Raw genomic sequence first — 72089 nt, 5'->3', positions numbered from 1 at the left:
GCATAGACGTAGCGGCGCCTGTCTTCTGTAGAAGGTTATTGTTATAACCTAATAACAAACAAATTTAAGATAACCCATGTGGTGCTGGAAGCAGAGTGCCACTTATCTTTGGAATTTACGGGGTGATGGATGGCAAGTGGGTGCTTAGATTATAAATAAATTAAAATAAATAATAATTGGGCGAGTATGCACCCTTGACACACTGTGACTGACATCCAACACGTCACCTCTTCAACTGTACCGTACCCTTGCTGTGGTGTTTGTGTGAAGTGAGGCCAGTATATGAATAAGGGCCTCGTCAAGTCCCATTTTAGGGAGAAGTTGCCATAACCTGTGTTGATTAACGCAGTCAAAGGTGATGGACAAGTCCATGAAACTTAAGTACAAAGGAGACTGCTTAGTCACTATGTACTTGCTAATCTCCAGATTCAAATTTAGGCACTGCTCCACCAGGCCAATGCCAGCCTGAAAGCCATTTTGGATTGGATTAAATATATTATTATCAACAGCCCACTCTTGAAATCTACTGTAAAGGACCCATTTGAAAATCTTTGCCGGTATATCGATCAAAGAAATGGGACAGTAACAGTGGGCCTTTGATCAATCACCTTTTTAAAAAATAGGGACTATATTGGAGTTCTGGGGACAAAGTGGTGCTACAGATATCCATAGTAAAAGAGCAGCTCTCTGGGATATCAAGGCTAGAGATAACCTCATGGGTCTTGGCTATGCAGGGTGAGGCAATGTTTTCCCTTTTTATTTTAGTAAGGGGGCTGCCTCGCTCATCCTCAAAAGAGTGAACGGCATGTATTGTTTCTCCAGACCCACGCCCTGACCTGAATTGAGCCTACGCTCTCTCTGAATCACTTAAATCTGCCGTCATCGTCCCCATATTGAAAAAACCGGGCGCTGATCCCTCAGTTCCAGCCAATTTCCGTCCCATTTCTCTCCTGCCGTTTCTGGCGAAAGTTCTCGAGCGCCATGTTACTTCTGCCTTGAGCTCTTTCGTGGAGAAGAATGGGGTCCTTGCCCCCCGCCAGGCTGGGTTTCGCCCGCACACTCTACGGAGTCCGTAGTACTTTCGGTCCTTGACAACCTCAGGGAGGGTATGGACACCAATCAACCTCAGGCCTTAGTCCTCCTCGATCTCTCAGCCGCTTTTGACACAGTGGATCATTCCATCTTGCTCTCCCGTGTCAGGGCGGCGGGGATCGGGGGTACGGCTCTGGTCTGGCTATCCTCCTTCCTGAGGGACCGCACCCAGGCTGTCCGCCTGGGTGACTTCACTGCGGACTTCCGTAATGTTCAGTGCGGGGTCCCCCAAGGCTCCTCCCTTTCCCCCCTCCTATTCAACCTATACATTTCCCCTCTTATTTTTTCACTGCAACAAATGGAGGTCGCCGTATTCAATTATGCGGACGACCTCCAGCTTGTCTTTAACCTCTCTTCCTCCCCTGACTCTGCTCTCAACTTTCAAACCATCATGATCCACATCCGTGACTGGATGAACCACAATCATCTCAAACTCAACCCAGACAAAACAGAGCTGGTGTTGACGGGTGGTTCATCCAGCCCCTGGTCTCCCATCTTTTGGCCCACTTCCCTTGGTCCTCCGCCTGTCCCCTCGACCTCAGTAAAAACTCTCGGCATCAAGCTCAACTCCCAACTCACCCTTCACTCCCAGGTCAGCTCTGTGGTTTCCTCTTCCTTTCTGGCACTGCGTACCATACGCAAGGTGTCCCGTTTTTTTTCATTTGATGCACTTAAACTGATCACCCTTGCCATGGTCGTGTCCCGCCTGGATTACGGCAACGCCCTATATGCAGGTATTCCTGCATATAGTCTTCGGCGGTTGCAGCAGGTCCAAAACCAGGCGGCGCGCCTGGTGTTTAAACTCCCTAAATCCCATCATGTCACTCCCCTTCTGAAATCCCTACATTGGCTCCCGGTCTGTGCCCGTGTCCAGTTCAAGCTTGCCTCTATCACTTTTCAAGCTCGACTGGGCACGGCCCCGGCTTTCATTTCATCTGAAATTATTCCCTATGTTCCCGCCAGGGAACTGCGGTCCTCTACCCTATCACTTCTTACGGTTCCACGGTTCCGGAGGAAGAAATGGGGAGGCTCTAAGCTCGCGACCCTCGCCCCGATCTTCTGGAACTCACTGCCTTTGGAGCTCAGAGCCACCACCTCGTACCTATTGTTCCGGAAACAGCTCAAGGCACATCTTTTTGCAAAATTTCTTAACTAACTCCCCCAGCTTCTCCCCTCATGTTTAGCTCTCTGTCAGTCTAGCGCCATGAAACCGCTGGTGTACGTGCGCTGTATAAATATTTTTAAATAGAAATAGAAAAAAATAGAAAATCTATAAGGGCTATTTCAGTGCTAACCATCCCTATAGCTCTTGCTAACATAGTATCATGCCTGTAGGTTTGAGGGGTAACTAAGGGTGGGCGTAAAAATCCGTTTCGCGGGCGAATTTGCGGATTTTCCGCGATTTTGCGATCCGCGAATCTCACGAAATCGCGGTGAAATCCGCGAATCAGCGGGAACGAATTTTCAGCCAAGCAAGGGTTACAGCAGCAGGTGCAAAAGTTGAACTTAATTTATTTGTAACCTTTTACAAAAGGGTTACAAACAAGAAACCTGGGGGAAAACATGGCGGCAGTTGGCTGACTGCGGCAGTGCTCCGCTCCATCTCGTCCGTAGATGCCTGACAGTTAGCAGTTGAAACCTGACTCGCTGTCACCGCTAACTTGCAAGACAATCGCAGGCTACTTTTCTGGTTATTATTACTTACACGGCTGATCGGCGAGGGAAATACCTTTGGTTCAATGTGCCGAGTTTTCAGCATTTCCAGCAGCGTCCGGGAAGGGCGCGGCAGCCTCGGCAGCCTCGGCAGCTCCAGCGGCCGCGGAGACGAACGCGGAAGTAAACGCCCTTCGGGTGGGCTGTTCCCAGCGGTGAGGCTGCAACCGTGGAACCTGGCCGCCTTGGAGCTTCACAAGGTAAAACGGCTTCAGAGTCTTCTCGGCGTAGGAAGCGCCAACCATGTTAACGGAGCCTCTGTAACTTACAATCTGAGATTGGGACCCAGTATTCTAGAAGGAAAAAAGATACACGGTGATTACTCTTCCCTGCACGCGAGTGGTATACCAAAAGGTGGGCCCTTTGTGTTTTCTGAGACTCCCACAGTAAGTGCTGTGAGTACAATAAAGTGTGTAAATGTGGTGATTAATTACAAAGCAAACAGCGCGCCCTTTAGCCAAACTCTGGCACACATGAGTGCTTCAGAATCCGTTAGAAAATTAAGGGGAAAGAGCGTAGCAAAGAACTTAGTGGGGGCCAGTGTATCTCGAAAAAAGAGAGGAAAGAGCGCACTACAAACCATCGAGGAGGAGACTGATAAAAAAGCTTCTCAATCAGGAAAAAGTCCACAAACAGATCGGGAAACATCTTCATACCTCTCGGTTGAAGTGAAAGCTAAAAGGGGAAGGAAACGTTCCAAAGCGAACTCCTCTACAGCTCTTCCCCCTAGAGTCACCCCTTCTTTGCGCTCGTATTTCAAGGCGATCCCTCAAGTTTTGAACCTAGGGAAAGAACAAGTTCAATCCAGCAATAACATTTCAAAGTTTGGTTCTGAGACTATGGAAACCAAAGAGTTAGATGAAAATCAAGCTGCTAATATTGATCTGTCCCATATACCACATCCAGAGGAGAGTACACCAAGCCCACAGAGAGAGTCTGAGGCGGAGAGCTCTGTTCACCAAGCCACAATAGACGATGGAATTTTGAAGGCAGGGGGTGAATTGTTACCATCTATCTTTCCAGCAGATGGTGGGAATCCTCTCGAGATCCCTAACTCTAACATCGAAGACAACTTTGAGGCTGGTATATTTTCTGAAACCCCTCTGAGAACTCCTCAAGATCAATGTGATGTGGCTGTTTCTAGTGCTGACACAATATCAGTTGCCTCAGTACAAAAAATGTTTGCGGCCTTGTCAGCAGAAATTAAACAAGGCTTCGCTGAGTCAGCCTCTAATCAGAAAGAGATAAGGAGTTTTTGTGAATCTCTTGATGAGAGATTAGGTAATTTGACGCTAAGAACACAAGCTTTAGAAGAGACGGTGGGTCAAATATCAATGAGAGCTGAGGGCACCACGGATGATATCGTTAAACTAAGGAAAGAAGACCAAGCCCTCTCAGAAAGAATGGAGATTTTAGAAAATAATGCGAGGCGGAGTAACATACGCATTTTGAATATTCCTGAGGGGTCTGAAGGTGCAGATATTAAGAGTTACATAATCACTCTTCTGAAAGAAACTCTAAATCTCCCTCAATCCATTGAGGAGCTAGCAGCGGATATTCAGCGTATACACCGGGATCCTTTCAGGCGTAACATCCAGCGGACCAAGCCTAGGAAAATCCTCGTAAATTTTCACACTTATTCACTAAAAGAACACATCTTAAACCAGGCTCTTAAGCTTAAGTCGCAAACATATAAAGGCTATAATTTCCAGATCCGCTCAGATCTGTCCCGCTTCACCTTGGATAAACAATGGGAACTTGGTAAAAGGATGGACGCTTTTCGTAAGCTTGGCGCTACAGTACAAATGGGGTTCCCTGCATCCCTTAAAGTCATGTTAGATAACAAAATGCACAATATTAGATCAGTGCAAGCTGCAGATGAACTCTTGTTAGCCTTTGGCAATAGGAAGCAAAGGGAGTGATACTAAGTTTTGTTGAAACTATCACAATCTTAATCAGATGAATCAAAAGATCGTTATTGACCCTTAATCTTAGAGGTGGTAAAAAATTGGAAAAGAATATTAATATGGCTACAAGGTCGAAAGGAAAATTAGTTAAAGGGATTAAATAAAAAGGTATAAATGAACAAAAAAAAAAATGGGAAAGAAGGGATAAGGGGAAGGATAAAGGGAATTTTTTTTTTTTTAAATGTGTAAATAAAGGAAAAAAAAGGAAAAAAAAAAGAAAGAAAAAAAAATAACAAACTAAAACAAACACAAATACACGATTTATATAGCCATGTTACGGCGAGTCACTTTGTAGATATTATGGGCACGAGGTGACGAGACGGGGAAGAGCTAGGGGCACTTACTTCCGGAAGTTTTCCGGTTGGTGAGTACGGGGTTTTCCCAGGGAGGGAGTAGGGGTGGGCATGGGGGGGTAAGGGGGCAAAACCACATCTCTAGTAAAGAGCTCCAATCTTTGTATGTAAATAGCTTTTTTTTCAACACAATGTTTTCTTCTCATCTTAAGATACAAAGTAACAATTTGTTTGAATTGTTTATCTTATTCCTATCACAGCCAGCCCTAACAAATGTCTTAACTTCAGAATCTAATGAGTAAACTAAAAATATTGTCCTGGAACGTTAATGGTCTCCGCACCAAACCACGAGCTAATAAAATCATGCAGTATCTTCGAGATACCGATGCGGGAATCATTATCCTCCAGGAGACTCACTTAATCGAGAGTGAGATACTTGACTTGGTTCGTAGGAACAGATGGATAGAATCATCAATCTCAACAACACAAGGCTCTAACACACGGGGGGTCTCGATCTTTTTCAAAAAATCTGTCATATTCAAAATTAAACAGCAGAAAGTAGATATCGGAGGTAGATGGGTTATCGCGGCAATAGAGTTAGGAGACACTAAGTTAACACTCGTGGGATATTATGGTCCTAACATAGATGACCCCTCAACACTGGAAACTTTATTTAGTCACTTGCTTAGTTTCCCAGACCCAGTGATTATAGCAGGGGATTTTAATATAACCTTGAATCCACTCTTAGATAAAACCCCTAACAGTAGGCAGAAAATCACTTCCAAATCTAGAAACTGCCTGTTAGGTTTGATGCGCCAATATGACTATTTAGATATTTGGCGGTTTAAAGAGGGTCAAAGGCAAGAATTTTCATTTAGAAATCAGAAATATAGACACAGGTCTAGAATTGATTTCGTTCTCACAAGTAGAGCTTTTGCTGAAAATACTACCTCAATACAATACACCCCAATACATCTTTCCGACCATTCTGCAATTGAACTAGTACTAAAATTGGCCACGACCCCTCCCACTAGAATATGGCCCTTCGATAGATCCCTTCTCTCTTCAACAGAGGATATTGTATTTTTACAATCAGAGACAAGTTACTTTTTTAGCACTAATAAGGATACAGCTCCTATAGGGATAATTTGGGACGCGTTCAAGTGTACACTAAGAGGCCTTATTAAAAATAAAGTAGCCTACCGTAGTAGACAATATATAGATGAAGTCACCTCCATCGAAAGAAACATTTCGATAGTACAAAACGATATAGATAACATCGATCCCATAGGAAATCCAACCCTTGCTGTTAAACAAGCAGAATTGAATAGGCTGAAACTTTCATTGTCAGCAGTTTTGGAGAAGCGGGTCATGCAGAGATGGGAGGCAAGTAAACTCTCTCATTTCCAATACGGGGAGGGGGCTGGTAAGCTACTTGCCTGGAAAATAAAATCTGATCGGGCACGTAATAACATCTGTTCAGTTACATCAGCGGAAGGTACTTTCTCCAGGGATGAGGAAATCAGAGCAGTTTTTAGAAAGTTCTTTGAAACCATATATCAAGACGATCTTAGGCCCAACCATTGTGACGTAATTAATTGGCTGGGGGGCATATCTCTTCCGTCCCTAACAACAGAACAGTCTTGCTACTTGGACGGGGAAATAACTATAGTGGAGGTGGAGGAGGCCATAAAGAAATCAAAAAACGGAAAGGCGGTTGGCACAGATGGGATGCCTAGCGAGATTTATAAAAAACTTATCTCGGAGGTCTCACCAGTGCTGGCCACTCTGTTCAACCAAATTCTTAGAGAGGGCAAAACACCACCGGAGTCATGGAATAATGCCTCTATAACCCTAATTCTCAAACCTGGTAAACCCGCCTCTGATTGTGGCTCATACAGGCCTATTTCTATACTAAATGCCGATTATAAAATTTTTACATCTATTTTAGCAAATCGGCTAGGGCGGGTTGCTCCGGATATTATAGCTCCGAACCAAAAGGGTTTTATAAAAGGGAGACAGCTCTGTGAACTTACATACGAATTGATTGGTTCAATGGGCATTGCTATAAAGGAAGAAATCCCACTGGTTGTTCTTACTCTGGATGCCACCAAGGCCTTCGATAGGGTGAATTGGCTGTACCTATCGGAGGCCTTGAAGAGGTTTGGCATTGGGGATGGATTTCGGAGGACGATAGAGCTTTTATATCGTAATCCTTCTGCTTCCCTGCTAATTAATGGAGGCTTGACAGAATCTTTTAAGGTCATGAGAGGAACCAGACAGGGTTGCCCCCTGTCCCCCCTTCTTTTTGACATATATATAGAGCCATTCGCTCAGACTCTTAGGGACAACACACTCATTAAACCTTTTGTTTATGGTGGCTGGGATAAGAAGGTGGCACTTTATGCAGACAATATTATGATTTTTTCCACAGATTATGAAGAGGCATACCCAGAAATAATTGAACAGGCCCATACATTTGGGAAAGTCTCAGGGTATGAAATCAATGCTCTCAAGACAGAGTCAATGTCCTGGAATTGTAATAGAACTAACAATAATGGGACATTTAAAAGCCAAATTCGTTATCTAGGGGTGAACATAGTTGAGGATATCAATGCAATTGCTTCTCTTAACTTTAATAAAGTAGCTGCAGAGTGCAGGAAACTCATGAGAGATTGGTCTCATCTCCCGCTTTCTGTTCTGGGTAAGCTTAATTTGGTGAAGATGAGCATTTTACCGAAAGTTTCTTTTTTATTTAATTCAATTCCACTTTATTTTGATTCAAAATTAATTTCTAAACTACAGAGTGCTATTACTAGTTTTATTTGGAATAATAAAAGTGCCAGAATCTCGTGGAAAAAAATTAGACGACGGAGGGAGAAGGGAGGGCTGGCTGGACCAGACCTTCAAATATACGCATGGGCGTTCCAGCTATCACACATGCGTATGTTGCTTAAAACTCCGTTATCTACTAGGATGGGCCCTCTTTTTTCTACTTTATTGGAATGCGAGGGAGTTAATCATGCCGGTTTCTTGTTTAAGTTCAGTGACCCCAAATTCTTTAAAAAGATCAAATTGAAAGTTCTAAAAGGTTGTGTATCTACTTGGTACAAAGTTAGACAAGCGATAAAGATTGGCTACTATTCAGCGAGGGCTCCGATATGGAACTTACCTGCCCTTCCCTTATGGACAACAGACGCCCTTAATAACCCCTTAATAGAAGCTGGTATTTATTGTTGGGACGACTTGTTCATGGACTGGGCTTTACTCCCATGGGATTATCTTATTAACAAAGTCGGCCCTGAGTTGTCAAGATTTAAATACATTCAGATTTCCAGCTGGGCTCTGTCATATAACAGTCAGCCAATGCGACGTAACAAGCAACCTATAGGCGGCCTTAGTGACTTGGTAACCTCTTTATTAGACAGCCCAGTGGCAAAAAAAGAAATCTCTCGATGGTATAACAAAATATTAGATGAAATAGATGTTAGTTTTCAACTACCAACAAATTTGTGGGCAGAACTAATGCCAGGTCTTGATGTGGAAGAGCTCTGGATTGCTTCCTGTTCATTGCTTTGGGATTTAGTTAAACCATCGTGGCTCCGTCGGAACCACCTGTTTACTTTGCATAGGGCATATTATTCTCCTCACAGGTTAACAAAATTCTCATTAACAGGCCCAGTTTCATGTCCTAGATGCGGGTTAACTGCAGCCACGGATACACATATGTTTTTAGATTGTCCAAATTTATCAGAATATTGGGAAGCTATTAAAAATAAGTTGTCGCATTCTGTGGGTGAACACATTACTATAGACCTCGCTCTTGTGATCTTTGGTCTGAGAAATAAAACCCACAACGCAGCAACACGATTGATATTCTATTCCATCCTTGCGGCACGTAGGGAGATATGTAGACACTGGAAGGATGCTTTACCACCTACAGTGCATGAATGGCGAACATCACTCCTCCAAATTTCCAAACTTGACCTTGCCAGGGTAGGAAATCCGAATACTAGAGCATTCTGGGCAATGCTTGGTTAGTCACGATCTCACCTGGGGTTTTTTTTTTTTCCCCAGGTCCTATGATTAATGTGAGCATTGCCTATCCTGGCTATCAAGACTAATAGTCTAGATTCCAATGGGGTCTCGATGATTCGGGCACTATCAACTGAGGTACCATCCTAAGCGAGTTCAAGACTGGTCACTGTATTTAGTGCTGAAGGGAACTGGCCTCGCCTCTCGTTAGACAAATCCCTTTACCAGCTATAAGCTGAGTTGGCATAGTACATGACCAATTGGCTCTTTGCTCTGTGGTGGTTTTCTTCTCGGTTTTGATAGATTGGAGCTATGCACACAAATGAGGATAAAAAAAAAAGAAAAAAAAAACAAAACAAATTAACTTCAACTTGGACACCTGCTGCTAATTGCTTCCTGGCGCCTCGTTGCCTACTTGCAACTATTCTCTGACCCTGCTCTGACCCTTGAAGCAGGGTCAGAGAATAGTTACAAGTAGGCAACGAGGCACCTGTCCAAGGAATTAAACCTCATCAGGAAGCACTTACAGATATAAAAAACAGGAAGAAGGGAGAGGATGGCAAATACACCCATTTTGAGTTGTCAGGAGGGGTTAAACTAAAAGAGACCTTTACAGCACAATTTTCATATGCATTTTGCTAAAAATAAAAAGCTGTATGTTCTGTAGGGGCAACTCAGGAATCTGGCCCTTCAGAGATCCGGCCTCTCTTTCTTTCTCTCGTTCTCTCTCTCCCTCTCTCTTTCCCTCTTTTTCTCTCTCTATCTATCTATCTATCTATCTATCTATCTATCTATCTATCTGTCTATCTATCTATCTATCTATCTCTCTCTCCCTCTCCCATAAACGACTACATGGGTAACTTCGCTATGCAAGCGGCTCGCGAAGATGCAAAAATCCCAGCGAACACGCAAAAAACCCTGCAAACACGCAAAAAACCCCGCAAACACGCAAAAAAACAAAAATCCCCCAATTCGCGAATTTTGCGGATCGCAAATTCGCAAATCCGCAAATTCGCGGATCGCAAATTCGCAAAATTCGCCCATGCTTAGGGGTAACATGGCAGCTTCTGTAACTTGAATAAACAACAAGAACTAGCTATTAGGATAGTGTTTGCGTACTATGCGTTAGTTTGGGAAACCATTTGATTTGTTAGGAAGGCCCTCACCCACCAGCCTATTTGGTGGCATGCTTCATCATCTGGCCCCACCCGAGGCACCGCGTGCGCCTCAGGTGTGCTGCGATGCCAGGCTACTGCAGAGCGGGTTTGGGAACGCGAGTGTGCTGTGCTGTTGTGCTGCGTGGGGTTTAAAATGCTGTCCTTGGGGTCCCAAGCAGTACGTTTATTGGTGGGCCCCAGGCGGTAATTAAAAACAAAGGCTAAGGTCGTGTAGGGGTAGACTTATGGTCTGCCACGTCCAGTGTGGTCGACTAGTTTCAGCAAGGCCTTCTGTTTAAACTGGCTTTCATCAGGACCTATTAAGTGTGGGGGTGTCTACAGGGATGTACATGATTCAGTACCCTGAATGTGTGGCACGCGCTAAGTGCTCTATGTGTGAGAGGTGTTTCCTCTCAGTTTCTACTTGTAAGGGAAAGAAAAAGAAAGGACACACAAAAAAACATAATGTTTAAATTCCGCAAATTATTCAACCACATAGATCGTGGAAGGGCGCCTGGTGCCTAAAAGTGAGCAGAAAAGGCACGAGTGTCTTGCGCTTTTGGCGAAACGTGGTTAATGCCGGTTTCGTGGTTTATGCTGTAATAGTGCAAATACCTAATTGCGGCATATTGTCGGTGAAATTACGGCGAGAAAGAGATGCAATTGTTTTGGCAAGATTGTGTGCTTACTCCTATCTATAGGGGACAAGCTCCAAGGATCTCTTGCCGGTAGGTCGCAACTCTAATGCACTCTTAAAGGGTAAAGAGAAGAAAGGATATGAGTAGTTGCGACTAAGTGCTGCGAGCGTTAATGGCATGCACGCACAGTCACGGCCAAAGGCAGTGTGACTGGCGGCTGTACTGCGAGGTGGCAGAGTCTCCCCACTTACTTGCCAGGGTCTCCTGACTCGTAGAAACACCTGTCGTCCGGACGAGAGATCCGTTTGAACTGAGCTCTCGTTGTCGGCATGTTAAATACCTTGTGCGGGACGCAGGTGTTGCTCATTGGAAGCTGGGCGGGGCTTTTTGTGAGTAGCGTTCGCTCTGCTGTGGTTGGTGCGTTCTTAGTGGGCGTGTCTCCCTGTGAGCAGCGTCTGCGGTTGAGACAGAGAAAAAATACTCTCGAGCCCTACTGTGCCAGAAATTGGTGAAGAATTTACGATACTGTTCCTAGTATTAAAATAAATGCATGATGCCAGTGTACAGTGAGAGGTGTTCCCTGTTATTGAAATAGAGTGTAGAGTGGTTTGTACAAAGGGAGTGGGGTTATACCAGAATAATATGAATAGGTAGACTGGTAAACAGACGTGTGGTTCTATCCGGGAAATGATGCGTGGACTTGCCAGCGGGTGCTCTATGCCTAAATGTAGCGTCCATGAGAGCTCCTGTATCTTCTCTCTTCCCCATGATACTAGATTGTTTAGAGGTAAAAGGAGAGAAGATGTTCACCTGAAATAGCCGGGTGGTGTTTGCCCAGCAATGTCCATGTCAGAGGGGTGGCCCAGCCCAGCCCAGCCTCAGTCAGCTGTGGATGGGTGCAGATGGGTCGCCCTTGGCCTTGATGCATCCGCACGTGTTCAGCGCAGCGGGACCATGGTGCTCCTATATAGCGCAGATTGTCTGATTGCCTGGGCAGGGGTGCTGTTGCGTGGATTCTGGAACTCATAATCCCCATCAGCTGCAAGCAGCAATCAGCAGCAGGTCTCCTCACGTTGTGCACCCTCTCTGGCAATAGTAAGATTAGGCAAGTTCCCCCATGCTGAAAATCCTTTAGAGCATGCCCCAAGCACACAGGCATGCACAACAGCCCCGTACTCCAAACAGGGCCGGCTTTAGCGCTGGTGGCGCCAGGTGCGACAATCACTTTTGGCGGCCCCACGTCCCATGACCTCCTCCTCGGATTCTCTCACTACCACCTGCAAAAAGAGCCCTCATCTCTCCTATCATAAAATATTGCTAAGCACAGCGGCCCTCTGCGGTTACAACGCCCCCCTCCACTGGTCAGCGCCCACTGCGGCCGCACCAATCGCACTGCCCTAGAGCCGGCCTTGACTCCAAAGGCCCTATGTACATTAGTTACACTTTGTGAATTAATGGCCAAGCTTGATTTAACTTTCCAAGTCATGTATAATGACTTGTGTCCCAAAGAGATCCCAGGTTCCCAAAATCGTAGTCGGCTCAAACATCTTAGTAAGCACAAAAACCTTTTCTTATCTAGGTGTCACTTTCAGCTCGACAGGTTCTTGGGTACCGCATGTTTTACAAAGCGGGGCAAAATTGCCCAAGTCAATGGGTTCCCTTATTGTTCTTTTGCATCCTTCTAGTGGGTTGCCATTGGCCTGATGCTCCAAATTTATGCTGCACAATGTGCCCCGACAGCTTCCTACGGGGAAAGTGTTTGGGGAATCGCTGACTGTATTGCCATACAGATACCTTTTGTACGAGAAGTTTGGCTGTTCCCGTATCCTCCCCACATTTTATCTGTCACAGTGATGTGGGCTTGATTTACGTGAGTGATTTTATTCAGACTCGACCCCCTTTATTGTGGCTTTCTGTTTGGGGAACTGAAGAAGCGTTTTAGCAAGTGCTGTAATTGCGGAATGTCTAGCATGTGATAAGGGCTCGTCAATACCTTGGTTGGCATATGTTAAAGATTCGTTTGATGGTATCAGACTTTCTCGTGCATTTTCTGACACAGCATGATGTATTGCTATTGATAAAAAAAACAGGTGTCTATAATGCTGTTAGCCAGGGCTTTAAATGGGATTAAAACAACTGGGGCGTCTCTCAAAGGGGCGTGGCCAATGTAATTAAGGGTGTAGCTTAAAACCACATAAGCAAAAAATCTGTGCTTAGCATAGTGTGCCGCCTGACTTGTATTTTGCTGTTTCTGTCATTGCATCCAGATATATGATACAAGTAACATTACACTTACAACAAGTCGGAACTATTGACTTTGTCAATGGTTGATAGTTGCATAAGACAAATAAGCAGTAGCTATGGCTTGTATAGAATATTGAAAAAGCTTCCACTTAAAGCCCTGGTGACACCACCACAGTGTTGCTGCTCCTGAGTTCAAAAAGAGAAGGGAAATCCAAAAAGAAAATGACTCTCTAAAGGATTTCCCTTCCCCTACAACGCTCACCTGGCATGACGTCATGCCGTAACTTCTCCACTAGTAAGAAGTGAGCAGTGTGAGCACGTGCAGTCCGGAAAAAAACGGACCGCCTGTGCCCGGGCACAAAACAGAGGCCCCCTTTAAAAAACTTCTGGTGCTCAGACCTGGAGAGACCCGGCCCACTTAAAGCCCTGCTGTTAGCCCAATCGCAGTGAGCCCCAGAAAACAACAATTGCAAATTATTTGATGGTAAACACGGGAGTTCATTTCGGCAGTTATTTGTGGAAACCAAGAACTCCGCAGTTATTTGTGGAAACCAAGAAGGACCTGGAAGCCTCTCTTTTATTTCGGTTTAGAGCTGATACGGTAAAGTACCTAGTCTGTTTTCCCATTGGGTACCAGCCGAATTTCGATATGAGCGCCTGCCTGTGCAATAATGGTCCTAAACAATCAATGGTTCAATTTCTCTTTTTGTGAAAATCTTATGAACTATATACCAAACGTTTTCTGGTCCCTTTTATGAGACCAAGGAATTTAAGGCATTCCATTCCAGCCTATCATTTTCTTTAGCAACTCTCAGACGAAGAGACTTTTATTGTTGTAAGGTGATTTCTTCGTGCTGCTGTACAATAATCAGGGCACCATGCACTTTATTTAAAGTGTGATAATTGTGATTAACCTGGATTTTATTGTGTGTTTTAACCTTTGAACGATTGTCAAGTGTGGATGTATCTTCCCACTTTTTATTTTTGCATATTTTATGTGTATGTATGTATACTTTTATGGTTGTACATTCAGCCGAATAAAGTTATTCAATTCATAACCCATGTTCTACATAAAATACCAATAATAAATAACAAGTCATTATTTATAGCAGCACACATTACAACCCTGATCGCATCTGGGAGCTGGTATTAGCTACTTATAGCTTACACTGCAAAGACATTCGTACAAAAAAGCATTTTAAAGCAAACCACTCGCTGAGAAATATAGTAGGTACATCCATCCAATTCTATTTTTTTGCACAGCACGTGCTGCTGCGGGGTGCCGTTTGGTAACAGTCCAAAAAAAAGCAAAACAGAAACTTTCTGTCTGGTGCATGTTGGACACACACCTCAGCAGTGAGCTGTAAACTGTCTGGACAGTTTAATTGGTTTTGAAATTTGTGATTCAAAGCGCAGAAGCCTCCCTACAGTTAATGTACAGCACGGCCTACATGGAGGCCTCTGGTTGGACAGTGTACAGCACTACCTTCATGGAGGCCTCTGGTTGGACAGTGTACAGCACTGCCTTCATGGAGGCCTCTGGTTGGACAGTGTGCAGCACTGCCTTCATGGATGCCTTTGGTTGGACAGTGTACAGCACTACCTTCATGGAGGCCTTTGGTTGGACAGTGTACAGCACTGCCTTTATTGGAGGCCTTCGGTTGGACAGTGTACAGCACTGCCTTCATGGAGGCCTTAGGTTGGACAGTGTACAGCACTGCCTTCATGGAGGCCTCTGGTTGGACAGTGTACAGCACTGCCTTCATGGAGGCCTCTGGTTGGACAGTGTGCAGCACTGCCTTCATGGATGCCTTTGGTTGGACAGTGTTCAGCACTGCCTTCACAGAGGCCTCTGGTTGGACAGTGTACAGCACTGCCTTCATGGAGGACTTTGGTTGGACCAGGGCTCGAGTCGTGGTACCACGCGGGTGGACGGCGTACCCCCACTTATTTTACCGGGTGGACGCCGTCCCCCCTGCAAAGATGCCCTTGCTGAGGAATAAAGTGTATTCTTGCCATTAACTGCCTGCAAATCATACCCAGAGTAGCAGAGAGCTCTCTGCTAAAACATCCGGTGCCAAAGTACAGTGCTTAAGCAGAAATAAAGCAGACTCACACAAGCGCGCATGCATGGACTCAGGCATCCCACACACATAAACACATCCTCCCCACTCTTAAAAAGCGTGTGTTGCAGCTGTCTTAGCCAGGAACTACCAGCCCCAATGCACCTCCATTAATAGAAGACTATTTCTTTTACCTCTCCTGACGTCACTTCCGGTCGTGACGTCACTCCATGCCTTTGAGCATCCCCCACTTCAATGTTTTTACCTTTCGTGACGTAATTTCCTGTCGTGATGTCACTTGCTGTCTTTAAGCGTCCCCCCATTTCTTTATTTAGGACTTGTGCCCTGGGTTGGATATAGGGTGACCAACCGTCCGTAAATTTCGTGGACAGTCCGTAATTTCGGCTGTCTTTCCGTTGTCCATGAAGGATTCTTTAACGGACACTATTTGTCCGTAATTTTCACCGGGCACGGGTCGCACCACCCTAAAGCCGATACAGCTTCCACCCACCTCCCTTCTTGACTCTGATGCTGTTAAGGTCGGTCGGGTGTAACAGACTTCTGATGCAGTACTAAAGCTCAAACTCAGCAGCATTGGAGTATGGCACAATCGCACCCACACTGATGAACAAAGTATGAAGGACAATCAGTTACATCTTTTCTCTTGGAGTAGCTCTTTTAAGTACTGTACATCACAGCGGGGGATGGCAAAACTAACATTTTGGAAAGAGAGCCTGTCTTCTCGTTGTCTTATCCAGGAGGGGGTGAGGAGCCCTACCCCTCCGTGGAAGAGACCAAGATGATACTAGAATACTGCATGCCAACCCCTGTGCCCACCCTGGTGGATCCTGTTCCCCCTCCTGTGATGGCTCCTGCCCCCCGTGATGGCTCCTGTTTCCTCCCCCCCCGTCTGTGATGGCTTCTGTCCCCCCTGTGGTGGATCCAGTCTCTGCCTTGGGTGGCTTCTGTTCCTGGAATGGCTCCTGCAGCGAGGGTGAAGTTCTTGATGGGTCTCTTCTCAAAAAGGCTCAGCTCAAAATTATTATGAAAAGGTGGGCGAGTGAGTAAATGAAGGGATGGGCGGATGGCAGGATAAATTAGTGAAAGGGTGAATGGATGAATGAAAGATTGAATAGATGGATAATGAGAGAGGATTGATGAGTGAGTGGAAGGATGGAAGAAAAAAAAGGTAAGTTGCTGGATGTATGGGTGGAAGCCAGGGTAGCTGGATGGGTAAAAGGATGGAAGGATGAGTGAAAGGATGGATGAGTGAAAAGGTGGATGATGAGTGAGTGGGTGGATGGATGAGTGAAATGATGGATGGATTGATGAATTGATAAGTGCAAGGGTGAATGGATGGACGGATGAGTGAAAGGGTGGATGTAAGGATGGATGAGTGAGTGAAAGGGAGAGTAGATAGACAAAAGGATGAATAGATGAGTGAAGGAGTGAAACGATAAATGGATGAGAGAAAGAATGGATGAGTGAGAGGGTCAATGGATTGATTCATGAGTAGATGAGTAGATGGATGGGTGGGTGGATGGATGGAAGGAAGGATTGCTAAGTAAAAGGGTCGATGGAGAGGGAAAGGGAGGATGGATGGATGACTGAAAGGGTGGATGGGTTGAAGGATGAGTGACTGGGTGGATAGATGAGTAAGTGAAAGGATGGGTGAAAGGATAGATGGCTGGATGGATGGATGGGTAGAAGAGTGGATGGATGAGTGTACAGGTGTACAGATGGATAGGGTGAAAGGGTGGATGGATGGATAATGGATGGATGAGTGAAAGGATGTATGAAGGGATGGATAAGTGAAATGAAAGATGGAAGGATACATGATAGATAGGTTTCCAAATGGTTGAATATGTTTGGATATGGCTGGGCTTACTTATACACTATTGCGCAACCTCTGATGTGTCTGTAATACTTATCCTATTGTCCTGAAATTTTGTCCTGAATTTTGACGTCCTGTCCTGAATTTGTGTCCTGAATTTTGACCTCCGGTCCTGAATTTGTGTCCTGAATTTTGATCCTTTGTCCCGAATTTTTACGCTCACCGTCCTGAATTTGCACCAATGCCAGTTGGTCACCCTAGTTGGACAGCGTACAGCACTGCCTTCATGGAGGCCTCTGGTTGGACAGTGAAGTGCCACTGGAGCTGCTGCAAGCCGACCCTGCTTCTCACTGCCTTGGCACAACGCTGGTACAAGTGCAGCCCCCTGTATTAAAAAAAAACAAGAAATTGCGATTAGCAAAGTAAATGGCAACATCAGCACTTTTGTGAGCATCAAATATTACAAAAGTGGCTGCTAAATTTACATTTAAGAAAATAATTCTGTCCCTCCTTTTAATGCAACTAAACTGTGAGGAGCCAATAAAAGGAGGGTGAGCAACAGACTAGCTGGCGGTAGTTCCTCTATGCCTGCTTTTTACCACTTGCACATGCACAGTGCATTCCTCCTGTGCTAACAGTCTGCACCCAGCACCGGGCTTACCTTCTTGTCTTCCACACCCACTCCTTCCCCGTGCCCTTTGTTGTTAGTGTGACGTGTCAGAGTCTCCAGATGTGATAAACCAAGGACAGATATTTTTGCGACAGACATGTTGTGCCTGATGCAAACATACTGCTGATTTGGGGGTTTGGGTGGCACAGTTAGCTGTTTTGCCGAACAATGTGTTGCACCAAGCTGAAAAATCCTGGATGGAAAAGGGGTTCTGTACATACATGCACACACCGAGATTTAAACAGTGCTTAATTTGTAGAAAGGTGAGTACCAGGGCACTCGGAAGGAGGTAACTCCAGCAGCCATCACCCATTGCCCCAGACAGCGCTGCCAATGATGCTAGCAACAGAGATACTAACAATCACACTCCTACAAGTGGGATAATTCAGACTATTCCAGGTCCTGAAAGCTTTAAGAAAGGCGGCAGGTATTAGTCATTTATAATATGTATTTCATTACTAAACAACTGTTGATCTGCTCATCCCTAAATTAGATGAACAGTGCCACCATGTGGCAGACTGTAATAAGTGTTGGTGTTGACATTTAGGTGCTGGTGCCGAGCACCGTAAACCACCGGCTCAAGTTAAGCACTAGATTTAAAAGCAAACAGACATCGAGATTGTGCACTCATGCACACTCACATTCATGTACACAACATAGTAGCACTTAGACATGAAACTGCACTTCCGCACACAGATGCAGTGGCTCCTGTCTCTTCTAATGAGCACAATTAGATAGCTCAGCCTATATCAAAGCCAAGATGGACACTCCATGACCACTGGGCAAGGCTGGGCTTTCAGGTAGGGGTGTGCGTTAAGTGGTTCACAGCAGCAGGAGTAATGAGTACAACCCACCTAGTTCAGGATCCATGTCGGGGCTCAACTTCTTTTATTTGTGAGAGTGCAACTATGTTGCTGATTGGACTTTTTAGACTTTTTAGGTATAATTACTTTTTAACTTCCTCAATACACAGCGCTAGTAGTCAGAGCAGGGTACTTGTGTATACGTGCTCAACGATATCTGTACTCCCTTTCCATACATGTTATCAAATATATGGTATTTGTGCATTACGTAAGGTGTGCATATCTAGATTCCAACCAGGTGGAACAGGAAAGTTTGGACAAGTGCCACTCTTACACACACAGCATTGCTGCTGCCCACACATTCACAAACATACTCACCCCTTTGGCAGACAATATTCACACATATTTCAGTCCCACACAACAACACATACATTATTCACATTCATATCATTCACACACAGACATTCGTACTATGGATATCAATTAGGCTTTGCCAGGGTTAGCAGCTGGTTCCCTGGTACACTCCATGATGCAGCTAAGGCGCAAGAGAGTCGCCACACTGCTTTTCAGCAGTGTAAAACAAGGAACATTGAAATGATAATAAGTCGAGGTTATTATCATTGTATTTTTTCCTGCTGTGGCAGTTTTGCGGGCGGGACTGCTCTGCTGATAAAGGAGTAGGGGGAGGAGCGGTGGGCACTCTGTAAGCATGCATGAATGTTTAGCCGGCTGTGTTGGGTCGGCCACACAGTCATGCGCACTTTGCATGTTTTCCACCCAGGCAGCATTACAGCCTGGGTGGAGAACATGCCAAGGCACCCAGTCCCCATCTGATCGCCTAACCACGGTGCTCAGACCAATCACAATGCTGCAATGCAGCATTGTGATTGGCTTAGGGGAGACTGTGTGCTTTTCCGCTTCTGCTCTGGCCTCAGACAGATGATGAGGAGAGACGCAGTGGTCAGATAAGTTAATTTTTATCTTTATGCACACCCAACGGATCCCTCCAGCCCCCCCAGCCCCGCCGGGTCACCCGCAATCCGTGTGGCCGCCACTGCTATGGCATCAACAAAAGATACACTAGACTCTACAAACTATGCCTACTTTCATTAGTTAAGCACCCACTTTTCTTTCTGATATTTCATACCCAGGGACATCTTAAGGATTTTACCCACCCGGGCCAAATGTATTTTGGGGGCCCCCTTTTGGAACAGCTTGGAATTTATGATCCCATTTCAGCTCTTCCATGCTGTCTTTGGCCAGGCCACTGATAGTGCACTAGCACGCTCGTCCAAATTTTCATATTCAAGGATATTTGATGTTTTCAATATTGTAACAGCAGCAATCCATTAATATTACTGCAAATAATCTCTATGACACCCTCCCATCTCTCATATATCATATCCTGCTTTGATCTAAAAAATGCCTATCATAGACTCTCACACATGACCCACATTAAAATATAAATTAAAGGAAAATGGTATTTAAAACAATCTGCTTAAGTATTATCCAACGTCATCAGGGCAAGACTCTCTACAGAACAGAACTGGCTCCATTAGGGCCCCCCCTGTAAGACTAGGGCCCTGGGCCAGAGCCCGCTGTGCCCATGCCTTAAAATTTCTCTGTTCTCACCTCTCTTTAAGGACACCAGCATGTGAAAGAAAAAAAACTCATAAACCTCACACACAGTACTACAACCAATTGCCAAGGAAAAAAGCAGTAAAGAAAATTATACTAGAGGCAAAGGCGCAGAAGTATTATAAAAAGCTACTTTCATAGGAAAACACAAAAAAATATTCACCATTTATTCCCTTAAGGTTCCTTGGTTACACAATTCTGCGGCTAGAGAGATAACAACAACCTGATGTTCAGAAATTTTATCCTGAGCAGAGCTGACTTATCTTTTCATCATTTTAGGGTCTTTAAACAACAGTACAATTGAGGAGGGAAATAATAATATCAGATAATAATATTGATTAGAACTGTGATAGCAGGTCCTACAGAAGAGCACACCATAACTTATTTGAAACCTTAACAATTATTTAAATATCCTAAAGCTGCGGTTCCCAAACTGTGGTCCGTGGACCCCAAGGGCTCTGTGAAACATTCCCAGTGGGTCTGCTGGCAGCAGTTTTAAAAGCACTGCAAAATTCCTTGTATAATCAGCAGTTTTTGGGGCAACAATAAGCGTCAAGACAACTCAGGTGATTGACTCATCTAAAGTAGCACAGATGGTTAATATGCCTGCTGCAAAGAACGTGTACCATGCACTTAAAAAAACAGCATTTTATGTGCATAGCTCTGTGGGTTACTGCTTTTGTCACAGAAATTCTGTTGTTACTGTGCAGTTCATAAGTTGCAATCGTAATCTAGCACAGTGAGCTGTGAACTGCCACCAAAGAGCTGCATGCAAACTGCATGGTACAAGTTAGTAAGTTATGTTTATTTCCAGTCTTTCATTATCCTAGTGCAGCTAAAAAAAGGTTTGTTTGGGTAGAATTACATTCTTATTATTAAAGTCAATGCTAACCACTGTGTTATGTTCTGAATTCTGAGTCTGTGCTTCTCTAGACCAAGCACTATTAAAAATGCCTATCAGTATGGATGATTTGGGAATCATACAACTTGTTAGACCCCTTTACCTTATATGACATTTTCTGTATACTGATTTACACACATATGATTGTTTCTGCATATGTGTGATGTAAAGTTCCCTGACACCCTACACTGGTATGAGAGGCACTATAAAACTAATAAAATGCATGTGAGAAAGGGGCTATGGAGAGATGAGAGGCTCTGTTGAAGGGTGATAGTGAGGCAATTATTGAAAAGCTGCAACAAAGATTGTCGTAACCAGGGGCACAGTAAGGCAATAATTTACTACGCTTTAAAAGCTAATACAATTCAATATATAATGACAAAAGTGTAGATTGCAAAACATTTTCCCAATATTTTCTTGGGGGAGAGCCCCGCAAAGCCCCCTCTGTAGAGGTCAGGCTCACTCGCTAAACATGGTACGGGGGCTAGTGTGACAAAACTTGCCAGGGCAGCTTTGGGTTCCCAGTCCGGCACTGGCAGGAGCCTAGTACCATGAAATAAAGCCAAACATTGAAATGTTAGCCACCGAGATGCAGCACCGACTTCCCATACAAAATATTTCAATTTTTGCAATTTTTTTCAATATGAAATAATAAAATCTTTAGTAATTTGAGTAATTGTTTGGGGCACTTGTTAATGTTAATGTTAATGTTAATCTGAATTTATTAAGCGCTCGTACGCCCAGGGGCTTCATGGCGCTGTAGAAAGGAACATGGCGCATCAGTCAACAGTAGAGATGAGGCAACTCAGTAATGCGCCTGAGAGAAGAGCCAGGTTTTTAGGGAGTGTCTAAAACTGAAGATGTTATCATTCAGTTTGAGATGAAGGGGGAGAGAGTTCCAGAAGGCAGCTGCAAGATGGTCAAAGCAGCTGCCTCCGAGACGCTTCCTTTTGTAGGGAGGGACGATCAGAAGGGATTTGTGGATGGACCGGAGGTTGCGGGAAGGGCTGTATCTTTTGAATAAGTCTCTAATGAATAGAGGGCCAATGTCATGTAAAGACTTAAATAAGATGCACCCGGCTTTAAAAGCTACACGCTGCTCAACAGGCAGCCAGTGTAGCTGTTTCAAGCCAAGTCTAACAGACTGCCTCTTAGAGAGATTCAAAAGAAGTCTAGCTGCCTGGTTCTGAACCAGCTGGAGGCGTTTAAGCTCTCCAGTTTGAACCCCAAAATAAAGGCTGTTGGAGAAATCTAGTCTGGACAGGACCAGGGAGATGACAATCTGTGTGAGGGCAGCCGGAGAGAAGAAACAGGCGATTTTCTTGATTTTCTTCAGCTGGAAAAAGCTAGATGACACAACTGCTCCTACCTGTTTTTTTAGGGAGAGATCCTCACTGATGAAGATTCCCAGGCTCTTAACCGAGGATGACTTAGATGGGGGGGGCGCCCATGCTAGAGGGCCAGAAGCTGGGATTCCAACTAAGTGTACTCTGTCCAGGCAAGACCAGTTCGGTCTTGCCTGGATTAAGTTTCAAATGATTGCAGTTCATCCAACTCATAATGTGGGACATGGTGTTTTGGAATTCTACCACTGAGTCCTTGGAGTTCAAAGGGAAGATGAGCTGCAAATCATCAGCATAGTTGAAGATGGTAACTTTCGCTTTCCTGAGGGAGTATAAAAGGGGGCGTAGATACAAATTAAAAAGCAGAGGTGATAAAGAAGAGCCATGAGGTACTCCGCAGATGGTAGATATAGTAGGGGCAGTGAAGGAACCCAGTCTTACCGATTGGGTTCGGCCAGTGATGAATGAGCGGATCCAGCTCAGCGCAGGGCCCCTGAGACCTGCCTGCTCGACACGGTCGACCAAGATGGTATAGTCGACCGTGTCGAACGCAGCAGAGAGGTCCAGTAGCACCAGAGCCTGGTGGATCCCTTCGTCCGCCTTCTGCCTCAAAGTGTTCTGCACCGAAAGAATGACTGCTTCAGTAGAATGACAAGGACGGAAGCCAGCCTGGTTAGGTGCAAGATACTCTGATTTTTCCAAAAATTTGGAAATGCTGTCACTTGTTTGTGTACTTTTTGCAAATTACTGTTTTAATGTTTGAAATTTAAATCGTACAAATTGTTTGGGGGTCCCTGGCTTCCAGTACTTACCTAATGGGGGTCCTCAGTAGTCAAAAGGTCGACAACCACTGTACTACAGCTATCTTTAGTTCATAAGACGTCCATTGTAGTAAAGCTGTAACTTTTACGTGTCTTACAGATACCTGCAGGCTTCTAATTATGTATTTGGAAGAAACAAATTATACTTATGTGTCGGTTTTAAAACTGACAATCCATGAAGAGTTATGTAGCAACTCTGATAAATCGGCACCTTGTACCAAACTATTAAGAATCATTCAACAAGAATTGGCAAAGTAAAAAGGTTTCAACCTATGCACATATTGGCTTTGCCAATGAAGTTTGCAGAAGCTTTGCAGCATTGGCAAAAAAACTAAAATTTTTGCCAATGTTGCACAGCATCAACAAAATAAAAAGAAGAAGCAATATTTGGCACAATGACACAGCCGCTGTTGCTCGTTGCATCAGTCTACAGGCATAAGTGAGTAGGCAATTGCATTCATCACCATGCATGTGACATCTTCCTTGTTTTGGGAGGGAAGAAGGGGGGCAAGCACACCGACTACCATTTTGTGTGTGTAAAAGGCCGCTTTATTGAAACAGGTGCACATCACATTTATTAAACTGGCAAACTGCCTTACAAAACTGAAACCTCTCTAAACATCGAGTTACCTGACCCCTTTTTGTTTTACTCCCCCACCCCTACGATCCCCACATGATAAAATCCCCCACCCTGCAATATACAAACATATAACTCAATTACATCATAATACTATCCAGTTTTATCCCCTACCTCCTAACTCCAAAACCTCCCAAGACCTACAGTCCTATTTGCCTTCTTGCAACTGTAACTAACTACCCTCTAATGTCAACTCCCAAACTGGTTACGCTTTCCCCGCTCCCGTTTCCCAACTCCCCAAACTTCACGAGAAAGTACCGAAATCCAGCCAAACTTGGCCAACATCAAAAACAACTCCGCCAGCACCTGTTCCAAGCGACAACTTACATATAACCACCCCCTGAAGCACCTGTCCCAACCCAGCCACCTGACACAAAAACCCCTTCTGTCCTAAAACCTTCCCAGCGCAACCAAGGGACCAAGCCAAAACCTAGGGAGGGTGGGCGGGGACAAAAAGTTCCTGCCTAACACGTTCCCAGCCGCCAGGTCTCAGTATCTAAAATGGTGGCTGGGAACCCCTCGGGAACGCAATTTATACTTTGGGCTGCAGGGCTCCTTTTGGTTGCTTTTGGGCTATCCCCAGCCAGCCCAACGCGGCAAAATGGCCGCTCGCTTGTTCTCCCCCCTTCCCCCTCCCAAATCTGCCCGGGGGCCAGACCTCGCGGCTCGGCTGCCCCCCAAACCCCACTTTTTCACTATCCATGATAGCAGACACCACTTGGATTGGTAAACAATAACATTATTTTTTTTTGCATGAAAATACAAATAAAAAAATGCAGGGTTGAAGGGCACTGAGGAATGGGTTGGGAGAGCGCATGTGGGGAGGTGGGGAAAACCCTCACATGAAGGAGAGAGCAAAACAGGGGGCAGTCGGAGAAACAGATGATGAAGAGAACAACATGGAGCACATAGGAATTTGACAGAGGGGGAAGGACATTAGAGAGTGACGAGCACATAAAGGAGTGGGTGATTAGCGCACAACAGAGAGAACAACATGGGGCTGTGGGTAGAAAAACTGTGGGGCATGAAGCACACAAGAGAGAGTGAGAAGTACATGAGGGAATGAGGAATATGGGGACAGGTATTTGGTAGAAGGAACATTTCATGAGGAAGCGAGTTGGAGCGAGTTCCCATTACTAAATGGAAGTTCATTAGGAATAATATCTAAATGGGAATAAACATACCATCATAGAACGTTACGATATGGGATACCTACTCCAAGATGGCAGCGAAGTACACCAGGTGGGACTGGCTTGTATCCTTAGTCCTTCCTTGCTGAAACGCTGTGCAGAGGGAGCCCATGTGGCTTTTTAAACACCGGACTTCCAGAAACGTTCTTGATCACTAAGCTGCATTTGAGAAAGTCGTGTAAGACGAAACGCGTCATGCTGGGTGAAATAAAAGAAAGGATTGCAGAACCCATGTGTGCTCCTGTGTGTTCCTAGAAGAGGGACTCTTGGTTTGGTACAAATTTGCGTGCATGCCACTTGCACGAAGGAGGCACCCGTCATGAAAAGGGTTCAGCAGTTAAGTGGCATTTGTTGGAACATTGAATTGTGAACTGCAGGAATCACTGTTGCCAGTCTGATAAACCTGCCAAACACTGGTTTGGATCATGATGAGATGAAGAACGGCGATTACAAAATCGGCGCTCTCAGGAATAGAAGACATGCAATGGCAAGTATACAGCTGATGAATAGGGCTGCAAACAAAGCACAGAGGCTCCGTTTTTAAACGCACAGCGAAACAGTGCTATCAACGAGTTATGGACCCATTTCCCATTACTAAATGGAAGTTCATTAGGAATATATCTAAATGGGAATAAACATACCATCATAGAACGTTATGATATGGGATACCTACTCCAAGATGGCAGCGAAGTACACCAGGTGGGACTGGCTTGTATCCTTAGTCCTTCCTTGCTGAAACGCTGTGCAGAGGGAGCCCATGTGGCTATTTTAAACACCGGACTTCCAGAAACCTTCCTGATCACTAAGCAGCATTTGAGAAAGTTGTGTAAGATGAAACGCGTCATGCTGGGTGAAATAAAAGAAAGAATTGCAGAACCCGTGTGTGCTCCTGTGTGTTCCTAGAAGAGGGACTCTTGGTTTGGTACAAATTTGCGTGCATGCCACTTGCACGAAGGAGGCACCTGTCATAAAAAGGGTTCAGCAGTTAAGTGGCATTTGTTGGAACATATATATATATATATATATATATATATATACATATATATATATATATATATATATATATATATATATATATATATATATATATATATATATATATATATATATATATATATATATATATATATATATATATATATTTATATATTACCTACTGGCGGTCGCCAGTAGGTAGTTATAGTTAGGAATTTTTTTCAATGTTAAATCTCAAAATTCTATTTGGAATAACTTTGGTGCCAGTTGACGAATCTGCCTGAAAATGTCCTCAAAATGGCCTCGTCGAGCTCCGGTCCTTCCCTGAAAGTTTGGGGGGGATTCGTCAAGCGGGGGCCGAGATAAAAGGGGAGTCCCAAAACGCGTTTTCCCCATGTTAATTTCCATAGGGCGGTCGACCTCACTTTTAGCCCGAACGGCTGAATGGATTTACACCAAACTTGGCAAAATTGTAGGGACTAGTAGCCCGATGTGCCTTTGCTATGTCTCAAGATATGTGCCCCAGTGGATTTTGAGTAATTTAGGTTCAAAAAAATATATATATCTGTAAGCGCGCCCCGGTACGCGCACTGGGGAGCGCACCGGGCGCGCCACGCGACTTGCGCACGGAAAGCTGATTGGCTGTCGGGTGTCTGTAAACATTCTAAACAGTCCGGAGCGGCTGCCATCTTGTGTCTCGGTAGGATCGAGACATGAGAGGTGGCCAAAACAAGGGGGGAAATGACCATAAGGGGGTAGAGTAGACCCTCCCTGACCCCCTAGGTTTGATGTGGGGGTTTTAAAAGGGCCCCGCGGAGCCAAAAAAAGTAATTTTTTTTTCGATTTTTTGCGGGGGGAGCGCCCGGTACGCGCACCGGGAAGCGGACCGGGGTGCGTACTATGGGGAAAAAAGAATGATAGACTTTTCAAATATTGTATGTTTATTAATTGTTCTTTTTGTTATTTTTTTGTTGTTTTTTTTATTTAAGTACCAACATGTAGGTACCAATGCAGAGTCTAAAATTTAATATACACTGTCTCCTTTGTAGATATCTTGCATGTTGTTACAGAAGTTATTGTGGTATATGGAATTCATACCATAGTCTGTCAGGAAAGCAGAAACAATATGGAGGCAGGAGATGATAAAGAGATGTTAAATACACATTGGAGATAATATAGTGGGAGAAAGGAAGTAACTATGAGCAAACTTACTATGTAACACAAAAAAGTTGCACAGTATATTTTAAGTCTCACTTTATATTATATCTTTTTGGGTACTATTTCATAATTTACATATAAAAAAGAATAATGTCTCAAACAATTTTAACTTTTTAAATTTAAATTTATTGTTGTGATTTTTCAAAATCTAAAAGAATTTGCAACATTAATTCATCAGGTATGTCATCCTTTTCATTCCATGATTCAATTTCTTCAACACATTTAATTAAGTCTTGGTCTACAGTGTCATCCAAAAAGTCTATTTCTGCTTTGTCTTCCTTAGGATTGTTTTCCATATTAATTTGAAATGAAAGATTTTTTTCATTTTGTTGTGCTTCCATTTTCTTGCTGTAAATTGCATAAAAAATAAATATATCAGTAGAGATAGGGCACTGTTGGGTTTAAGTTCAGACAGGTACTTGTGAGTTTTTAACAGTGAAGTTATCTTTGGGCAGTGTATGGTTTCAGGCAGGAAGTAGAACTATTAAAAAGTGACTGTGATGAAGCCTAAGTAAATTCATAATTATACCAGAGAAGCCTAACTCAATCAATAATTTAAATAAATAAGCCTTTCTCAATGTCTAACTCTTACAGAGGGACAGTATATAACTATCTGAAACATTTTCCCAAATTAACTTAAAGTGCATAACATAGTTCTCCTTTCAAATTAACAACTTACCTTCTTCAAAGTAGTTGAAGTTTTCTGTGAATTTTTTTTCCAAATGTACCTTAGGCAGTGTTAGTCAAAATGGCAGTGTTTCCCTCTCATTTTTCATATATATTCATGTACTTAACCAATCAAATGTCAGCATATAAAAGTACAAAATGTAAGTAACATTTTAATTGGTTGAAAATTCAAACAGTTTCATATGTGTTTTTGTCATGTAATTTACCTCAGGATATTTAGACAGGGCTACAGCCCAAATGGCTCAATGGAATACCACCAAATTTGGGCAAATGTTAGGGACTGCTATGTAGAAGGGCGTATTCTATATTTGGTGTAAGTGTCTCCAGTGGTTTTTCTGTAAATTACTTTCCCACCTTTTTTTTGAAGCGCTTACCGGTGCGCGCCCCGGTACGCGCACCGGCTGCGTTACGGGAGTCCTCCCTTTTGTGTTTCGGTAGAATCGAGACACAAGATGGAGGACAAACAACGTTGGGAATGGGTAGAAGGGGGCACGGTAGACACTTCCTGACCCTCTAGGTTTTCTGAGGGGGGCTTAGGACGCTCATATAGGCAAAAAATAAAAATAAAAAATAATAATTCGCGGGGGGAGCGCCCGGTACGCGCACCGGTAAGCGTACCGGGGAGCGTACTTTGGTGAAAAAAAGTGAAAAAAGTTAGAAAAAGATAAACGTTTTGAATGATCAGAGGTAGGGTAGCTCTGAAAAGAGCTTTTGGGTTCTGTGGCTGATTTAGGTACCTAGAAGTAGGTTCCAATGCACAGTCTTAAATTCAGGAGGAATATTCTATTCCCCTCATCTGAGAAGTGCACACCATCTCCTCTGTAGATGTCTTGCATGTTGTAACGCAAGTTGTTGTTGTATATTGAACCCATTCCAAAGTCTCTCATGTAAGCAGAAACAGATTTATACATATATATATACATATATATATATATATATATTTACTTTCCTACCACATTCAACTTCTTTCAGTACACCTGCTCATCCACACTCCTTCACTTACCTTTTTTACTGGTTCATTTAGTCCCTTTCTGACACTCCTTCCTTTACTCTCTCTCTTCTTTCTCTCTGTCACTCACCATGTCTTACCCTTATTCACTTTTATCCACCCTCTTTCACTCCTCTTTACTTACACTCACTGCTATTTTCTTTCCCTCCGTCACTACTGTTCCTTTTCTCTGGTTCCGTCACTACCTGTCATTCCCCATACTTAACTCTCCTTACTTTTACTTTCATCACCCATTCACATTCTCCCAGAACCTCTGCTTTAGTCTTTCTTCTCTTCTTTTGCTCCCTTATTCATTTTCCTTTTCTCAGTTACTTCCTCTTACACCTTTTCTCTGTTTTACTATCTATTACACAGTCCCTCTGCGTTTCTCCCTCTAGCTCTCTTTCTCTTTACACCACTCTCTTTGTCCCCATTCCTCATGCTCACTCCTTCATTATTTTTTTTTCTTTTTTTTTTAAGTGCGCTGACGGAACGCGCCCCGGTACGCGCACCGGGGCGCTCACCGGTACGCGCACCGGGAGCGCTCCAGAGTGAAATATAAAAAAAAATGAATATACTTTAAAAAATATATATTATATTAATATACAATATAGGGTTCATTTTTAGAAAAACATACCTTTCTCAGCTATAGACATTTGCGAAAAAATAACCTTAGAAATTCACTAAAAAATACATAGGTATGAAGCCCTATAAAAAGTTAGGAATTAGCAGTTAAAAAACCTATGAAATTCACTGAAAAAACCATAGGTTTCACACCAGTTATAGTTAGGAATTAGCATTTAAAAAACCTATCAAATTCACTGAAAAAAACATAGATTTCACACCAGTTATAGTTACCTGGAAATTTTACTGACATAAAACCATTGAAATTCCCACGTTATAGTTAGTTGGACTCACTATAACTTGCGCGTGTAATGCACTGCTGATGACATCACATATTACATCACTCATGACATGGTCAGTGACATCACTCATGACATCACTGATGACACCATCCAGTGAATGTGTGTCTTTCTGAAAAATAAATATGTTTTATATATGTATATATAAAAGTTGATGGAAGAATAAATGTTTAAATAAGTGTCTAAATGGATGTCCAGCACCCGTTATATGCCCATGGAGTATTTGGACAGCTTGGGAGGGTCGATGTCACTCAACCCATTCAGGTGGTTGCTTACCCCATTGACAAAGAGGCAGAAGAGGGTCGGTGGAAGCACACAACCCTGTCTTACCCCCCTGTCAACAGGGAATCTTCCCGAGAGTGCCCCACCTCTACCGCACCTGACCCTGGCAAAGTTCCCCTGGTGTAATCTTGTCAGAATTGACAGGATATCAGCCGGGATCCCCAAGTCCATTAGGACGGTCCATTGTTTATCTCTTGGCACTAGATCGAAGGCTGCTCGCAAGTCCACGAAAACCGTGTACAAGCTGCCACCCTAGATTATCGCAGTCTTCCAGTACAAGAGCTTCAAACGGAAGATCTGATCCGTAGTTGAAACCCCCCTTCTGAACCCAGCTTGATAGGGACTCAGGATTGCGGATTCCTCAATCCAATTTTGGAGGCGATCGAGTATCAGTCTACCAAATATCTTCTGAGGAACATCGATAAGACTGATAGGTCTATAGTTGGCTGGGAGCAGAGGCGATCCCTTTTTATATATTGGAACAATCTCTGCGCCCAGCCAAGTACCGGGGACCTCCATATCCCTCAAAACAGCATTTAATATCGTTGTCAGATAGGGTGCCCAAACATCCGGCTCTAGTTTGGATAATTCGCCCGGTACACAATCCAAGCCAGGTGCCTTGCCTGGTGCCAGCCCTGCGATGGCTAATCGGACCTCCGTTTCTGTAAATGGATCCCCTTCCGGAAGGTCGCTGACGGTCAGTGTGGGGTTGATTGTGACCCCGTCATCTACCCTGTATAGGGACTGGAAGTGGTCTTGCCATGCCTTGGCTGAGAAATTGGGTTCTATTGCAGAGGCTAACTCCTCAGACCCTGAATTGACAATACGCCATAATTTGCAAGAGTCTCTGCAAGCTAGAGAAATGGTGAGGTTTTCCCATTTTTCGTGCTCCCATTCACTCTTGGCATGGGCAATCAGGCGTTTGTAGGCCATTCTCCTGGCCCTAATCTCAACTCTCTCCTTGCCTTCCTTGATCGAAGTCAACAGATCAGATTTTGCCTTGCGGCATGCAGCGTTATACCAGGAGAGGCGAATGGAACAGCCACTACCACTTTTTACAGTTGAGAAAAGAATTTCGGACACAGACTTAATTAGGTCCTCGTGCAGCAGCCACAGCTGTTTATTTGTGCCCTGAGTGCTGGCTTGCTCTGTTAATGTATATATGTCAACAAAGGGAGAGGTAGGGAGAATCAAGGACACTCTCTTAATCCCCGGTTAAATGTCATACAACAAAAGAAGAGATGTCTGGCCAGTCACAAGGCTGCCAGGAATATGGAGCAAAAGATAGGAGGGTTTTAACACAATCACTCTGATTGAGTAGGAAGGCCCTCACACACCGACCTGGTCAGTGTCATGCTTCATCATCGGGCCCCACCGAAGAGACCGAGTGTCTCTTCGGTGTGCTGCGACACCAGAAAGACTGCGGAGCTGGTCGTGTGGGGAGGACGTGTTGTGAAAAATAGAGATTAAGAGTGCCTAACAGGGTATCAAAAAAACTTTAATGAGTGATCCCTAAGACACGTGTAGGTGGTATATGTGTCTGAATTTAAGTGCCATGGTTGTTAGGATTTGGTTAAATTCAGCTAAATACCACGTGGTTAAATTGATCAGTCAACATGTTTCTGCCGTACTAGTGGTATGTATTCACCAAGGCATTCTTCAGGACTATACCCCGGCGGTATGGACACTCTAATAGTCTAATTAATAGAGGTATAGGGTGAAATATAAGGTAGTGCATCGTCGGGGTCCGGTTTTGAGGATTCTTGCAGGTTGAGAAGCGGGTTGAGAGCGCAGAGGGCGATGTGCCAGGCGCGCTCCAATCCTCCTCCCGAGACCCATGGTGCTAGTAGCGCCCAATTTTAAAGTGCTGATACACCCCTGAATTTGGGGGTTTTTCAGAATGAGCATTTGCTCTTCTAATTTTTAAGCACTTTTTTCACTTTTCTTTTTTCACTTTCACGTCCCCAGGTTAGGGTGGACTATTAGAGTGTCCATACCGCCGGGGTATAGTCCTGAAGAATGCCTTGGTGAATACATACCACTAGTACGGCAGAAACATGTTGACTGATCAATGTAACCACGTGGTATTTAGCTGAATTTAACCAAATCCTAACAACCTTGGCACTTAAATTCAGACACATATACCACCTACACGTGTCTTAGGGATCACTCATTAAAGTTTTTTTGATACCCTGTTAGGCACTCTTAATCTCTATTTTTCACAACACGTCCTCCCCACACGACCAGCTCCGCAGTCTTTCTGGCGTCGCAGCACACCAAAGAGACACTCGGTCTCTTCGGTGGGGCCCGATGATGAAGCATGACACTGACCAGGTCGGTGTGTGAGGGCTTTCCTACTCAATCAGAGTGATTGTGTTAAAACCCTCCTATCTTTTGCTCCATATTCCTGGCAGCCTTGTGACTGACCAGACCTCTCTTCTTTTGTTGTATGTGATTGCTCTGTTAATGCACAGACCTTTTCGAGTATGGGAGTAACCCGGGCGTATAACCCAGAGATCTTATCTGGGTTGGTGGCTAGCTTCTCCCACCTTACTCTCCATCTGTTGTTCGTTAAGACAAGCCCTTTCACGGAAGCCTCTGCCTCCTCCCCCCTAACCTCTAGACCAGGATGGGCATATTCCAGTTCCAGTGCGTTATGGTCACTATCCTCCCTGGGTATCACCCGGAAGTCACTAATAAGTGACCACAAGGCAAGTGGTACCAGAATATAGTCAAGTCTTGACTCCCTACCCGCTCTGTTATATGTACATTTTGGAGGGATGTTAGAATTTGTACGTCCCGGACGCCATGTTTCAAAGTTAGAGATGTAATTTGGACAGCCAGAGGAGTCCAGGCTCTAGGGGCGGGCGCTTCCGATGGCGGTACGGACCATACTGCGTCCTCCTCCTGGGACAGTCCATCCAATAAACCTGAAAGCAGCTCAAAATGACAATTCAGGTCCCCTCCTATCAAGAAGGGAGTGCCCTCAGGAATTTCGCTTAGGGCGACCGAGAGTTCCTCAATGGTGTGCAACTCTTGTGTGATGTTTACTGGCCTGGAGTAAACATTTACCAACACAAGTCTGTTCGAATTTGACCACTCCAGCAAAACGCCAAAAATGTCCTCCGTTCCTAGTGGAAGAACAGTGGCCCTGCATCCCAGGTCAGCGGCCACCCAGGTTGCAAGACCTCCCGAAGGACTCCTCCTGCCCTCCCACTTTGCGAGAGTGGAAAATACTGCAAAACCTGTGCGGGAGACATCCTCTCTCGCCCAGGTTTCTTGAAACCGGCATATATCTTTGCCCTCGATGAAAGAGTTCCAATCCGGGCAGTTCAGTTTATTCCCCAGGTCTGCCACATTCCAAGATAATATCTTTAGGGAGGGGGGTTTGAAACTCGCGGTTGGTGGAGGGGAAGAAGTACCTTTGTTAGGTTGAATCATCAATGGTGTGTTGGTGTCAGAACTTTCCCCTTGTACAACTATAGCATCGTTCAAACTGAGTGGAGACCTGACAATCGTTGTGTTTGACTCTCCGCTAATATGTTGCCCCTCGCAGTAAACCTTCGCCCTTGGATTAGCTATACATTGTGTAGGTGTAAAAGCCCTATATCGACCTGTGGCCTCCCCTCCCCCAGTGCCGCTCTGTCAGTCTACCATATCCAGGGTGCTATACCTGTTGTAAGTTGGCAAATAAGCATACTGCTGAGGTCTGAGATGGTAGGGGCCCCCTCTTTCTCTAAAGATACCTTTCACAACTCAGGAGGGCAAAGGTCAATGAGGGGTAAGACTTGCTTAATGCTAAAGATTCCTGAACCATGTCTTCTCTCTCCTGCTTGACTCCCACATGGTGGTACGTCATACAGGAAGATATGAGAATTAATTCAGACCTCCTGGTAATCAGAAGGGAATTAATGACTCATTTTTTTCAAACTCTTCCTTGAAAACTTATCATCCATTCCTTCTCCTTGTTACTTACAAAATACCCACAGTTTAACTGCTCCACAATGTTACCAGCTGTGAACAGTTCCTGTTGTTGTTAAACTGGTTATCGTAAAACACTTTTTTATATCTATTTTATGTTAACCCTATTACTGCTATTATGACTTTAAAATGTGTCATAGAATGCATAGGATGCATAGAAAGCTGGCAAAGAAAGAAATAAGATAGTAACAAATGACAAATTATTTTCGGAAGACGACTCAAGAGTTGGCTCTTTGCTACATATTCACCATTCAAAAACAGAAATGTACAGCATATCCCTGTGTATATAAACATTTAATTTGATCATACGTATGTATCTAGGTATGTGCGCGTCTTGTTATGAATATGTACTTATGTAGCTATGTATTTATTACTTTACACCTAATGTTAGAAATAAAAACTTTGACTCCCTCCGATGCACTACCTTATATTTCACCCTATACCTCTATTAAAATATCATCTACCTCCACTCTATGACTCAACCCAAACGTCATTCTTCTACTATGATTTCCAAAATAATCCTTTCTAGACTCTTCCCTCGTCTATCTCACCTTGGAGCGCCCTGAACCTCAATTTAATACGATGAGCTCCCAAACAACCCTTCTAAATTCTTCCCTCACCTATCCCTCCTGTGACTCATACCTAAACTAATTTTACTACTATGATCTCTGTAATCCATTTCTAGAAATTCTTCCCTCCATCTCTCCTTATACTCCTCCCAAACCTCACCTTATTACTATGATCTCCCAATAAGCACTTTCTAGACTCTTACCTCTTCTATCCCCCATTCTCCCATTATCCTTTTCAATCCAACTAGCAGAGTCACATGTCCACCACTCAAATTAACTAAAATGTCACTATACTAATCCACCACTAATCCTTATTGGGTTCTGGAGTACCGTACTACTCGCTGAAAAGAACCTCTATGCCTTTCCAGGGTTAGTAAACATTATATAAATACAATTACAATACAATACAACAATTTATGTGAACTCCATTAAGTCAAATAAAATTGCCAGAATAAATCCAATTTTGAATCCATACGTATTATGATTTATAGTTAGTGTTCCGATTTTATTGTATTTTTGTTTATAGGTTTCTGTCTGTATTTATCTATATTTTTGTTTCCTGCTAGTGATATTTATATTCATTTTGTTTAGTAAAACATTAAATCGCAGCTGGTCTTTTTCCACATTTACTTAGCTAATAAATATACATTTACAGTTCAATGTTTGCATGGTTTTAGTTTACTAAGTGGCCATATACAAAAATAAACTCACATGGAAACATTAGCATTGCAATAGTAGCACATGTGTACATCTGTAGCCACTTAGCATCATTAGGTAATCAAATCCCATGTTTTTCAAACTCAGCGTGCTGCCAATATCCGCAGCTATTGTCTTGCTTGTCCCGATGGGAAGCACGAAAGACAACAGAAGATCACATTCCTTTATTTTTCTATTTAAAAAACAGATAATACATAAAAGGTAGCAAATTGTTCCCTTTATGAATTTGTGAGTAAAATGATTCAAAACAGGAAAGTGGGGTCCGTATTTGTAATTTATTGAAACCATATCAATATTTATTTTATAACAAGTCACACCGGAGAAGAGGCAGTTCATTCAATCAGCTGAATTTGAGCAGATCTGTGTGCCTACATTTGTAAGTCAAATGCAATATTTCAAATTGATTAATAATCACTACATCAGCAACTTAATACAAAAAGACCTTGAATAAGCACAGGAGACTAACAAAAGTGAAAGGGTTCCGGCCGGTTCAGATTGACCCCGGGAACCCTGTTCCTACAGCTGCCAAAGAGGCCGCGTTTCCGGCGACATTATTTGATCTCCTGCACCTCTTGGCAGCCTGTTCTACGGCCGAAAGTGCATATCCCATGGTCGCCAGAATAATAATATAATAAAAGGAAGGAAGTACAATAGTCATTGGAAAGGGAAGAAAAAGCAGATGAGGCAGGGCCCGGCATGCCTGACCTTAAAATGGCAGCGTCCAATGACATCCAGTTATGTAGAGAGTTACAGCAGTCTCCTCCTCACTGTTGTTATTGCAATCTTAGGGGCACATGCATCATTGTAGGAATTTGCATTTCCTAAATTGCGAAAATTAAGGAATCGCAATTTAGGAATTGCAAAATCCTATGCATCAAGAAATCCTAATTTGTTTTAGGATTTCTTAATTTTCGGAATTTGCGATTCCTTAATTGCGAATCGCAATTAAGGAATGGCATTACATTGATTCCTATGGGCCTAGAGGCCCATAGGAATCAATGCCGTTTTGCATTTCTATTTTTTGGAATTTGCAATTTGTTGATGCATTGCAAGGGTGCAGAGGGGGGTCCAAAGGACCCCCCCTGCACCCCTGAAATGTATTTTAAAGTGCATGTTTCACACACACATGTCCTAAGGACATGTGTGTCTGTAACATGACACTTTCCAAAATGCATTTTTGTGTTTTTTTAAAGAATTTCTCAAATTAACACGAGGGTCAACCTCGTGTTAATTTGCACTTCCTATTTCAAAAGTCGCATTTTAAAAAAAATTGATGCATTGCATTTAAGGAATCACACAAATGCGATTCCTTAAATGCATTCGCATTTTTAGGAAATGCAAAAAAAAGCGAATTTTGAAAAATTGTTTCATGCATCCCAAAAACGTATTTAGGAAGTGCAAACGGCCGAATTTACCGATTCGCACCGTTTGCACTTCCTAAATAGGTTGATGCATGTGCCCCTTAATCTGCACACGTTGTCGGACATCGTCTAGTGCTGGGGATCACAGCCATCTTGAGTGCAGGAGGATACATTGTAGACTATCTTTTCCAAAATGGGAGCAACAAGTAAGGGCAAGGGAAAGAGGACTACTAAGGACTACTAAGTAGCATCATGTAAGGGCAAGGGAAAGAGGACTACTCAGCAATAGAGAGAGAGAAAGGCAGTCAGATCACAGAGAAGGCTGACAAAATTGGCGGCAATCTTGAAATATTCTTTAATCAAGGAAAGATAAAAGAAAGAACACTGAACATTGGGCTGGCAACACAGAATAAGCAGAAGGTAAACTAAAAGACAACAAAAATCTAGCAAGACAAGTAGATTACTTGAACCTTCAACACAGTTAGTAAATTGCAATTCTCCTTACCAATCAACAATTATGGCGGACAACTACTTAGAGCCAGTAAGCATGAACGCCCACATCATAAAGTATCCTACCAAATTATTCAAGAATGCAGCTAAAAAATTCAAGCTTAACCTAATGAGGAAAAACCCAGAGACGCTGATCTCTGACTCTGATCTCTGACTTTTAACATAGTTATAGGCCTTATTGTGAATGACATGATATTCTTTACAAGAAGAACAGCTAAATGGCGCAATGCCATTACTAATATACTCAACATAAAGACTATAACCAATATCTTACATGGCACAAAAATTATGACCAATTTATCACCATAACTATTTACAAGAACGGAATAGGGCTGATACAAGCTACTAACATCGAATTAGAAACATTTGACAATGTTTTCTCAACTTTAAAAAGATACCTAGAGAACGCAAGATCTGAACAACACCTGACTCCACAAGAAGTCACTCTAGACTCCGGGGACACTACCACCACAGACAGCATACTAACTAGAGAACCTCAGGAACCACAATAGTCTAAGCAATTAACAGACACAACCGGAATAGGAAGCACGTCGCTCAAGTATGATTCAGATGGAACAGAAATATCTACACGATATGTGAAAAATGACATAGAAAGTCAGAGGGGAGAATCAACACCTCTCCTCAATCTCGGAGCATCTCCGACGATTAGGCTACTCTCTGAAAACCGGGTAAAAACAGATATGGAAGATTCCAGCCCAGCTATACCCCACTCTACTCCAGCCCAAAGGACATCTGGAACTGTACGAAATGTATCTCACCCAAACATGGTATTAAGTGCACAAAGCTTGGATAGCGCATCCAATAATGCAAATAAAGGTGGCAGAGAAAACCAAACTAATTTCAAAAAGAAAAGGATCCTGATGAAGAGAACAGAGCAAAAAACAGGAACGCAAAATGTGAATCCCGAAATAAGCGGGGAAACACACCCAATATATCACCCCTGACCCTGGGAGAAATCAAAGAGCTTCAAACAAAAATGGTCAACATGTTGCAAGATATACTAAGCACTCTGCAAGCGATGGAAAAGTTACGTGAAACTATAGAAAACACCCACACCAAAGTCGAGCACATCAAAGAATTAATATATAACTCTCAAAGAAAGAGTAATGAGACGGCGATGCCATTATCAAATAGGCACAATCGACCAGATAGGAAACGTAAAGACTTACGGAAGAAGAAACCCTATCCTTACTCCGGGAGTATGAGAGGACGGACCACAATAGAGGGGAGGAAATCAGAACAGTCCAGATCGATGCTAATAGAACATCCAGACAGAATGAGTGGAAACCCAACTTTAATAATTTACAACAAGTCCAGATAATCACCGAGCAGCAAAATCTGAACCCAAATAGCGCTGGGAAACCGCTGAAATACCTTCTGCTCAACTGTAGGTCCGCAGCTAAACATGCTTCAGACATAGCTGACCTCATCATTAGCCAGGAAATTGACATGACAATCCTCACGGAAACATGGCTATCGGAATCATCATCTCCGGTCATGGATCTACTAGTGCCCCCTCAGTATAACATTGTGAGACTGGATAAACTAAAAAAGACAGGGGGTCGCATAGCCTGCATCCACCGGTCGGATATAGAAGTAGGCTAAATACAATCAGAACCACTCAAATTTTGCAAATACCTAGCTCTCAATATAAGATTGGCTAACAACCAAAGATGCAACCTGCATGCACTTTATCACGCACCAGGAAACAATATGTCTTTCATGGAACAACTAATGGAGATCATCACGGCTAACTCTAACACCGGCGCAAATAATATATTCCTAGGGGATTTTAATCTACACTGGAACGACAGCAATGACAAACAGGTAAACACTTTTAAAGACTTTTTAGCGGAGCTAAATCTCTCCCAAGCATGCACAAAGCCAACTCACTCGAAAGGAGCTACGTTGGACTGGATAATTTCAAAAAACGAGAACACTTCAGTCCTCTCAATAGAGCTGTGCGACTGGTCTGATCACCTTGCCATAACCTTTCTGATTCCTACATGGAAAAAGATCAAGAACACACAACCTAATAAGTTCATAAACTGGATGCGGGACACTAAAGACTCGAATATTGAACTTCTATTAGAAAGCTGTGAGAAGAACCTAAATCCACCTATAAACTTGCAGAACGTGAATGATCTAATGGACCACTACACTACATCAATAACGGATATAGTTAACACCACAATGCCACTAAAACTGAAAAGAGTTGCAGAGAAGGTTAAAAATCCATGGTTTAACCCATTAACCGCTGCAGTAATTCTGCTGCGGTGCAGGCGTTTCCTTGCGCGGGTCAGGCCGCGTCGGCCGTCCGCAGCAAGCAAGGGGTTAATGGGACACTGAATGAGGAAAGACGGAAACTGAGACTGGCAGAAAGAAAATGGAGACAACACCCTTCATCCCCGAACTGAAATCCCTCAGAAAAACTAGAAAAGAATACAACAAAAAGATCATCAATTCCAAAAAGGAATTTTTTATATCAGAAATGGATTTCGACAGAAACAGACCACGGAAACTATTCGAGATATTAAAATAACAATCCAACAAGTTGGCCAAATCGGCCCAAGAAATCACAAAAACACAACTAAGTTGTGAAGAATTCTCAAATATTCTTCACCGACAAAGCCGACACGTTGGAAAGTGAGTTCAGGAGTGCAGCGGATACCCTAGACAACCAAAAACCCTCAATGAGCAATACCAACTCTAAAATTAAGGATGATAGGGCAAAAAACAAGGCACATTGGGATACATTCAAGTTATTGGACCAGAATAAAATCGCCAAAACGCTATTAGGTATCAAACCTAATAACCAATATAATGACCCACTCCCTGAAAGAAATCAGCCATAGCGTGATTCCTATATGCATGAAAACTATTAACGCCTCTCTATCACAAGGGATACTTCCAGAATGCTTAAAAACAGGTCAAGTCGTCCCCAATATCAAAAAACCTTGAGCGGACCCGGCAAATCCGAATAACTTTCGCTCGGTAACCAACATTCCTGTACTTGCCAAACTAATAGAGAAATGTGTACAAAAGCAATTTAGCCAACACATAGGCAATTTCTAGGTACTAGATGACTGCCAGTCGGGTTTCAGAACAGGACACAGCACGGAAACAGCGATTCTATATATTGTCGATGACCCTCTGCAGGCCCTAGACCACGACCACAATAGAACATGTCTACTCATCCTCCTAGACCTATCATCTGCATTTGAAACGTTAAATCATGTAAAATTACTGAACAGGCTCCATTACAGGATGGGAATATCGGGTAATGTGCTAAAATGGTTTGAATCCTTCCTCCAGAACAGAACGCAAAGATTCTTGGTCAACCAATCACTTTCACCTTCATGCCTCAACACCATTGGAGTCCCTCAAGGATCTACACTATCTCTATCACTGTTTAACCTGTATGTCGAACCACTTACAGAAATTCCCCGAAACTCAAAATATCCTTTCACATGTACGCGGATGACACGCAGATATACATCAAGATCGCGTCTCTGGAAGACATCAGGTTAATGAATGAGGCCTTAAAATTGTTATTACAATGATTAACTAACAATCATTTGAAGCTAAAAGCTCAAAAAACAGACTCCCTACTAATCTCACCACCAAAGAACCACACAGTGGTGAAGGAATGGACCAAAATTATCACAGCGCTTAACTGTACCCCTACCCTAGTTGACTCGGCAAAATCCCTAGGAATCACACTCTACGAGAACCTTGACATGAAAGCCCACATCAAATCAATGGCAAAAAGTGCCCGTTTTCATTTGAACTACATTAGAAAAGTGAAACCTTTCATCTCTAAGGTGGATCTCAAACTAGCAGTCCAATCATTGGTTAGCTTGAGGATCGAATATGGTTGCACTACTTTAGCAGGCCTACCAAAAATGTCCACAGCACCACTAAAAGCATGCCTCAATGCAGCTGCAAGAATTATGACCGGTTCGGGGAAGTTCGACCATATCTCTCGACACCTGAAAGCATTAAACAGGCTACCGTACGAAGCCAGAATAGATACCTTGCCCAGAAAATTGAAGTATCTGGAGGAAATAGACCAGCTAGGAGTGCCAAGGAGCTGGTACTGAGACCACCCATTTTCCGGAAGAAGAGAACTTATGATAGAGATTTCTCAGGAGCACCCCCCAGAATCTGGAACTCTCTTCCACCATACATTAGAAAAATAACAAACACAGCAACCTTTAAGAGGGTAACAAAAATATTTCTAATGTGCAAGTTCCTCCCATAGACAAGACGGATCATCTTTAGCACCATGACATAGTTCTGACCAAGACATATACACAAGGGATGTGAAAAGAAATTCACCAGCTGTGTTGGGGATACTCAAGGACTGTACTACATGAATCCTGACCCAGGTTTGGAGAAGATGGAATATACAGGATAAGTCAACTACATTTTTTTTACATACTTTGTTAACCCGTTACTTATAGTCCTTCAGTTATTTGAGCGATAGCCTCGATCAGTACTATACTAATCTTGGACACAGAATGGTAGAATATAAAATGCACAGGAAAAGACACTTAAACATGTTTTCAACCAGGAAGTCCCAATTTTCACCATATTGATAGTTATATCCCAAATCTATCTCATGTCACTGTATATACTGTGTTAACTGTGTATTTTGATGTTACCTTTATGGATGTATAGTTAACTACTTCATATCACTGTGTATAGCTATACTATACAAGACTTGTCTCTAATCTACCTCATGTAATGTAAAGCGCTCTGATACCCAAGGGTCTTGTTCGCGCTATAGAAAACTCTTTAAGTAAATAAAATAAATAAATAGAAGCTCATCACTAAATAGATGTTTTTTTTGGCAGCAAGTGGAAAAGTTTGCAAATTGTATGAATCTGGTAGACCTCCTCTCAAAATCTGCCAAGTGCGGACCCTGGCTTAGCTAGTCAATACTGCACGTTTCAAGGGCCTAGAAAGGAAAAACCTCTGGTATTTGATGCCTGGTGATGGGGCACAATCAACTGGCGTTCACTAGCCGCAGGCTAATAGGATAATATCTTGTTGCAGTAACAGTTCACTAGAATCTTCACATGGTTGGCAAAAGCAATAGCAATGGCAACTCTGCATAAAATGTACCCAAAGGGGTACAAACTGTGGTACCACTCTAAATCCCTAGGACCGAGGTTGAAATCAAGGTAATCTTTAAGATCTCTGGAGGCAACCTGAAGGAGTCCAAAGGCTTTCCAGGAAGGAAGAACTCTCACCTTCAATAGTAGTAGAAGGCTGATAGGCCTGGCCCTCTATGCAGATTCACCCCAGAACTAATTACCCTTACCCTCCATTTTTTGCTGAATTAGTTTTTGTTGGCCTTAGGACTCTGTGAACTTTACCACTTCTAACCAGTTTACTTTCTCCTTTAAACATGGTAACATTGACTTTACCCCAATTGGCATATTTCATTTACTTTTAAGTCCCTAGTAAAGTGGTACCACCTGTACCCTAGGCCTGTAAATTAAATGTTACTAGTGGTCCTGCAGCACTTTTTGTGCCACCCACTTGACTAGCCCTTGTACACATGGATTAGGTAAGCCTGTGGCATAAAACTACGCTCCATTTGTGGAGTTTGCGGAATTCAGCAACTCAGCATCCTGCATAGAATGCGGATTTCCCGTTAAACTCCGCATTCCGCACTGGAGTGCAGTATTCTTTTGATCCACGTGCTCGAAATGCAATTTTGCATGCACAGGAGCCACTTGCCGGGCGCTGGCGATCACCTACGAGATTTTCAGGGCTGTTCGCGGGTGCCACGAGATTGCTAGCGGGCCGCATGCTCCCACGAGATTTTGGGTTCGCCAACACATCATTTAGGTGCACCAGCAACTCCCGGCAGAACTTTTATGCTGTATGTGATCTCAAACATGCAGGATCTACAATGGCTGCAATCTGGGGAAGATTTTCACCTTGAGTAGCATCAAAATCTTACCGAAATGATGATTTGGAGTTAAAAATCTCCTTCAATTGACATTTGGCTGTGTTTATTTGTGCGAGAAGTCTTTTTTTTTGTTTTTTCTATTTGTTTTTTAACTGGAACGAAGTGCCCCAGAGCCTCCAACTTCCTGTTACTGTCCAGCAGGCTCCTCCCAGTGCTTTGTCGATCTCTGGTCACTTTTCATTTGGATTTGAAACTGGAAGGATTGTTTGTGTCTGTTGCATATCCCATTGGATGTAAGGCTTTTGAATTTGAGATTTCACAAGTTAGTTGAAAAAACTGGTGTTGTTTGTTGGATTGGGGCCATGCACCAGGATTTATTTGTACTTTTAATCGATTTTTAAAATGTATTGGGTTGGTTGGCTGATTGTTTTAGTAAGGGCCTAGAGATTTCTTTGCACTTCTTTTCTAAAGGAATTTTTTTACACAGTTTACTACATTTTCAAACATGCTTTTTAATACTTATGAAATTTTAATTGAATATGTAGCCTAGTAGTCTGCCAATTGGCCTTCCAGCTAACATGCCCAGTGATAGTCATGGGTGTATGAAACAACAGTTTCTGTGGTGTTTACAGAATTTAAGCCATGGATGGATTTGAACTGAAATACAAGATGTGCTATTTTTTGTGGTATTTCATGTTTTTCTTTCTGCAAACAATGTATAGGAGTCAGGATTAGGTGGGGAAATGCCTTTGAACGATGCGTCTTTTTTGTAAACTTTTTTTAGCCCAATTTTTTTCATTTTTGCCACTGCTGAATTAGTGATGTTTTCTCTGTTTTGCCTTGCCTTCTTTGTCTGGCCAGTGTGTGGGTTTGTGTGTTTGCCATAGGCCAACATTTGCCTTTGCTCCAGATGCCATGTAGCCACTGGTCAGGAGCCATTTTGTATAGTCAGTGCACTCTCCCAGCCTAGACCTGCATGTGTTGTTTGATTGTTTTACAGGCATACTGCCTCTTGTTGTGGCCATGTGTTTGGCAGACATTTTGTGTAGGCAGCCAGTGTGCTTTTGCCATAGGCCTACATGTGTTCTTTGTTGCAGGCCTCCAGCTTCTTGTTGTGACCATGTATCTGGCGGCCATTTTGGGGATCCAACAAGTGTGCTTTCCCTATATACCTGCATGTATTCTCCTTGTTCCCAATGAATGCCTTCCTATTCAGTATTGTTGTTGATGACAATGTGGCACTAGTTGGCAGTCATTTTGTGCATCCAAACAAATTCAGCCCTTTTTGCTATAGGATGCATGGATGGTTGAGCAATGAGATAGCAGTATAAGAATACCTTACTTTGATATCTTTGAGGATAACTTCAATTATGTTTAATCAGTTAAATTTTTGATTTTTTTGTATTCATTTGTAAATTATCTTTTTTTTTTTTTTTTTTAATGAATACACATTTTTTAATACCATTTCCCACTACATCTTGCTTAAATGAAACCAACCCCATGTCTGCTATTGATGCACAACAGCATTCATTGTCTAGGTATTATTTCTTTCATTGTCATTTGTCAGGTGCACCTCCCTCAGTGTCAGTGCCACATCACACGTCTTGAGTGATGTGATGTCACATGCCACACATAAAACAAACAGTTTCATCTGTATGTTGTTGTTGTTTTTGCTTTCTCTTAATCTTCCTGAGTGGTCAGTCACCATGAAAGTAATTATAACTTGGTGTGGTTTTGCATTTTACGAATGAGTAGATATATTTACACTGTATTGTTAATTAAGGGAGTAACAGCAGTGACCATACAATACATTATATTTGTGTGCGCTAATTGAATAGCAACAACAATGCCACGTTTCACTGATGTCCTTCTTGCTTCTTTTATTTTAGCTGCAAGACAAGAAGACGACAAAAAGAGACAACAACACATCACTCACAGTACTGCCAGAAAGAAGGCCTGGGCACTGCGTGACGAGTGAGTGACCTACACATCAGATGGCTCTTTAACTTGGGAAGCTAAGTGCCACTGCTATCTATCAGTTTCAAGATGTCCCCGAGGAAAGGTGCCACTGCCAAGACTAAAACTACTACCAAGAAAGTAGCCAGTGAGAAGAAAGAGCTTAACACCACCACCACCACTGGTATGTCACCCCAGATGTTTTTTGGAAAACAAAATAACTGTGCCTGCCATACCGGCCTTTGGGGAGCAAGCTAGGAGCAGCACCCCCAAATACGTGGACCCACCCCATTCTAGGCACAAGCCTTTATATGTCACAGAGACAGCCAGTCTAATCATGGCAACGTCAATGAGCAGTGATGTTGACAGCGACTTATCTCTATTGCAAAGTAGTACCCAATCATTGCAGGAAACTCAGCGAAGTGAACAACAACAAGAACAACAGCCACAACGGCAATAGTAGTTTCTCCAGAGGTAGGAGTAGTTCAAGAGATTGAGCTTCATGCTGAGGAAGTAGAGCAATCTGCTCTGGAAGATCCATTGCCTTTCAAAGCTTTAACTAGAAAAAGGAGGGTTAATGGTGCATCATCTTCTTCAAGCCCCCTTCTGATGATCTAGACGTCACTTGGATCCTGTCCCTGTATGAGAATGAGACATGTCACGAGATGACACAGACGAGGCTTGGGAAAAGGAAGGTTCCAGAAAGCCTTAGAGTTATGAGGCAGATGTAGCAGAGGAGGATGACGACAAGCCAGTCGTCATGGATGCTAGTCCACCCCCAGAGAGGACTGATGTTACTGCATCTCAACTTCCCGGTGGGGATGTGGCAGCGGCACCATAGATCCAACCACCGCCAGCTGCCATATTTCCAAAGTCCCGCCAGTAACCTACATCCACAACCACCTCAGTAGAAGTATGTACTGCAGAGCCACAGCGTCAAACATCAAAACGCCCACCTACCGCCAGTTCATCTGACATTGGAAGTGGCACCAGCAGCATCAGAAAGTTGAGCTCCCCAGTTTGGGATTTCTTCTCTGTTAGCCAGAAGGAAGTGAACATTGCCCTATGCTCCATTTGCAGAGCAAGTGTTAGTCCAGGTAAGCTTGGTACAAACAATGATACCAGGAGTCAAACAACCTATTTGAGAAAGCACCATACAATCCGTAAGGAGGCACACCTTAGCGACCAAAAAACTGCAAGTGTTGTTAGAGAATAGGGTGAAAGCCGGCTGAGCAGGGAATCCAAATCTAATCTGGTCATGGTGGAAGAAGAAGAGGACGACATCTTTATTACGAAAGCAGCCCTCTCCCCAGCAGTGCAATAGTATTGCCCACTTCAGCAACATCGCAATGGCACAAGACGCAGGTCGAGACACCAAGGCAACAGAGGACAATGACTGCCCCACTATAAGCACATTGAGCCTATCACCACCAGGTCTCAAGGAGTCACCTGCATCAGTAGCATCATGAAAGAAAAAAAATCAGGCTACTATTCCTGCCATGTTTAGGGCAGAAGGGCAGTATGAACGCAACTACCCAACAGCACATTTGTACATATCAAAGCTGGATGAAATGTTTGCGCTGGAACTCCTTCCTTTTTCTTTTGTTGAAGGGGGGGATGGGGTTCTTGGACATGTGGCAGCCATATCCTCAAAATGGAAGTTTCCCAGCTGGTCCTATTTTACCAGTGTTGCTGTTCCATTGCTATATCACGTTATGCTTGAATTGCTCGGACAAGCTTTGCAACAGTGCGCTGTCCACACTATCCACCTGACAACAGACATGTAGACCTGTTGCCAAGAGACCGATTATATGTGCATCACTGCACACTGGATCTCTTTTCTGGGGATGGACAAAAATTTCACAGGTGTTGACACTGCTGACATTTTGAATGCTGCTCGTAAGCATGCCACAGTAGCGATGTTCGCAATAGAGAAATCACATACAGCTGCAAACATTTTGTAAGACTTTATCAACAAGGTCTTTGAATGGCTACGACCAAGAGGGCTTAAGATTGGATTTTTTGCCACAGACAATGGCAGAAATATAGTTAAGGCCATAGCCGATGGTGGTTATTTCAGGGTTGTGTGTTAGGCGCACTGCACCAACATAATTGTACAGGACTTCTTAAAAAAGTAGACCATGTAAGCAACTTACTGTCCACCTGCAGAAAAATCTGCACTAATTTCACCCATTCATTTAAAGCCCAGAAACAGCTACGGGTCATTCAACGTGATAATAGAATGCCTGTTAAAGCACTCATACAGGATATGCCAACACGCTGGAACTCCACTTATTACATGCTTCAACGCCTGTTTGAACAGAACAGACCTATAAATGAATATGTGGTTCAAAGAGGAGATGCAACTGTAAAAGGCAGGATCATTGAGATGGACCAATGGGGCCTAGTCAAATGCCTGACAGAGATGCTACTTCCTCTTGAGGTGTTCACACAGGAAATCAGCAAAAAGGACAGTACCACAAGCCAAGCTATCCCATTGTTGCACATGCCACAGGAACAGTTAAAGGAGGTGTCTGCAATGTATGCAGGTGTCGAGGGAAAAAAAGATGTGTGTGACTTTGTGGAAAGCTTAATCCTTTGCTTGTCTGCTAATACAAGGGTGCAAAGTTACATTGAGTCCTCCAATCATTGCATCTGTGCCACAATTCTTGATGCACGGTACAAACCATTACTGTCCACTATCATTCCTTTTTCAGATGGGGATGTTAGAAAATACTTAACATAGATAGCTGACCAAGGCAGTGAGTTAGGAAAAGAATAGCAGGGAATAAGAGATCCACTGGTCCAAGGAACACGTCTTGAGATGCACCCTTTAAGTTCAGAGCTTGAGGGCAGTGCTGTTGGCTCACAGCAGCCAAAACAAATTATAAGATCACCATCAACAACACAAAGACCAGGAGCATCAGCCCCCAAATCTGCAACTTAGTGGTTTCTACTGGCAGTGTTTAAGTCCAGCGCAAATGCGAAGCAAAAGAGGTCGAGCAAAGTGAAGCACCAGCAATGAACATTGAGCAAATGGTCCAGGCCTATCTGGATGATGCAACAGAGTTCTACCTTGATTAAAACTCATTGGTGTATTGTATGGGAAGAGGTGCCAATGACTAGTGCTCAGCAGTCTGGCAATAAACTGTATGGCTTACCCTGTAGCCAGTGTCTCTGCTGAGCGTGCTTTTAGTGCTGCTAGTGCCATTGTCACAGTGAGGAGGACCCGTCTCTTACCCCAAAATGTGGAGAGATTAACCATGATTAAAATGAATCAGCACTATACACCACTGGATTACACCAAACGTGAGGTACCACAGAAGGAAGATGCCAGAGACTCAGGTCATGGAAGTAGAGTGTTAGATGTCCTACTTCTGGGCGAACCACCAGAGTTTGAGGATGAGCTCTACTTCCCTGACTACTAGCCTTTTTTTTCTTTGACATCCAAAAACAAAAAAATATATAGCTAGGTGACATTATTTACTTTATCATTTGTGTATGTCTGACGGTTTGGTTGACCGATTCATACCCACCGCCTTACTCTTAGACACATTTTTATTGCCGGATTGGAGTTGCAACTGCGTGTAGTCAGTGAAGAGGTCTGACTCTCGATTCACCCTCCAAAGCCATTTCCCTCAGGCCAGACATTAGATGGAGAATACAAATAAATGTGTGCCTGCCTCCAACTCTGGACTGTGACTATTTATGCTTTCCTACCATAGAGGGACTGTCACACCTACATGTGAGATTTATAATTCGATTTCCATTGGCAATTCTCTGCCTTGTGAACAAATGGAGGATTTGCATTCTGCAATGTACCACCATTTGATCACAGTGAGTACGCCGGAAGAACAGGTAAATGCTGACATGCATTTCATGCTGTGTGATTGTTGTTGGTTATTGTGATATGTGAGCTTGTTGTGATATGTCATCATCAATGTGTTGAGAAGAGATTGAGAAGAGATGAGATGATTCATGTGCTGGCAGACAGTGTGACACTGAGTGTTTGTTACGCCTAATGTGTAAGTGATGAATTTGATATTCCCAAAATGTTGGTGGCCTGGACTACCTGCAGCTGATCAATAATTTAAACATTTTCTTCCCCTTTGAAAGATTGGATAGCGAGATTCCTTCACCGGGTTCAGCTCCATTCCACAGAGTCCACACTCCACACTGCTTTATTTTTTATTGTTTTATGCTATATATTTATACTTCTCAAAGACTCAGACCCGACCAGTCCTTTAGAAAATGCAAAGTTTGCAAACACAAATCTAGTCTACAAAAAAGGTAACTCAATCTTTCCTTTCTTGTTGTTCAATTTCAAATATGTACAACTACAGGCTGATCTTTTACATTTTGAGTTGGGACACAGTTGGTACGGAGTTGGATACCATACTCATGGTCACACTAGGAGAATCAGAGATGATCGAATGACTCCGGGTATGAGCGTCAGTGTCACTACTGTGAAAACTACCACCAGAAGAAGATGGAAGTTTTAAAATTTACTGAAACCAAACGATTTGGATGATGATGACATTGAAGTGCCCTAAAGGTAAACAACAGCACCAGACCTACACAAATCTGTGCAGTGGTTGCGGAGAGTGGTGTAACTGACAGTGGTGCATTAATTTTCTAATTGATTGGGAAAATGCTATGTAGCTCTCTGTGTGTGTGTGTTCACTGCTCAGTGCTGGCTGGCTCCAATTCGTCGTTTAATCCAAAGCTAAGTGGTGGTTGGGTGAGAGGCCTGTTTTTGAGGTAACTGCCAGAAACAGACATTTAGACATGCTGCCTTTGAGTCTTCTCTACTTGTTGCACACTCCTCCTTATGCAGTTTAACTTTTCTCCTTGACTCTTCTATATCATTTTTGCTTTTCAATCTACAGGCCCTGGCCTTTATCCTGTGCCATACTGGAAAAAGAATGTAACATATTCACACTTAACTTACCGAACCGCATCTCCAGACACCCAAGGTTGGAGGACAGTCCAACAGGAATGCAAATGTTACTCCCAATTTGGCAATACAGTAGCTTTTTCTCTCTTGAATTATCATTACAATTTGTGTGTTGTTTATGTTTTTTACTTGGCTCCTATTGTATTGGATATATTTTAAAGCTCAGCACAACAGTTACAAAACATAATGTAACTTGGGTCTCTCTGGGGGCAGATAGACATTTTATTTGGTTTACCTGTACTACTACTCATCATCATGCATCCATTTCCTTTTCCTTCCATAACAGATTTATGATGGTCTGCTGCCAAGATAAATGTGTTGTCTTTGTGTAGTGTTTATCTTTGTCAAACCTTTCCCTCAAATCTCCCTTCCCACCCATTCATCGAAACCCTAACCCCCTTCCCCCGGGCTGTGTGATTTATTGAGATGTGATTAAATTAAATTTACACCATTAATTGATCACACACTTGTTGGGGCGGATGTGGTGAAAGCAACCCCAACCCAGGGCAGGGCGAGGACCTTCTTCTGCTCTAAGTATAGCCCACACTGGCAGTATTATTATATATTCGATTACCCACTCATGCACAGTATTCAATATATTATTATCATTTGCTTTTTTTAGAGGAACAAAATTCATAATTGCTAGAATCCTCATCCTTCCAGCACTAAAGATTACGCTGGTCCTCTTCGTAGCTCGAGTCGACTTCAGTTCGTAACTTTTACTAGCTCACCATTCTGAATATTTAATTTACTTTAGCATTGTTCATCATGTTTTCTCATTTGACAACCTTCTTCTTGTGTACTACTAGTCGTACTCTAGTCTCCCTCTGCTGACTGTCTCGATTATTGTGCAAAACTAGCATATGAACATCATTAACTAATTTTTGTTATTTAAAATTAATTAGTTCCCTGCAAAGAATATTCCTCATCCTACAGTTTGAGTTCGGTTAGGAGGGAGTGGAACCTCGCTTCTGGATCTGGTGCTTTCACTAGTATTCAATGACTAGTCTGTTAGCATGCTGCTACTGTCTACTACCACCACCATGGCACATTGGGAAACCATGCAGCCATTGGTTTCTCCTAATCACAGGTAATGGAAGAACTGTGGGGGATTGCTGAGCTACAATAATCTATATACTATGGAAATTCACGCCCCCACGCCCCCTCCAAGTTGCAGGCTACAGAGATTAGGAAGAGAGAGTAGTAGGACGAATAAGGGTGCGGCATAACTATCTGTTGGTGTGTTACACTATAAGCAGATTTTGAAAACTGGCTGCGGGCCTGCACGACAAAGGAAATCATGCAAAGTAAAAGAGTAACCGTCAAAAAATAATTAAACCATATGTACAGCCATATAAATGGATTTCCCTAACAAATAAACTAAAACCCACAACACCTGGCTCCCCCCTCACTCTAACCCCAACCAATGTCCAAAGAAAGTCCAAATTGCCCAAACAAATGTCCATAAAAAAATGTAAAAAACCCCAAGAATCAGATTTCCCCAACTCCCACATTCCCACCCTCTCCCCAACAAGTCCCACCCACCGAACAAAAGATTAAAGTGGAGCAAGAGAGACCTAGCGGCGGGCAAAGACTCAGAGCTGCAGAGCTGCCGATCCAACTGATCGACCTGCTCCTCCATATTGGCTTCCATTCCACAAGAGCATGTGGTGCTGAAAGGCTCTATAGAATCTATGGGGCAGGAGCAGTGGTTAATGAATGGTGGTGAGCAGCTACCTGACCATGGTGCCGTACAACTGGAGGCACTGGTGCCTGGCTGGGGCCCGGGGCTTTGGAGACTGCAGCTGCTGCCGTTTCCACCTCTTCCAGGACCACCTGCCGCTGATATTTGGTCCTGATGGCCTCAGCTTCCTTTGCCGAGTCTTGACTGCTACCTCCTGCCTGTTGGGTTGTGATGAGTATGATGGTGGATTGGCAGGAGTAGATATATCAAGAAAGAAAAGAGACAAATTGTAACCAATACTCTTAGTAAAACACATAGAATAATATAGTGGTACTGTAGCACTAGTAGTACATAACATTTGCTGGCATCCTTGATTCCTCTGGCCATTCGATTTTGATGTGATTACAGTTCTAGGCATTAAGCATTATGGAGTGTACATGTGTTCTTCTCTCTCATTTAGCCAAATTAATGTAGGTATTCCAGCTCAGCTTGTGCCCTGGACAGACATACTTGTGTCACGTTATACTTTGCGTCTGCAGATGGGGCAGCTGTACTACACATTTACCGCATTTCCAATCATGGCCATGCTCTGTTAAATCACATGCTCATTTTCATTTCACCCTGACTACAACAAGGCAGATGAATAGTTACTAATATATGAATGATATAGGGCATAAGGTGAGGTGCTACTATTGTAACCATGCAGCCGATAGGCCACCCATGGCTGACACTGGCGAAATACCATGGGTTGTGAGTGGTCCTCCGAGGGAGGCAATTGATGCTGATGGGGTACATAATATATGTTGTGCTTGAAAATTACTGTGAGTCAAGGGAGTAGCCTGAAATACAATCTCGCTCAAACCTTTGAATCAAAAACCTTGATAAAAAAACATTCCTTGTTTACTGTTCTTCCCAGGTATTTTTGCATTTTTCAGTGCATGTTTCTTCTAGCATTATTTTATTCTTCACCTTTGGCGTTGCTACTCAGTCACCGTTTAAGTTTTACATTCCCTTCATCCAGTCTTCACTATGAATACTAGTACCATCCATCCATCCAAACATGGCTATCATTCTCAACAAACCTTTCACCAACATACATTTATCATTTTAACCACCCATGCGTCCTTGCTTTGACCCATGAAACTACCTAGAGGATTTATTTCACCCATACACTTTCACAAACGCAGGCAAGCATAATTTCTTTTACCTTTCACCCATCCTTTATACAATCACCCACCTACCCTGCATGCATCGTATCACACACCTATATCCATCATTTCACCCGCGCATCCATTTTCTGCCGAGTTGAAGATGGAAAAGGCCATTAGTTATTCAACTCCTGCTGTATATGCTGATGCTAAGTGAAGAGGGGTGTCTTCAATTGTTCACAACTTAGTTTCACTTTCAGCAGTATAATGTGCTCCCTTGCAGCAAGTATAAAAATTGTAAATAAGCAAGCAATATGACTTACCACCCCCGCCACTGCCGCTAGCTCACTTCCTGCATCTGGTGCATCTGCTCCCTGGATGGCGCCCCTGTCCCACTGACCCTGGCACTAGTGGTCAGTGCGGCTAGAAAAACATTAAACATTTTTTAGATGCCATATGCGCCTTCCCCTATTTATTTTTTTCAATTTCAAAACTAAAAATAAATACACCACACATATCAATAGCAACTTGGGTACAGTCAGAGGATGTCCTATAAAAAAATTATAAAATATCCGGTTGGGCATTTTGTTTTTCTTTGTGGTAATTTTTGAAAAGCCTCTCAAGAAGACAACCTGTAGTGTAAATGACTGAACAGAGTTGCTAAAGCTAATGGTGAATCTGAATTTTTGAAAAGAAATAAGAGTGGCCAACTGGCCGGACAAACGGACATAAAGTCTTCTTGGTTGGCAAATGTAATGGTGCTGTCCACCTCCTATTACTTCCTTCCAGCCATGGTACACGATAATCAGTTCACCATCAACTGCTACTAATAATACTAGGCCTAGATAAGAAGAAGACACAACTTTTGGGTGTCCAACTTGACCATGACCACTCTCTCTTTTTACTGATTGAGCATGAGAAAGTAAAAGAAAGTCTTCTCATCTCAACAAACAAGCGTAGAATACCTTACTTGGGAATGCATTCTGCACGGCAGGGGAGAGGTATTAATAGTAGTACTAGTAGAGTAGTAAGGACCAATGGGTTCTCTGAGTCTTACAGTACCACCACTAGGCAGTCCACAAAATATATGTGGGGAGAGGGAAAGCTGACTGAAAAATCAGAAAAAAAGAAGCTACAAACATAGGCGGTTTGAGGTGAAATACAGACACTAGAAATATAAAAATAACTTAGTAAATAATAGGATAATGCAGGGATCACCAGATTTTTTAGGCTGATAGATCAAAGAGGATTTGTAAAAGAAATAAAACTAGGACACAGGTAGAAAATAGTTCAAATTGAGGAGTAGTAAAAGTTAGGGGAATATATATTAATATTAACAACAGGAGGACTTACTGGGACCAGCAAATCTAACGGCTGAGAGTTCTTCCTGCTTGGAGACACCTCCAGCTCCCTCACCCGCCTCCGACGACCTCTTGCCCCTGGATCCTGGATGCAAGACATAATTAAAGAGACAAGAAATAATTGGTGCTAAATAAAGAAACACTCCAAAACAATTTTTGGACAGGTAAAGGCAATTGCAATGACATTGAACTTATCTAAGTCATATAGACTAGTAGTAGACTAGTATTGCGGACTGTCCTATCAAGTCCACATTTCCTAAACCTACCTAGCCTGCCTATTCCAAATACTTTGGAATAAGTTGCACTGAATGATATATGCTTCTAAGTTCCGATCTTATTTTGCAATCATTCTCAAACCCCTTTGATGGGCCAATGCACTAAGTCTGAATTTTGTCTTTAAATGCATAGATGAACGCATGCATATGCCAAATTGGTTTTTTACTTGTCCCTGTACAAGCTACAAAATGGTTCTAAGAACTGAAGTGAGATGACGCGTGCCGCTAAATTACTAATACTTACTATCTTAGAAGTGACAGCTCAAAGGAAAGGAGTCTCTCTCTAATCTGCATTACTTACATTCTTACATAATCACCCAGTACGAGTGCAAAGTTGCAAACAAGTACAAAGAATTAGACCTGCCTAGAATAACAATCACATAATATAAGATTTGTAAACGTTACGTAACTTACATGCATGGGAGTACTATTATTAAATAATCATTAGCTACTCACCAAGCCCCACAACCTCAACCCCTAGCAGGTCCAGCAGGTCCTGCTCTAGGTCCAGGATGTCAGACCACAAGTGCGTCAGCTGGTTGTTAGTGTGCTGGACCCCAGAGCAGCGATACACTGCCCAGCGCACCCTTGCCCACCGCTGCTAGCACTCCTGGAGCCAGGACCCAGGCCTGCCACCTGTTGCCAGGTTAAAGGGGAGGTGGTGCTGCTAAAAAAAAAGCACTGCCACCGCCACCTCGGAAACAAGGCCAGGGGCTGCCCTTGTTCTGGATGCCACCTTTTGCAAGAAAACAAGATGGCCGCACCCTTGCATGACCGCGTGATGCAGGTCGCTCAATATTTCCCCCCGAACACCAATCCGTGTTGCCGTACCACTGAAAAATCATTTGAACGGGTGAGACAAGCAACTCCGCCCACTTGTGGAACCCTGTGTAGTGCAGCAGAGTTTTTTTTACCTCTTTGCAGAGTTCTGTGTAGCACAGCTACGCAAACTCCACCCAGAGTTAGTCTTACGCCTACCATTGCAGGTTTTATGTGCAGTTTTCGGCATGGCAAAATAAACCTTTTTGCCAGGCCCAAACTTTTCTTTTTAATAAATATGTCACCCTCGTTTATGCCCTGGACAGTCCAGAGAGCAGGGTGCAGTGTATTTAAAAAGGTGGATATGCACTTTTAAGCTTTACATTTCCTGAAAGTGGAAAACCCTTACATTTGTTTTTCACTACTGCAATGCCATCCTCTTCCATAAAATAACACTGTAGTTACTTTGTTTCATTTAATATGCTGTAAATTCCAAATGGAGACAGGTATAAGTTCATGTTTTTTTTTTTATTGTAATGCAAAAATCCTCTCTTCTGGAAAGTCAGATTTTAAATTTCAATTTTGAAAATACCACTTTTAGAAAGTTGCTATTTTCCTGCCTTAGTATTTAGTGCCTGTAGCCTTCCCCTGGGTCACATGACTGGTTGAGGCTTCACCCACTTCAAAGGAAGGCCCAGGTATAAATATTAGACCTAAGACACCAACCCTTCATTACACATAGGGAACTGTGTATACTCTGCCAGGATGAAGCACTGCTGTGCTGCTAAAAGGACTTTCACTCTGCTGAGCTGCTGCTCTGAAGAACTGCTGCCCTGCTGTTCTGACCTACTTCCTGCTGCCCTCTTGCTGGGGTGAAAAGGACTGAACCTGCATTTGTTGAACCCAGGGCCCCAGAGTGACTCGCAGAGCTAGTTGACTGGCCACCTGACTAGACCCTCTGGGACAGAAGCCCCCATCAACCTTGAACCCAACACCTCTAGTCTGCCATCTGTGAGATCTACCCTGCCAAGCGGTGCCACTCCAATCTTGGACCTTCAAAAGTGGGCCTGAAGGTGCACTGCCAGCCAATTTGTGGATCCAGCAGAACCGCAACATCTCCTCTGCTGCGTGGTGCAAACCTCAAGCAGAACTTACGGATTTCTTCTGCTGAGAGGATTCACCCAGTGCAAGGACTCCATATTGACCTTGCATTCTACATTGGGACCGCCGCTGTGTGAAGCTTCAACACCAAAGGCCCTCTCATCACAAATCTTTCATTGAGGGCAGCCTCGAGGATGAGGCAGGATCTTCCATCACAGCCTCACAGCTCTTTGGAACTGATGCATCACCTCAACTGTGAGACATGTTCTCAATGCCGGACTTGGCATTGCAAGCCCTAGTGAAAGGGATCCTTGATGATGACGCAACAGGACTTTGCACTGCAGCCTTGCCACATCTCGAAACCATTGCATCTCTTCAGCTGCGCAGTACTTCCTTGAACCAGAAAAACAGAGCACTCCGGAATCAGTATTTAAGTTACTCCTGTTCAGCGGGCCCCTTTAGCGGGACCACGCTCTATCGTGGTCTGCCATTATGACTTGTGATTCGGGCCTGGTGGCTTAGTCGACTAATGCGTCCACTGTAGGAGCCTGTGTTGGAACTCATGGTCACAGGTTCAAATCCCGGTGGGTCCACTAAGCCTTTCATCCTTATGTGGTTGATTAAAAGAGTACAATTGAATTTGGCAAAAATAAACATCTATTATTCAGCCCCAAGATGCCCCCGGGTGAACTTGTGATTTACAAATACACGTGTAATGTTATGTTACTTTGGCCAGGTAATGGGTGACCAGATATCCACAGTTGGGACTAGGTGCTTTTTGATACTATTTTCACTGAAATATTTAAACCTGCATATCTCCGATTCTATTGATTGGATTTTTGACACTTTGATCTTATTTTATTCAATAAAATCTGCTGTATTTGTTTCATTTGGTGTGTGATTTTGTGGTATGTTGTCTTTTATCATTGTTTGAAGTGTTGCACAGATACTTTACACATTACGTCTTAAATAAGCCTGACATCTCATTGAATTGCTTGGGACTTCACCCTGACAAGGATTGTGGTTGCTGCTTAAAAAAGGGTGTACCCCTTTCAAACAGCAATCCAGTGCTGGAGCAAAAATCAATTTAAAAAAAAACAGTTTAACATCTCTATAGTGGTGTTTAGGTGGCTTTTCTGCATTTTTTGATCTTGAGAGCCACTCTACATGGGTTGTAAGTAGTGACAGCTGCATACACCCTTTCCTTCACCTTTGAAGCAGATTCTGGTGGGATATAGGTGCAGTGTTTCTTGTCTGTTGAGAAGCAGTCGCCATTTAGCAATGTGAAGCGCGTGGATGGAATTTTCCTGCTTGTTTTTCACACAAATTACCTGGGGGCACTCTAATATGACTTTTTGCTTGCCTCTAACCAACATATTTAATGAGTGACAGGATATGTTTTGATAATAGCTTTCATCTCTGCTGAGTACGAGTCTCCTGTCTACAAGGTATTTACTTCTTGCACATTTTTAAGCTTTGCTAATTTTTTTAGGTGACATAGTGCTTGCTTGTGCTGTTATTTTTTTAAGTTCATCAGAAGCTTTTTGGGCAAATTGTGTCATCTTAAGAAACCTCTCAGGCTCTCTTCTGTTAAAACCTTCAAGAACCTGCCTGCGCTTTTATCAAATACTGTCAAGGATGATATTTCCTCACAGCAAGTTTGTACCTCTTCTTCTAAAGTGGCGGGTATGCTTGTGCATCTTATTCGTGATAAAGCGTTGCCCAAAAGGCTAAAAAAGGACCCTTCATCTCCTACCAACACGATGCCTTTACTCTCGCTATGTCTTTTATTAGATGAATTAAAGGCTTTGCATCTGTTCATGGAAGAGACTAACACCAGATTACAGACTCTCAATGAAAGATGGTCACTTATGGAATAACGCATCTCTAATTCTCAACAGCAAATACCTAATTTTAATGAAATCTGTACTACAGTGTCTGTCCTTCAAACACAGGTTATTTCCCTCCAGAAACAAGTTGAAGACCTCCAAAATCATAACAGATAGAATTTATGGTCTTCCTGAAGGGACGGAAGGGTCCCCCCGATTTCCTTTTTCAAAACTTTCTTGCCTCAGCTTCTGAATTTGCCTGATATGCCTATACTTAATATTCAGCGAGCACATACGTTGGGTCACCTTGCTATGACCTCTAAAAAGCCTTGAGGTGTTATCCTTTACATCTAGAATTTACAGAACTAATACAGGTCATCTTGGCTGTGAAACAACTCACACACATTACTTGGTCAGTTCACTACATCTACTTCTCCGAGGAATATGCTAAAGTTCCAGCTGACCGTCGGAGAGCTTTTTTGAGCATGCAAACTGAACTTCGTTTTATTGGAGCTCGTTTTGGTCTTTTTCAACCCTTTCTTTTTAAAGTCAGGTATAAGAATAAGACAACAGCATTCGAGGATCCATCTTGTTAGAGGACTGTTCTCAACAATTGTAAAGCAGATACTATGGAAGGTACTGTGAACCAGTTTATCTCATAGATATGTCACTAATGTAATTGCATGTTATGGTTTATTTATTTTTGAGAATTTTTCTCTTCTCCTTGTTTATAATATTTTTTTTCTTTTCTTCCTATATTTGGTTGATGTGATATTATTGTTTTTATATGTTATGTATATGTGTATATGTATTTAGATGTGCATATATTTATATATTTTGTTTTCCTAATTGGGTCATTATTGTAACTGTTTTTCTATTTATTGCAGATGTTGTTCCCCTATTGTGTCCTGATACGTACCTTATTGCTGCTCCTTCACAGTTTCTCCCCCCTCCAGTTTAGATGTGCTGTCTCGTCATGTGGTCTTCCCCCTCCTCCTTCATCAAAATACTGTTAGGTATGTTTCCTTTTTAAGTTGTTTATCTGGTTCCTTCTTTCTGTTACTGTACCAGTTTCTTTCCTGGCCTTTCCTTTCCGTTTCTTTCCCTCTTCTCCTTTCTTACTTTTTTCTTTCTTTTTGCTTTTCCTCCTCTTATTTTAGTTTTCTCTTTTTCTCTCTCATATTTAGAGATTATTTTCCCTGCATAAAGCTTCCTTTTCTTTGGTCTTTTTTCTTGTCTGATATATTTTAATTTGTATTTTACCTCAATGGTTTTGACAATGGTTTCATTAAATGTCAGAGGTTTGAATTCTCCAATCAAAAGACACCGGGTATTGACACATTTGTCTAAGCTCAATGCTCAAATAGCTTTTTTACAAGAATCTCACCTTTCTGAAACCGAATCCCTGGAGTTACTTAAAGAATGGGTTGGTGAGGTTTTTTTCTCATCGGGGACAAGGAAAAACATGGAGTTCTTATTTTATGTCATAAACCTCAAAATGTCCAGTTGATATCGCAAGAAAAAGATGATGATGAAAGATGGTTGTTGCTTAAATTGTGAATTGATAAAATTCCTATTGTTCTTTTTAATATTTATGGCCCCAATGCTCCAGATAGTTAGTTTTGGTATCTGATTTCACAGAAGCTCATGCAATACCCTGATGATAATTTGGTTCTTGCAGGAGATTGTAATTTACCAGTTGACCCATTCCTTCATAGACGATCATTGTAGTACCCATATATTCGGAATAAGGTATAAAAAGCATTCACACATGCACTACATCATTGTTGCCTCACTGACGCATGGTGGTTGTGCAATCCGACTTTACAAGAAGTACATCAAACAGTCCCAAATTGATTATTTTTTTATCTTGCTCAGGGTCAGATGTACGACCCTAAATTGCGGTCGAAAACGGGCAATCGCCCATTTGTGACCGCAATTTAGGGCATGGCCATGCACAAAGCTCATTTTACGTATTTTACTGATTCATAAAATGATGTTTGTGACTCAGTACTAGTAAAGGGGCGTGCCAAGGGTGTCCCTCCCTAACAGTGACTCACATTTGTATGTATGAATGTTTTGCAATGGCAATTACGGTCACAAAACACTCGTAATTTACCGCCTACTTCAAGTAGGTGGTAAGCTTTTGGCAAATGGGAGGTGTTCCCAGGGCACCCCTTTCCCTTTGTGAATGGGGCCAAAATATTTTTTAAGGGCAGGCAGTGGTCCCAGGGACCCATGCATGCCCTTTAAAAATTAAACTGAAAAGTTTCATTGTTGGACAACGGGCTACATTTAAAAAAAAAACTGCTTTATTCACAAGCAGTCACTGACATGGTGGTCTGCTGACCCCAGCAGGCCTCCATCCCTGTGAGTGCTGGCTATTCCCAATGGGGTCGCAAATTGCGACAGCCTCATTAGTATTCTTGAGGCATCCAATTTGCGACCCTTTTGGGAATCACAACAGTGTCTGAGACACTGTTGTACATTATGTTTAGCAAGTCGCAAATTGTGAGTCGCAATTTTGCACAATTCGTGACTCGCTAAACTTAATGGTCGTACATCTGGCCCTAAATCTCTTCATTCAGTGGAAATTGGTTCTATTCTAATCTCTGACCATGAGGCAGTTTCCATGCGTTTGAATATTACCCAAGTCTACCTCACTTCACAGATGGAGATTTATCAAGTCACTACAATTAGATAACACTTTCACTTCCTCTTTCACTACCTTTGCCTAGGAATATTTTCTTTTTAATTAGAGGGAGGGTATCTGTTTTGGGATGCATTTAAGGCCTATGCCAGAGATTTAATAATCAATTTTGTTTCTAAGAATAAGCGCTCATCCAGCACTCAATCTAAAATAATTCTTGATGAAATAAAAAGTTTATAACATTCTTATTACACATCTCATTCACAACATTCATTAGACCAACGGATTAATGCCAAGCTTAAGTTTAATAGGCTATCTACTGACAATGCTGCATCTTATCTACTAAAGTCCAGTGCTAAATATTATAGGGGCCAAAATAAATCTGGAAAACTTTTGGCAAATTACCTTAAAATTAAACAGAGCTAATTATTCATTGATTCAATTATTGATGACAATGGCATCACGTATCATAAAGTTTCTGATATTCTAGCTCAATTTCGGAAATGTTACAGTGTCTTCTATACACCCTCTGATCACGGTATTTTGGATTATCTAAGTTCCGTTCAAAAAACTGATTCCTCTCAGATTGATTTTTCTTCTTTGGAAGCAGATATTAGACAATCTGAAGGTCATCTTGCATTGCTCTCTCTCAAAAAGAGCAAGCTCCTGGCCCCAATGACTTTACAGTGGAGTGCTATATTTACTTCTCTAAGTTACTCCTTCCTAAAGTATATACTCTTATTATTTCCTTTGTTTAATCCACTTCCTCTTCGCGTTCATTTTAGATGCACTTAGCTGTCTCATTCCAAAGGAATGGGAGGATCCCCAATACTGCAAAAATGATAGACTCATTTCATTAGTTAATTTAGACTATAAGACTTGTTTTAAAGCTTTGGCCTTTAGGATGGAACCTTTTCTCTCTGACGTTCAAGGAAAAGGAACAATGAGGATCTGTCAAGGGGAGATATCTCTCGGATAACACTTGTTTATTTTTTGATAATATCTCTAAGCCATCAAGTATGTCTGAAAATATGGCAGCTATTGCTTTGGACACAAAGAAAGCTTTCAACCGTGCGAATTGGTCTTTTATATTTCATAAGCTTACTTGGTTTGGCTTTGGTCCAATAATTGTATCCCTCATTTCTTTTTTATATACCTCTTTACAAGCAGCTGTCAGTGTCAATTGACTGACATCTTTCTATTTCTTATAGAGGTGTTTGTCAATGTTGCCCTTTGTCTCCTTTTCTTTTTAACCTGATATTAGAGCCTTTTCTGTCTAGGATTCGAAAAAACATAAATATTCATGGGTTTATCTGTAATTCTCAGCAAGTTAAATTAGCAGCTTATGCAGATGATATTTTATTATTCATGTCCGATCTCTTTCTTCTCTTCCCGCCTATTCTTCAGAAGTTTTCTCTTATGCATCTGTTTCTGGTAATAAATTAAATACTGATAAGTGTTCAGTTTTACCTCTTAATGAGTTCACTTTCAAGCAGGATTACTCTTTGTCAAATGTTACTTGACAATCGAAATAACTTAAATATCTCGGCTATCAATGTACTCAATCTTTTTCTTCTTAAATTTCTATTAATATGAATGCTTTATTCATAGACTAACTTCCTTGACTGCCAGATGGCACCCTCTTTACTTGTCTTGGTGGGGTCGGCTTGACTCTATCAAGATGATGCTGGTACCCATTATTCTTTTTACTCTCTTGAACATTCCCATAAAGATTCCTATGAAATTTTATGCAAAAATGCATTCTATCTTATCTTCCTTTCTTTGGAATAGCAAAAAACCTTGTATGTCATCACTTAATTTGAAACTTCCCAAGATAGAAGGTGGAGTAAATTTCCCTGATTTTGTTCATTATCATAAATCCTTTTTATTATGCCAATCTGCTCATTGGATTAACTCCTCACATCTCACACCCCATTATGGGTAGATTTGGAAAGTGCTTTTCTATATCCTTTCTCGAATACTTATCCTTTACACAAAAGCCTCGGAAATATTCCATTCCTGTATTTAAGGATACGTGTAATTTAATAGCTTCTATTATTTCTTACCGCCCGACTGATTTACACTCCTTCCTTAAATCTACTGTTTGGAATAAGTGTTTTATTCAAATAAAGGGGAGATCTATTTAAAGGCACGCTTGGAGAATTAAAGACCTAATTTGGGTCAATCAATTGTTTTACCAGGATTCCAATATTCCCTTTTCTCAGGCCCAGATACTTCTCAATTTACCTTCTGCCTTTCTAACAGATTTGCGCTTCTACAGGAATCCATATCTCAAGCGCACAATCATTTCAAAACTCTTTCCTCTCTTTCTGCTTTATGGCAAAAACATCCTAGAGTACCTTCTATAAATACACATTTACGAGTTGTCTTCAATATCAGATCAAAGTATAATACTGAATTGGTATGGGAGAAAGATCTTGATATTGCTTTATCTCTATCTACTTGGAGACAGATTTGGATTAGAATTAGAAAGTCCTCCCGCGCAGCCAACAGAATCACATTTCTTAATTTATAATAGACTTTTCGTGACAACAAAACTCCTCCATAAGTCTAACTCAGATAACCCAGATGCATGAGGTGAAAGGTCTTTGACTGGGCCTCATTGGTGACATGCATCAGAGGATGGTGATGTTTAGAAGACTGTCTGAACAAGGACTAGGGTGACCTGTTCCTAGAGTGGCATGGCTCAAAAACATTTCCCACAGATGTGGAAATGTGCTTTTTGTGAGGGGCACACCGGTACAGGGTTCACCCTTATCTTGTCCACAGGTCCATAGACCAACAAAATAGAGATTGACATTGAAGCTGTAATTCAAAATAATGTTTCTTCACTCATAAGTGAGACCACGTTCATACAACACCCTCAAGTGTTCCAGGAGGTAGTGCCTTGAATACACAGACCATGGTGCTTGTATAGAGCGTTTTCTGCAATGGTAAGCATGTGGATACAAATAGAAAGGACAAGCATACACAGGAATAACTACCGACAAACATGGGCAGGTGGAGATCACTTAGTTAGCAAAGTGGGAGGGGGAACAGAACTGCATACAGTAGCAAAGAGTGATCAACAGTTACATCTTTAGCCAGGTGTATTCTAGCAGCTACAGGCCTTTTCTCATACATTGCTTTGGCTCAGTACAGAAGGAGTTAACTAAAGCTGATGACACAAGCAGAATAGAAAGACAAGCAACAGTGAAGACGTACGAATTACATAGCTGACAAAATGGATGCCACAAACAAGATGGCTTCAGCTCATGCTAACACCAATTATTTTCGATTTCCACACAGGTCTAAAGGTTTGCTAGCTTTGGACCTGTACGACAGGCTTTCATTATGAAAACTGCAATACACCTTGTTCTTGTTCATGTAAGTGTGGCTCACTGTTTGCAGATTGATCACAACAGCAGCCTCATCAGATCTGAATAATGCCCATGATTATTCCAGGCCTGGAAGGAAGGTAGCAATTTGTAGGACTCAGCACCTCGAACAAAATCTCAATTACATTATTGTACAACAGGCACGGCCCGTAACGGGCGTGCCACCGGGTGGTGACATGGGGCGGGGGAGGGGCTGGGTGGGGGGTTGTAAAATGAGGGAAACAGACAATTTCAGGTAAGTACCCCAAAAACCCCCCAAAAATTGCTGGGCGGGCTGCATCACATTTGCCAATGCAGCGCCCGCAACAATTCTTTTTTTTCCGGTACTTACCTATAATCATCCCTTTCCCGCATTTTACAACCCCCCCACCCTGCCCCTCCCCCGCCACACATCAGCGCCCGGTGGCACACCCGTCACAGACCGTGCCTGTTGTACACCACCATCCTTGGACTATGTGGAACCCTCTGCTGATCAGAGCACCTGGTACCTAAGAACAATGGAATATTTTGCAACCTTGAGGACTCCCCAGTCATGAAGAAGCATGACCACTGCCTAAATACAGCATTGAGAGGTCACTGTGGACTCTGGTTTTATTCTGGGCTGGTTCTAACTGGTACCTGTAGACTTTCTGTCCACTACAGACAAGTTTCAGTTTTATAAGAGATTCCGAACATGACGGGAAGAAGAGGAGGAGCTGGTAACATGCCAGTAGTGGCACTGCAGTTCCAAGGCTCTGCAACTTATTTATTTATTTATTTATTTGCGGGTTTGTAGAGCGCTTGAATCGACTCCCATTGGAGTATCTCTGCGCTTAGGAGCCCGAAACAAAGACAGAGCAAAAATGACATTAGCTGGATCTAGATCTGATTTCTGAACAGCAGGGTTTTGAGCTGCTTTCTAAATTTTAGATGCTCTGAGCAAAGGGAGTTTGTTCCACAGTGAAGGTCCCGTTACAGATAGAGCTTTGCCACCGTGCCTGGCCTTTCTGGCACGGGGTACCACCAGGAGAAGGTGGTCGCTGGATCTGAGAGATCGGGTCGGAACATATGGAGTACATTTATTTTCCAGGAAGGCGGGCCTTGTCCCACCCAAATGAACACCAGTACCAATGGGATAGGGAGGACAAGAATGTCAACATGCAGGCTACAAGATTCAAAATGTCCCCTGGGAGGCTGTGCACAAAGCCAGCCACCATCTTGAATGCCACATACAAGGAATCCAATGGACTCCACAATGCACTCAGTCATGTAAATGCACAGAGTTTACGCTCACCTACAGACATAGACAGCTGTGCGCATAAATACTTCTCAGACATAGTACAGATAAAGAACCCTGGTAGACTGGAGAGATATTTTCCCTACGGGAGGATTTTAAGCATGTCTCCCGAAGACTACCAATAAAGCTTGTCTATAGTGGTAAACAGCCGCTGCCGGTGCAGTTAAGCGCAGTGTGGTGGGGCTAGGCGAGGGGAATGTCAACAGACGGCAGAATAGGGCAAAAATAAATAAATAAATAACTTCTATTCTGTTGTCCGTCGAAATCCTCCCCGCAGTGCCCTGCACCACCGCGCTTACCTGCACCGGCCGCTGCTAGTTACCACTACATGTGGTTCGTTATAGCTGGAGCAGAGAGGGCACCAGCTCCAGAAAGTCCGCTTTCAGTGTCTCCACATCTTCAGAGCAAGTAGCTTTTGTAAAAGGTTTAAACTACTTTTAAGATTTCTTAGAAATTACAAAGCGAATGTTTGAATTCACAAAGTTTTTTAAGCTTGGAAAGGGATTTATGCGTACAAAGATTTTTCGTAAGTATATGTACTATCGAGTAGGTATTGCAGTGGGAAAAGACCAATAAGATTGTGCACACTCACAAAATTACACGTTTGTGGCTATTGACATGTGCAATGAGCAATGCACTATTGTACATGTGGAAATACTTCAGCATAAGGTAATTGCACATTCACAAATGTGCTAGGAACGTTTTTCACGAACACGCCTGGAAACTTCTCACTGTAGGTGAAACAGATGTGCAGAGATGTTTAAATCAGGCCCTGTATCTGTGTGTGACTTTGCCTTGTACGCGTTTGTCAAATGTCTTTTGAACCTCGAGTTCAAGGCAGCTTGGAGCTCACCATTTAAGTATTTACCAATGCAAAGAAAGACAGGAAATGTGGCATGCGCCTGGGACTGACAGGGGGTATTTTCCTTTTGGTGTTTCAGATGATGTATGTTTCAGATGAAACCAAAAGACACATCATGGTCTTCGGCTAGAATTTGACATCTAGTTCCTGGCTGCTGCCTGCAACCACCAGTGCTTGCATTTCAGTGGCTTTTGGTCCTGAGGTTGCTGACTTTGGTCTGTGTGTTCCATGTTTCAGACCCATTAATGTGATGGATCGCTCTCCTGAGTCAATTTCTGATTTATTTATAGATCTGTTGGGATCCCTGGATCGCCTGCCGCAGGCACGTTGCCCATGACTTCAGACACATGGTGGAAACAGACCACGACCATACAGAGGCAGTGTAAATGTTTGATGTTGAAAACGTACATATTTTCTGATTCTTAAAAAATGTAAAGATCAACAAAGTAAAAAAAATTACGGGGCATATTACCAACAACTAGAGATAATTATCGATATGTTGGTTTAGCGGCGATATTTTTATCGCCGAGTTGCGGTGATTTTTATCGCTTAGGAACCTTGCTATTATCAAGGTTTATCTCCTAAGCAATAAAAATCGGCCGAAATGCATGAATATCGCTGAAAAGTCAGCGATATTCATGCATTACGGAGCTAATGCTCTTAGCCATGTTATCCACCTACCATTGGATAACATGGCTAAGAACTGCTCAGGGGCAGGTGTTAGCTTTTGGAGATATTCGCGCCTAGCGCAAATAACTCCAAATGTTGGTAATAGGAGATAGCGATGTTAGCGACTGTTTCCAGTCGTTAACATCTTGGCATGCCCACTTTGCATGTCATTAGTGATAAATATCACTGACATGCAAAGCGGGCCCAAGATGGTCGCTATCTCCTACTAGCTGTCGCTAACTGGTGTTAGAGACAGCTTGGTAATAGGGAGATAATTTTATCTCCGCTTTCTTGGCTTTTAAAGCCAAAAAAGCGGAGATAAACCCCCTTGATAATATGCCCCTATGCTTTTTATTCAAAGAACCGGTTAGTTACACTGTTTGCCTACTGTTCGAGTACTGTGTGATGATGATGATGGAGAAGGTCGGAGGGACTGAATATATATGGAATAAAGTACCCCCTCCCTCCCCCACGTAGATTTTAAGTATATTGCAAGTCATAGAGGAGTTCCATAGCCACATACAGGAACGAGGCTGAAGGCAGAGATCCTTTATAAGGATCTGGAATTCCGAAGTGACTTGCAATATGCTGATCTTGTTTGACAGGTAGAATTTTCTCCCATAAAATACATGGAATACCATCACCATTCCCACAAACTCTTTTGTATATCAGAGCAAACATGTTTGCAAAAAAAAAAAAAAAAATAGAATCCCTAATGAAAAAAAAAACCACAACAAAAAAGCTGTTAGATACTTGTTGCTAAATATATTAGAATTAACTAAATACAAAAGTTTTTTTTTAAAACAAAAGTACACAGTAGCTCTCATGTGTAGAAACATGCAGAAAGATTCTAGGTTATCTATAATTACCTAAGGAGTGCAAGAAATAAACTTGTTGGCATGAATATCTCCGATTTGCTTGTCAGTTTACAACTGGAAAAAAAGAGCTGAAGAAAGAAAAGCCATGTTTCATTTTCATTCTTTAAACAACTGCTTCAATTATGCTTCGTGAACTGACCTGCCTTTCCCCTGGGCTGCTGGCTCTTGCAGTGAAGTTATTACAGTTGAGTTCTGACATAATTTCTTTATAAATGCAACTGGGAGCTTCACAGGTTACAATTGTAAAGAAATTAGAGGCAGGTTTTTAAAACATTTTTTTCAACCATGCATGCTTAGGTGCTCTCAGTACCCAGAGTTGAATTTCTTTGAGTTTGGAATCTTTGAGTGCGGTTTGCTGGAGGATGCTCAGCAGCTATTAGTGCTGTCTGGCTGGTGTTTCAAGTTTGGAATAAAGTTAATTTTCACAACCTGCTGTGGAGGTATTCTTTAGGTTTTTTTATACAGGGATTGCAGAATCACATGTATTATTAGGGTAATAACAGGAGGTATTTTCAATGTAAATACCTATTTTTCCTGGTGGTTGTGACAACAAATGGCGGTAAGAGCCCCAGGGAATCAATGATCTCATGGATGCAGTCACCCATGATCTAAGAGTAGCCAAATGGCTTGGTGAGTTAAACCCTTGCCTCCGATGTCTGCTCTGGTATGCAGGTCATGAGTTTGAATGCCAGCAGGCAACACCAGGGTTCTATCTGAATTTAATATACTGAGTGCCTTTAACCTCTGAGCTGCACTCATGACGAGCTGAGCTCGTCACAGCCGTTGGAACGTTCGCATGCGGGGATAATTACCCCGCTGTGCTGAACGTTTGAAAACGGGTTTGGTTGTGACGAGCTCTCCTCGTCATGAGTGCAGCTGCACTGTGCCTCATGATGAGCCGAGCTCGTCACAAGCACAGCGGCGCAGCGTGCGGCCCCCCACAGCGGGGGGGGACACCCCGCAGCGAAGGGGTTAACCAGGCTAATTCTAATAACTGTTATTTACAGCCTTTAGAAATGGCAGAAGTGCAGAGTGAAGCACCATATAAAATAAGATTTATTATTCGTTTTTTTACTAATTATTTATCACCTGACCCTCTTACAATTTTCTCCAATGTCAGAGGATGACTGCTGTATTGACAATTCCCAAGAAATTGGTGAGATCATGCCATTGTTTCTAGCGTGAAGCTCCTAACAGTCATGGACAGTCTTTCTGGTTTTAATTTTTTGCAAAACATCTTTTTAAGATACATTCAACAAATAGAGCAAAGCATCTTTTCTAAGTTACATCCATATGTTATTACGGAAAATAAAGGCATTAATCCTATAGAATATAATATATATATGAAACAGCAAAGTTTCCAACTGCCACTGCTATTTTCTTTTAATATCCCCATAAATGAAAAAACAATGCAGCAGGGGAGGACAGAAAGAAACCACAGTAAAAGGAATTTTTCTAAGTTTTCTTTTGACTAATCAATTGACAATTAAGGGCTGATTACAACCTAAAAAGCTCCGACACTTCGTCGGAGCTTTTTCGACCGCATCGTAATATGCCAGTCGGATTCCTTTCCGAACACCTCATTACAATGGAGGAAGTCGGAAAGGAATCCAACCGGTCATTCCGGCTGACTTCAGATGGGCTTAGAGAGCCGGTCGGCCAGTTGGAATGCGGCCTGTAATCCCAGGGGTGGCTCTCTCTCCCTTGGGATTACAATGTCGGGTTTCGTCAGCCTTTCCGTGCCAGCCTTTCCGACACAGAAAGGCTGTAGGAACTAGCATTTGTGGGCCCCCATCAGGGCCCCCTTGGGTGCACTGCCTCCGTTTGGAGGCCGAGGACGCACCGACGGTGCCCCCTGTTAATCCCTGCACCCTATGGTAGGCATCTCAAGGTACCTGCCACGAGGCAAAGGGATGAATTGTACCTGCCATTTTACAATTGGAACATGTTTTCTGAACGGCCCCCATTGTAAAATGTAGGAATGCGACTGAACAGTGTTTGGTCGCATCTAATGTGATGTCGGTTGGTCACATGACCGAGACGATATCATGCTGAGGCAACTCCGCCCGACTTCGTAATCAGCCCCTTAGAGTTCCTGAGGCAGGCATTTTTATTTTTCCTTCCATTTTCTTGAAAGGTTCCAAGTTTTCTAAATATATTTTTCAGCATCAGTCCAAGTGTTTCTACTGGCTTTCTAGTTCAATTATGAGAAGTTTTATTGTAATGGGATGTAGTGAGTCACCATGCCGCAGTCCTCCTCCTGCTGAGCTACAGTCTCTGAAATATTAAGTTATCCCTCATTTTATTTTGACTCACATTCATAAGAAAGAAATATACTATATGTGTATGGGGTTATAAATCTGAATCTGCTTAATATTATTCCAGAATATTAATCACATTTGAAGAATGGCGCCAGTGTTTGGGAGGGCTAAAGAGTATGCACTTCAGTGAATTGGAATGAGGGAGTATTCCAAATTAATCTTGCTGATCGCAGTTAAAAGATTTGTTGCTATGAATAAGAAGGATCTGTTATTTAAATCACAAGATGTGCATGTACATGATCCATCTGCCTCAGGCAAACAGTGGAATGATCTAAGAATGATTGCTTCCTTCTGATCAAGCTTATATTGCACCTGGACAGCCTCAGAAATGATAAGGCAGTCGGGCAGCTGCAACATAGTTCTCAGTTGGTTACATACTGAAGGAAGACGAGTATTAAGAATGCCACTCTCTCTAGCCATTTACATCATGGAAAATCAAAGAGTAGATCAGATCCCAGCTCTTTAGATCTTCTCTAAGACAGCTTATGCTGTGAGATATATTGTTAGCTTACAGTGGGCATAGGGTCAATCTACTACTTATCATTGACTGGCTTCATTGTCACTCTCATCTAATTGGATTGCGTCTTAGTAATCGGATTCCGTGGGTGTTTCTCTCTCTCCTGGTGTTTTTCCCTCCCCTGGCGCTTGGAGATTACCTTTGCCCTTCCACTGCTTCCTTTTCATGCTCTGTATTTTCTTTTTGATTAAGCACTTAACAATCCTGCAGGTGTTTTCCAGCTGTCTCACTTGTGTGCTTCATGTTCCTCTTTCTTGTCAGTGCGAAGTCTCCTCACCCTCCCACCCTAAGATCGCCCAGCAGTGAAGGGGACTTCATTCCCCAACCAAGAGCGCACCAGGACGCCTGTTTGCAGACTGGTGGAGAAAGGGGGCGTGGTCTGCTATTAGAACCCCACATTCCTCCTGTGTGGGACTTACTGGAGGTAACAGGTGGGGTAGTTGACCCACAAGGGTGTCCTTGGGGCTAACTACCCCTCTTATTACCTCCATTAAGTCCCACACAATGGGATTGCTAAGAGATCTTTGGAAGCCACGCCCCCTTTCTCCACTACTCTGCAAACGTGCCTCCTGGTGCACTACCGGTTGGGGGTGAAGTCCCCTTCGCTGCTGAGGGTCCTTAGGGGCCAACAAGACCTCCTGTTACCTCCAGTAAGCCCCGCACATTGGGATTGCTGGTGGGAGTAGGAGGTCTCAATGCTTCCTTAGGGTCTCAGGATTAAAAGGGACTTCATCCCCCAACTAGCCTCTGTTCTGAGGGATAATGGAGTTTGACTCATTATGCATGTGGCCAGGAGATAGAGTGATAGAGCCACACATAATATGTATTAGAAAACACTAAATTAGACACCCACATACATTCAGGTGTGCCAGGATATTATTAAATCATTTTCCCTTGGGTATCAAGTGATGTGGGAGTTGTTTGCATTTTTCACATAAATGATTCGCCCAGAATCCCACGATTTTCAAAGACAACAGCTATACAACTAGAGCACATCTCAGAGACATGCTTAGATCACAAGTTATGAATGTCCTATGATCTGCAATAGCACAGTGAACAAACTGTTCCTGTTAATTAATGAAAACATTTGAATTGTGAATGTCAGCTTTGGATGTCAGAAAATACTCACAGTCTTGAAAAACCATAATAATTTAAGAAGGGGTCAAACAGGGATGGAAACTACAATTAACAGTCACATTGACCTAATCTTTCAAGGTACTGCTGCTCCAGAAGGGTCTGGAGCTGCTTTGG

Source organism: Lissotriton vulgaris, chromosome 12, assembly GCF_964263255.1.
Source record: "Lissotriton vulgaris chromosome 12, aLisVul1.2, whole genome shotgun sequence".
NCBI classification, from domain to species: domain Eukaryota; kingdom Metazoa; phylum Chordata; class Amphibia; order Caudata; family Salamandridae; genus Lissotriton; species Lissotriton vulgaris.
Note: the sequence above shows the minus strand (reverse complement) of the source record.